Here is a 69773-nt window from a genome sequence, read left to right on the forward strand (position 1 = left end):
ACACGGCTGTCCCACGTGCCACCGTGGTGTGAGTCGATCCTCGGCGTGAAAAATGAGCCAGTACAGGGCAAAAAGGTTCCTCTGGAATGGACTGAGACATCTGGGGGACTCTTGGAATGGTGGTACGACCATGGAGTTCCTCTAGCCGTTCCTGTTGAGAGTGCCTCTTCTTGAGATGCGACGGGAACGCCGGGAATTCTTTCCTGTGGAAAGCAGGGAAATGATCCCTCATCTCGAGCTACGAGGGGAAACGGGGCTCCTCTCTTTGTAGGCGGGACCATCGTGCTTACACTGGAGTGGAGACGGGTATGGCAGTGAACTTCTTGAGTTGCAGCAAGGGTGTGAAAGACCCTTTCGAAGTTCCAGAGGTTAGGTGTCATTAGTCTCCAGACGCCTCATCGGAAATAGGCCTCATCTCGCCTGGAAGGGAGAACTTCCTGGATTTTCTCGAGTTGCGGCAGGTGTTCTCGAGTTACGACGGGGACCTCAGGGACCCGCCCTGGTGGCCTCAGGAGAGGCCAGTCCCCATGCGAGGTGCTAAGGGGCCTCTCGGGATTCCTCTCCCGTCGATACCGGGGCCAAAAGAATTTTTTGGAGTCAGGGCCGGAACCGAGGATTCCTCTCAGGGGCTGACATGATCTTTGGGTACTTCGGGAGTCTCCCCAGGGGAGTCAGGCCTCGTCTCGAGTCGGGCCACGCACGTGCGCTTTCCTTCCAGGCTGTAGCAGCAATGTCACTCTTCCCGTCGCGTGGATCAAAGGATCTGTGGTTTTCCCTCGAGGCTTTCCCTCAAGGCTTTCCCACAGAGCTGTCCCACGTGCCACCGTGGTGTGAGTCAATCCTCGGCGTGAAAGATGAGCCAGTGCAGGGCAACGAGGTTCCTCCGGAATGGACTGAGACATCTGGGGGACTCTTGGAATGGTGGTACGACCATGGAGTTCCTCTCGCCTTTCCTGTTGAGAGTGCCTCCTCTTGAGATGCGACGGGAACGCCGGGAATTCTTTCCCGTTGAAAGCAGGGAAAGGATTCCTCATCTCGAGCTACGAGGGGGAAACGGGGCTCCTCTGGATGTGGGCGCGACCATCGTGCTTCCTCTCGAGTGGAGACGGGTATGGCGGTGAACTTCTTGAGTTGCAGCAAGGGTGTGAAAGACCCTTTCGAAGTTCCATAGGTTAGGTATCATTAGTCTCCAGACGCCTCATCGGAAATAGGCCTCATCTCGCCTGGAAGGGAGAACTTCATGGAATTTCTCGAGTTGCGACAGGTGTTCTCGAGTTACGACGGGGACCTCAGGGACCCGCCCTGATGGCCTCAGGAGAGGCAAGTCCCCATGCGAGTTGCTAGGGGGCCTCTCGGGATTCCTCTCCCGTCGATACCGGGGCCAAAATCCTTGTGTGGAGTCAGGGCCGGAACCGAGGATTCCTCTCAGGGGCTGAAATGGATCTTTGGGTACTTCTGGGGTCTCCCCAGGGGTTTCAGGCCTCGTCTCGAGTGGGGGCATGCACGTGCGCTTTCCTTCCAGGCTGTAACAGCAATGTCACGCTTCCCGTGGCGTGGATCAAAGGATCTGTGGTTTTCCCTCGAGGCTTTCCCTCGAGGCTTTCCCACAGGGCTGTCCCACGTGCCACCGTGGTGTGAATCGATCCTCGGCGTGAAAGATGAGCCAGTGCAGGGCAAAGAGGTTCCTCTGGAATGGACTGAGACATCTGGGGGACTCTTGGAATGGTGATACGACCATGGAGTTCCTCTCGGCTTTCCTGTGGAGAGTGCCTTCTCTTGAGATGCGACGGGATCGCCGGGAATTCTTTCCCGTTGAAAGCAGGGAAAGGATCCTTCATCTCGAGCTCCGAGGGGGAAACGGGGCTCCTCTGGATGTGGGCGGGACCATCGTGCTTCCTCTCGAGTGGAAACGGGTATGGCGGTGAACTTCTTGAGTTGCAGCAAGGGTGTGAAAGACCCTTTCGAAGTTCCAGAGGTTAGGTGTCATTAGTCTCCAGACGCCTCATCGGAAATAGGCCTCATCTCGCCTGGAAGGGAGAACTTCCTGGATTTTCTCGAGGTGCAGCAGGTGTTCCCGAGTTACGACGGGGACCTCAGGGACCCGCCCTGGTGACCTCAGGAGAGACCAGTCCCCATGCGAGTTGCTAGGGGGCCTGTCGGGATTCCTCTCCCGTCGATACCGGGGCCAAAAACCTTGTGTGGAGTCAGGGCCGGAACCGAGGATTCGTCTCAGGGGCTGATATGGATCTTTGGGTACTTCTGGAGTCTCGCCAGGGGAGACAGGCCTCGTCTCCAGTGGGGGCATGCACGTGCGCTTTCCTTCCAGGCTGTAGCAGCAATGTCACGCTTCCCGTCACGTGGATCAAAGGATCTGTGGTTTTCCCTCGAGGCTTTCCCTCGAGGCTTTCCCACAGGGATGTCCCACGTGCCACCGTGGTGTGAGTCGATCCTCGGCGTGAAAGATGAGCCAGACCAGGGCAAAGAGGTTCCTCTGGAATGGACTGAGACATCTGGGGGACTCTTGGAATGGTGGTACGACCATGGAGTTCCTCTCGCCTTTCCTGTTGAGAGTGCTTCCTCTTGAGAGGCAACGGGAACGCCGGGAAATCTTTCCCGTTGAAAGCAGGGAAAGGATCCCTCATCTCGAGCTACGAGGGGGAAACGGGGCTCCTCTGGATGTGGGCGGGACCATCGTGCTTCCTCTCGAGTGGAGACGGGTATGGCGGTGAACTTCTTGAGTTGCAGCAAGGGTGTGAAAGACCCTTTCGAAGTTCCAGAGGTTAGGTGTCATTATTCTCCAGACGCCTCATGGGAAATAGGCCTCATCTCGCCTGGAAGGGAGAACTTCCTGGATTTTCTCGAGTTGCGGCAGGTGTTCTCGAGTTACGACGGGGACCTCAGGGACCCGCCGTGATGGCCTCAGTAGAGGCCAGTCCCCATGCGAGTTGCTAGGGGGCCTCTCGGGATTCCTCTCCCGTCGATACCGGGGCCAAAAACCTTGTGTGGAGTCAGGGCCGGAACCTAGGATTCCTCTCAGGGGCTGACATATATCTTTGGGTACTTCTGGAGTCTCACCAGGGGAGTCAGGCCTCGTCTCGAGTGGGGGCATGCACGTGCGCTTTCCTTCCAGGCTGTAGCAGCAATGTCACGCTTCCCGTCGCGTGGATCAAAGGATCTGTGGTTTTCCCTCGAGGCTTTCCCTCGAGGCTTTCCCACAGGGCTGTCCCACGTGCCACCGTGGTGTGAGTGGATCCTCGGCGTGAAAGATGAGCCAGTGCAGGGCAAAGAAGTTGCTCTGGAATGGACTGAGACATCTGGGGGACTCTTGGAATGGTGGTACGACCATGGAGTTCCTCTCGCATTTCCTGTTGAGAGTGCCTCCTCTTGAGATTTGACGGGAAGGCCGGGAATTCTTTCCCATTGAAAGCAGGGAAAGGATTCCTCATCTTGAGCTACGAGGGGCAAACGGGGCTCCTCTGGATGTGGGCGGGACCATCGTGCTTCCTCTCGAGTGGAGACGGGTATGGCGGTGAACTTCTTGAGTTGCAGCAAGGGTGTGAAAGACCCTTTCGAAGTTCCAGAGGTTAGGTGTCATTAGTCTCCAGACGCCTCATCGGAAATAGGCCTCATCTCGCCTGGAAGGGAGAACTTCCTGGATTTTCTCGAGTTGCGACAGGTGTTCTCGAGTTACGATGGGGACCTCAGGGCCCCGCCCTGGTGGCCTCAGGAAAGGCCAGTCCCCATGCGAGTTCCTAGGGGGCCTCTCGGGATTCCTCTCCCGTTGATACCGGGGCCAAAATCCTTGTGTGGAGTCAGGGCCGGAACCGAGGATTCCTTTCAGGGGCTGACATGGGTCTTTGGGTACTTCTGGAGTCTCCCCAGGTGAGTCAGGCCTCTTCTCGAGTGGGGGCATGCACGTCCGCTTTTCTTACAGGCTGTAGCAGCAATGTCACTCTTCCCGTCGCGTGGATCAAAGGATCTGTGGTTTTCCCTCGAGGCTTTCCCACAGGGCTGTCCCTCGTGCCACCGTGGTGTGAGTCGATCCTCGGCGTGAAAGATGAGCCAGTGCAGGGCAAAGAGGTTGTTCTGGAATGGACTGAGAAATCTGGGGGACTCTTGGAATGGTACGACCATGGAGTTCCTCTTGCGTTTCCTGTTGAGAGTGCCTCCTCTTGAGATGCGACTGGAACACCGGGAATTCTTTCCCATTGAAAGCACAGAAAGGATCCCTCATCTCGAGCTTCGAGGGGGAAACGGGGCTCCTCTGGATGTGCGCGAGACTATCGTGCTTCCTCTCGAGTGGAGACGGGTATGGCGGTGAACTTCTTGAGTTGCAGCAAGGGTGTGAAAGACCCTTTCGAAGTTCCAGAGGTTAGGTGTCATTATTCTCCAGACGCCTCATCGGAAATAGGCCTCATCTCGCCTGGAAGGGAGAACTTCCTGGATTTTCTCGAGTTGCGGCAGGTGTTCTCGAGTTACGAAGGGGACCTCAGGGACCCGCCCTGGTGGCCTCAGGAAAGGCCAGTCCCCATGCGAGTTGCTAGGGTGCTTCTCGGGATTCCTCTCCCGTCGATACCGGGGCCAAAAACCTTGTGTGGAGTCAGGGCCGGAACCGAGGATTCCACTCAGGGGCTGACGTGGATTTGTGGGAACTTCTGGAGTCTCCCCAGGGGAGTCAGGCCTCGTCTCGAGTGGGGGAATGCACATGCGCTTTCCTTCCAGGCTGTAGCAGCAATGTCACTCTTCCCGTCGCGTGGATCAAAGGATCTGTGGTTTTCCCTCGAGGCTTTCCCTCGAGGCTTTCCCACAGGACTGTCCCACGTGCCACCGGGGTGTGAGTCGATCCTTGGCCTGAAAGATGAGCCAGTGCAGGGAAAAGAGGTTCCTCTGGAATGGACTGAGTCATCTGGGGGACTCTTGGAATGGTAGTACGACCATGGAGATCCTCTTGCGTTTCCTGTTGAGAGTGCCTCCTCTTGAGATGCGACGGGAATGCCGGGAATTCTTTCCCGTTGAAAGCAGGGAAAGGATCCCGCATCTCGAGCTACGAGGGGGAAACGGGTCTCCTCTGTATGTGAGCGGGACCATTGTGCTTTCTCTCGAGTGGAGACGGGTATGGCGGTGAACTTCTTGATTTGCAGCAAGGGTGAGAAAGACCCTTTCGAATTTCCAGAGGTTAGGTGTCATTAGTCTCCGGACGCCTCATTGGAAATAGGTCTCATCTCGCCTGGAAGGGAGAACTTCCTGGATTTTCTCGAGTTGCGGCAGGTGTTCTCGAGTTACGACGGGGACCTCAGGGACCCGCCCCGGTGGCCTCAGGAAAGGCCAGTCTCCATGCGAATTGCCAGGGCGCCTCTGGGGATTCCTCTCCCGTCAATACTGGGGCCAAAAACCTTGTGTGGAGTTAGGGCCGGAACCGAGGATTCCTCTCAGGGCTGACATGGATCGTTGGGTACTTCTGGAGGCTCCCCAGGGGAGTCAGGCAACGTCTCGAGTGGGGGCATGCACGTGCGCTTTCCTTCCAGGCTGTAGCAGCAATGTCACGCTTCCCGTCTTGTGGATCAAAGGATCTGCGGTTTTCGCTTGAGGCTTTCCCACAGGGCTGTCCCACGTGCCACCGTGGTGTGAGTCGATCCTCGGCGTGAAAGATGAGCCAGTGCAGGGCAAATAGGTTCCTCTGGAATGGACTGAGACATCTGGGGGTCTCTTGGAATGGTGGTACGACCATGGAGTTCCTCTCGCCTTTCCTGTTGAGAGTGCCTCCTCTTGAGATGCGACGGGAACACCGGGAATTCTTTCCCATTGAAAGCACAGAAAGGATCCCTCATCTCGAGCTTCGAGGGGGAAACTGGGCTCCTCTGGGTGTGCGCGAGACTATCGTGCTTACTCTCTAGTGGAGACTGGTATGACGGTGAACTTCTTGAGTTGCAGCAAGGGTGTGAAAGACCCTTTCGAAGTTCCAGAGGTTAGGTGTCATTATTCTCCAGACGCCTCATCGGAAATAGGCCTCATTTCGCCTGGAAGGGAGAACTTCCTGGATTTTCTCGAGTTGCGGCAGGTTATCCCGAGTTACGACGGGGACCTCAGGGACCCGCCCTGGTGGCCTCAGGAGAGGCCAGTCCCCATGCGAGTTGCTAGGGGGCCTCTCGGGATTCCTCTCCCGTCGATACCGGGGCCATAAACCTTGTGTGGAGTCAGGGCCGGAACCGAGGATTCCTCTCAGGGGCTGATATGGATCTTTGGGTACTTCTGGAGTCTCGCCAGGGGAGACAGGCCTCGTCTCGAGTGGGGGCATGCACGTGCCCTTTCCTTCCAGGCTGTAGCAGCAATGTCACGCTTCCCGTCGCGTGGATCAAAGGGTCTGTTTTTTTCCCTCGAGGCTTTCCCTCGAGGCTTTCCCACAGGGCTGTCCCACGTGCCACCGTGGTGTGAGTCGATCCTCGGCGTGAAAGATGAGCCAGTGCAGGGCAAAGAGTTTCCTCTGGAATGGACTGAGACATCTGGGGGACTCTTGGAATGGTGGTACGACCGTGGAGTTCCTCTCGCCTTTCCTGTTGAGAGTGCCTCCTCTTGAGATGCGACGGGAACGCCGGGAATTCTTTCCCGTTGAAAGCAGGGAAAGGATCCCTCATCTCGAGCTCCGAGGGGGAAACGGGGCTCCTCTGGATGTGGGCGGGACCATCGTGCTTCCTCTCGAGTGGAGACGGGTATGGCGGTGAACTTCTTGAGTTGCAGCAAGGGTGTGAAAGACCCTTTCGAAGTTCCAGAGGTTAGGTGTCATTAGTCTCCAGACGCCTCATTGGAAATAAGCCTCATCTCCCCTGGAAGGGAGAACTTCCTGGATTTTCTCGAGTTGCGGCAGGTGTTCTGGAGTTACGACGGGGACCTCAGGGACCCGCCCTGGTGGCCTCAGGAAAGGCCAGTCTCCATGCAAATTGCCAGGGCGCCTCTGGGGATTCCTCTCCCGTCAATACTGGGGCCAAAACCTTGTGTGGAGTCAGGGCCGGAACCGAGGATTCCTCTCAGGGGCTGACATGGTTCTTTGGGTACTTCTGGAGGCTCCCCAGGGGAGTCAGGCCACGTCTCGAGTGGGGGCATCCACGTGCGCTTTCCTTCCAGGCTGTAGCAGCAATGTCACGCTTCCCGTCTTGTGGATCAAAGGATCTGCGGTTTTCGCTTGAGGCTTTCCCACAGGGCTGTCCCACGTGCCACCGTGGTGTGAGTCGATCCTCGGCGTGAAAGATGAGCCAGTGCAGGGCAAAGAGGTTCCTCTGGAATGGACTGAGACATCTGGGGGACTCTTGGAATGGTGGACGACCATGGAGTTCCTCTCGCCTTTCCTGTTGAGAGTGCCTCCTCTTGAGATGCGACGGGAACACCGGGAATTCTTTCCCGTTGAAAGCAGGTCAAGGATCCCTCATCTCGAGCTCCGAGGGGGAAACGGGTCTCCTCTGGATCTGGGCGGGACCATCGTGCTTCCTCTCGAGTGGAGACGGGTATGGCGGTGAACTTCTTGAGTTGCAGCAAGGGTGTGAAAGACCCTTTCGAAGTTCCAGAGGTTAGGTGTCATTAGTCTCCAGACGCCTCATTGGAAATAGGCCTCATCTCGCCTGGAAGGGAGAACTTCCTGGATTTTCTCGAGTTGCGGCAGGTGTTCTCGAGTTACGACGGGGACCTCAGGGACCCGCCCAGGTGGCCTCAGGAGAGGCCAGTCCCCATGCGAGGTGCTAGGGGGCCTCTCGGGATTCCTCTCCCGTCGATACCGGGGCCAAAAACCTTGTGTGCAGTCAGGGCCGGAACCGAGGATTCTTCTCAGGGGCTGACATGGATCTTTGGGTACTTCTGGAGTCTCCCCAGGGGAGTCAGGCCTCGTCTCGAGTGGGGGCATGCACGTGCGCTTTCCTTCCAGGCTGTAGCAGCAATGTCACGCTTCCCGTCGCGTGGATCAAAGGATCTGTGGTTTTCCCTCGAGGCTTTCAAACAGGGCTGTCCCACGTGCCACCGTGGTGTGAGTCAATCGTCGGCGTGAAAGATGAGCCAGTGCAGGGCAAAGAGGTTCCTCTGGAATGGACTGAGACATCTGGGGGACTCTTGGAATGGTGGTACGACCATGGAGTTCCTCTCGCCTTTCCTGTTGAGAGTGCCTCCTCTTGAGATGCGACCGGAACGCCGGGAATTCTTTCCCGTTGAAAGCAGGGAAAGGATCCCTCATCTCGAACTCCGAGGGGGATACGGGGCTCCTCTGGATGTGGGCGGGACCATCGTGTTTCCTCTCGAGTGGAGACGGTTATGGCGGTGAACTTCTTCAGTTGCAGTAAGGGTGTGAAAGAACCTTTCGAAGTTCCAGAGGTTAGGTGTCATTAGTCTCTAGACGCCTCATCGGAAATAGGCCTCATCTCGCCTGGAAGGGAGAACTTCCTGGATTTTCTCGAGTTGCGGCAGGTGTTCTCGAGTTATGACGGGGACCTCAGGGACCCGCCCTGGTGGCCTCAGGAGAGGCCAGTCCCCATGCGAGTTGCTAGGGGGCCTCTCTGTATTCCTCTCCCGACGATACCGGGGCCAAAACCCTTGTGTGGAGTCAGGGCCGGAACCGAGGATTCCTCTCAGGGGCTGATAAGGATCTTTGGGTACTTCTGAAGTCTCCCCAGGGGCGTCAGGCCTCGTCTCGAGTGGGGGCATGCACGTGCGCTTTCCTTCCAGGCTGTAGCAGCAATGTCACGCTTCCCGTCGCGTGGATCAAAGGATCTGTGGTTTTCCCTCGAGGCTTTCCCTCGAGGCTTTCCCCCAGGGCTGTCCCACGTGCCACCGTGGTGTGAGTGGATCCTCGACGTGAAAGATGAGCCAGTGCAGGGCAAAGAGGTTGCTCTGGAATGGACTGAGACATCTGGGGGACTCTTGGAATGGTGGTACGACCATGGAGTTCCTCTTGCGTTTCCTGTTGAGAGTGCCTCCTCTTGAAATGCGACGGGAACACCGGGAATTCTTTCCCATTGAAAGCACGGAAAGGATCCCTCATCTCGAGCTACGAGGGGGAAACGGGGCTCCTCTGGTTGTGGGTGGGACGATCGTGCTTCTTCTTGAGTGGAGACGGGTATGGCGGTGAACTTCTTGAGTTGCAGCAAGGGTGTGAAAGACCCTATCGAAGTTCCAGAGGTTAGGTGTCATTAGTCTCCAGACGCCTCATCGGAAATAGGCCTCATCTCGCCTGGAAGGGAGAACTTCCTGGATTTTCTCGAGTTTCGGCAGGTGTTCTCGAGTTACGAAGGGGACCGCAGGGACCCGCCCTGGTGGCCTCAGGAAAGGCCAGTCCCCATGCGAGTTGCTAGGGTGCTTCTCGGGATTCCTCTCCCGTCGATACCGGGGCCAAAAACCTTGTGTGGAGTCAGGGCCGGAACCGAGGATTCCTCTCAGGGGTGACATGGTTCTTTGGGTACTTCTGGAGTCTCCCCAGGGGAGTAAGGCCTTGTCTCGAGTGGGGGCATGCACGTGCGCTTTCCTTCCAGGCTGTAGCAGCAATGTCACTCTTGCCATCGCGTGGATCAAAGGATGTGTGGTTTTCCCTCGAGGCTTTCTCTCGAGGCTTTCCCACAGGGCTGTCCCACGTGCCACCGTGGTGTGAGTCTATCCTCGGCGTGAAAGATGAGCCAGTGCAGGGCAAAGAGGTTCCTCTGGAATGGACTGAGACATCTGGGGGACTCTTGGAATGGTGGTACGACCATGGAGTTCCTCTCGCCTTTCCTGTTGAGAGTGCCTCCTCTTGAGATGCGACGGGAACGCCGGGAATTCTTTCCCGTTGAAAGCAGGGAAAGGATCCCTCATCTCGAGCTACGAGGGGGAAACGGGGCTCCTCTGGATGTGGGCGGGACCATCGTGCTTCCTCTCGAGTGGAGACGGGTATGGCGGTGAACTTCTTGACTTGCAGCAAGGGTGTGAAAGACCCTTTCGAAGTTCCAGAGGTTAGGTGTCATTAGTCTCCAGAAACCTCATCGGAAATAAGCCTCATCTCGCCTGGAAGGGAGAACTTCCTGGATTTTCTCGAGTTGCGGCAGGTGTTCTCGAGTTACGACGGATACCTCAGGGTCCCGCCCTGGTGGCCTCAGGAGAGGCCAGTCCCCATGCGAGGTGCTAGGGGGCCTCTCGGGATTCCTCTCCCGACGATACCGGGGCCAAAAACCTTGTGTGGAGTCAGGGCCGGAACCGAGGATTCCTCTCAGGGGCTGACATGCATCTTAGGGTACTTCTGGAGTCTCCCAGGGGAGTCAGGCCTCGTCTCGAGTGGGGGCATGCACGTGCGCTTTCCTTCCAGGCTGTAGCAGCAATGTCACGCTTCCCGTGGCGTGGATCAAAGGATATGTGGTTTTCCCTCGAGGCTTTCCCTCGAGGCTTTCCCACAGGGCTGTCCCACGTGCCACCGTGGTGTGAGTCGATCCTCGGCGTGAAAGATGAGCCAGTGCAGGGCAAAGAGGTTCCTCTGGAATGGACTGAGACATCTGGGGGACTCTTGGAATGGTGGTACGACCATGGAGTTCCTCTCGCCTTTCCTGTTGAGAGTGCCTCCTCTTGAGATGCGACGGGAACGCCGGGAATTCTTTCCCGTTGAAAGCAGGGAAAGGATCCCTCATTTCGAGCTACGAGGGGGAAACGGGGCTCCTCTGGATGTGGGCGGGACCATCGTGCTTCCTCTCGAGTGGAGACGGGTATGGCGGTGAACTTCTTGAGTTGCAGCAAGGGTGTGAAAGACCCTTTCGAAGTTACAGAGGTTAGGTGTCATTAGTCTCCAGACGCCTCATCGGAAATAGGCCTCATCTCGCCTGGAAGGGAGAACTTCCTGGATTTTCTCGAGTTGCGGCAGGTGTTCTCGAGTTACGACGGGGACCTCAGGGACCTGCCCTGGTGGCCTCAGGAGAGGCCAGTTCCCATGCGAGTTGCTAGGGGGCCTCTCGGGATTCCTCTCCCGTCGATACTGGGGCCAAAAACCTTGTGTGGAGTCAGGGCCGGAACCGAGGATTCCTCTCAGGGGTGACATGGATCTTTGGGTACTTCTGAAGTCTCCCCAGGGGAGTCAGGCCTTGTCTCGAGTGGGGGCATGCACGTGCGCTTTCCTTCCAGGCTGTAGCAGCAATGTCACGCTTCCCGTCGCGTGGATCAAAGGATCTGTGGTTTTCCCTCGAGGCTTTCCCACAAGGCTGTCCCACGTGCCACCGTGGTGTGAGTCGATCCTCGGCGTGAAAGATGAGCCAGTGCAGGGCAAAGAGGTTTCTCTGGAATCGACTGAGACATCTGGGGGACTCTTGGAATGGTGGTACGACCATGGAGTTCCTCTCGCCTTTCCTGTTGAGAGTGCCTCCTCTTGAGATGCGATGGGAACGCCGGGAATTCTTTCCCGTGGAAAGCAGGGAAAGGATCCCTCATCTCGAGCTCCGAGGGGGAAACGGGGCTCCTCTGGATGTGGGCGGGACCATCGTGCTTCCTCTCGAGTGGAGACGGGTATGGCGGTGAACTTCTTGAGTTGCAGCAAGGGTGTGAAAGACCCTTTCGAAGTTACAGAGGTTAGGTGTCATTAGTCTCCAGACGCCTCATCGGAAATAGGCCTCATCTCGCCTGGAAGGGAGAACTTCCTGGATTTTCTCGAGTTGCGGCAGGTGTTTTCGAGTTACGACGGGGACCTCAGGGACCTGCCCTGGTGGCCTCAGGAGAGGCCAGTTCCCATGCGAGTTGCTAGGGGGCCTCTCGGGATTCCTCTCCCGTCGATACTGGGGCCAAAAACATTGTGTGGAGTCAGGGCCGGAACCGAGGATTCCTCTCAGGGGTGACATGGATCTTTGGGTACTTCTGGAGTCTCCCCAGGGGAGTCAGGCCTTGTCTCGAGTGGGGGCATGCACGTGCGCTTTCCTTCCAGGCTGTAGCAGCAATGTCACGCTTCCCGTGGCGTGGATCAAAGGATATGTGGTTTTCCCTCGAGGCTTTCCCTCGAGGCTTTCCCACAGGGCTGTCCCACGTGCCACCGTGGTGTGAGTCGATCCTCGGCGTGAAAGATGAGCCAGTGCAGGGCAAAGAGGTTTCTCTGGAATCGACTGAGACATCTGGGGGACTCTTGGAATGGTGGTACGACCATGGAGTTCCTCTCGCCTTTCCTGTTGAGAGTGCCTCCTCTTGAGATGCGATGGGAACGCCGGGAATTCTTTGCCGTGGAAAGCAGGGAAAGGATCCCTCATCTCGAGCTCCGAGGGGGAAACGGGGCTCCTCTGGATGTGGGCGGGACCATCGTGCTTCCTCTCGAGTGGAGACGGGTATGGCGGTGAACTTCTTGAGTTGCAGCAAGGGTGTGAAAGACCCTTTCGAAGTTACAGAGGTTAGGTGTCATTAGTCTCCAGACGCCTCATCGGAAATAGGCCTCATCTCGCCTGGAAGGGAGAACTTCCTGGATTTTCTCGAGTTGCGGCAGGTGTTTTCGAGTTACGACGGGGACCTCAGGGACCTGCCCTGGTGGCCTCAGGAGAGGCCAGTTCCCATGCGAGTTGCTAGGGGGCCTCTCGGGATTCCTCTCCCGTCGATACTGGGGCCAAAAACCTTGTGTGGAGTCAGGGCCGGAACCGAGGATTCCTCTCAGGGGTGACATGGATCTTTGGGTACTTCTGGAGTCTCCCCAGGGGAGTCAGGCCTTGTCTCGAGTGGGGGCATGCACGTGCGCTTTCCTTCCAGGCTGTAGCAGCAATGTCACGCTTCCCTTCGCGTGGATCAAAGGATCTGTGGTTTTCCCTCGAGGCTTTCCCACAGGGCTGTCCCACGTGCCACCGTGGTGTGAGTCGATCCTCGGCGTGAAAGATGAGCCAGTGCAGGGCAAAGAGGTTTCTCTGGAATCGACTGAGACATCTGGGGGACTCTTGGAATGGTGGTACGACCATGGAGTTCCTCTCGCCTTTCCTGTTGAGAGTGCCTCCTCTTGAGATGCGATGGGAACGCCGGGAATTCTTTCCCGTGGAAAGCAGGGAAAGGATCCCTCATCTCGAGCTCCGAGGGGGAAACGGGGCTCCTCTGGATGTGGGCGGGACCATCGTGCTTCCTCTCGAGTGGAGACGGGTATGGCGGTGAACTTCTTGAGTTGCAGCAAGGGTGTGAAAGACCCTTTCGAAGTTACAGAGGTTAGGTGTCATTAGTCTCCAGACGCCTCATCGGAAATAGGCCTCATCTCGCCTGGAAGGGAGAACTTCCTGGATTTTCTCGAGTTGCGGCAGGTGTTTTCGAGTTACGACGGGGACCTCAGGGACCTGCCCTGGTGGCCTCAGGAGAGGCCAGTTCCCATGCGAGTTGCTAGGGGGCCTCTCGGGATTCCTCTCCCGTCGATACTGGGGCCAAAAACCTTGTGTGGAGTCAGGGCCGGAACCGAGGATTCCTCTCAGGGGTGACATGGATCTTTGGGTACTTCTGGAGTCTCCCCAGGGGAGTCAGGCCTTGTCTCGAGTGGGGGCATGCACGTGCGCTTTCCTTCCAGGCTGTAGCAGCAATGTCACGCTTCCCTTCGCGTGGATCAAAGGATCTGTGGTTTTCCCTCGAGGCTTTCCCACAGGGCTGTCCCACGTGCCACCGTGGTGTGAGTCGATCCTCGGCGTGAAAGATGAGCCAGTGCAGGGCAAAGAGGTTTCTCTGGAATCGACTGAGACATCTGGGGGACACTTGGAATGGTGGTACGACCATGGAGTTCCTCTCGCCTTTCCTGTTGAGAGTGCCTCCTCTTGAGATGCGACCGGAACGCCGGGAATTCTTTCCCGTTGAAAGCAGGGAAAGGATCCCTCATCTCGAACTCCGAGGGGGATACGGGGCTCCTCTGGATGTGGGCGGGACCATCGTGTTTCCTCTCGAGTGGAGACGGTTATGGCGGTGAACTTCTTCAGTTGCAGTAAGGGTGTGAAAGACCCTTTCGAAGTTCCAGAGGTTAGGTGTCATTAGTCTCCAGACGCCTCATCGGAAATAGGCCTCATCTCGCCTGGAAGGGAGAACTTCCTGGATTTTCTCGAGTTGCGGCAGGTGTTCTCGAGTTACGACGGGGACCTCAGGGACCCGCCCTGGTGGCCTCAGGAGAGGCCAGTCCCCATGTGAGTTGCTAGGGGCCCTCACGGGATTCCTCTCCCGTCGATACCGGGGCCAAAAACCTTGTGTGCAGTCAGGGCCGGAACCGAGGATTCCTCTCAGGGGCTGACATGGATCTTTGGGTACTTCTGGAGTCTCCCCAGGGGAGTCAGGCCTCGTCTCGAGTGGGGGCATGCACGTGCGCTTTCCTTCCAGGTTCTAGCAGCAATGTCACGCTTCCCGTCGCGTGGATCAAAGGATCTGTGGTTTTCCCTCGAGGCTTTCCCTCGAGGCTTTCCCACAGGGCTGTCCCACGTGCCACCGTGGTGTGAGTCGATCCTCGGCGTGAAAGATGAGCCAGTGCAGGGCAAAGAGGTTCCTCTGGAATGGACTGAGACATCTGGGGGACTCTTGGCATGGTGGTACGAACATGGAGTTCCTCTCGCCTTTCCTGTTGAGAGTGCCTCCTCTTGAGATGCGACGGGAACGCCGGGAATTCTTTCCCGTTGAAGGCAGGGAAAGGATTCCTCATCTCGACCTACGAGGGGCAAACGGGGCTCCTCTGGATGTGGGCGGGACCATCGTGCTTCCTCTCGAGTGGAGACGGGTATGGCGGTGAACTTCTTGAGTTGCAGCAAGGGTGTGAAAGACCCTTTCGAAGTTCCAGAGGTTAGGTGTCATTAGTCTCCAGACGCCTCATCGGAAATAGGCCTCAGCTCGCCTGGAAGGGAGAACTTGCTGGATTTTCTCGAGTTGCGGCAGGTGTTCTCGAGTTACGATGGGGACCTCAGGGCCCCGCCCTGGTGGCCTCAGGAAAGGCCAGTCCCCATGCGAGTTCCTAGGGGGCCTCTCGGGATTCCTCTCCCGTTGATACTGGGGCCAAAATCCTTGTGTGGAGTCAGGGCCGGAACCGAGGATTCCTCTCAGGGGCTGACATGGGTCTTTGGGTACTTCTGGAGTCTCCCCAGGTGAGTCAGGCCTCTTCTCGAGTGGGGGCATGCATGTCCGCTTTTCTTACAGGCTGTAGCAGCAATGTCACACTTCCCGTCTCGTGGATCAAAGGATCTGTGGTTTTCCCTCGAGGCTTTCCCACAGGGCTGTCCCACTTGCCACGGTGGTGTGAGTCGATCATCGGCGTGAAAGATGAGCCAGTGCAGGGCAAAGAGGTTGCTCTGGAATGGACTGAGAAATCTGCGGGACTCTTGGAATGGTGGTACGACCATGGAGTTCCTCTTGCCTTTCCTGTTGAGAGTGCCTCCTCTTGAAATGCGACGGGAACACCGGGAATTCTTTCCCATTGAAAGCACGGAAAGGATCCCTCATCTCGAGCTCCGAGGCGGAAACGGGGCTCCTCTGGTTGTGGGTGGGACGATCGTGCTTCTTCTCGAGTGGAGACGGGTATGGCGGTGAACTTCTTGAGTTGCAGCAAGGGTGTGAATGACCCTATCGAAGTTCCAGAGGTTAGGTGTCATTAGTCTCCAGACGCCTCATCGGAAATAGGCCTCATCTCGCCTGGAAGGGAGAACTTCCTGGATTTTCTCGAGTTTCGGCAGGTGTTCTCGAGTTACGAAGGGGACCTCAGGGACCCGCCCTGGTGGCCTCAGGAAAGGCCAGTCCCCATGCGAGTTGCTAGGGTGCTTCTCGGGATTCCTCTCCCGTCGATACCGGGGCCAAAAACCTTGTGTGGAGTCAGGGCCGGAACCGAGGATTCCACTCAGGGGCTGACGTGGATTTTTGGGAACTTCTGGAGTCTCCCCAGGCGAGTCAGGCCTCGTCTCGAGTGGGGGAATGAACATGCGCTTTCCTTCCAGGCTGTAGCAGCAATGTCACTCTTCCCGTCGCGTGGATCAAAGGATCTGTGGTTTTCCCTCGAGGCTTTCCCTCGAGGCTTTCCCACAGGGCTGTCCCACGTGCCACCGTGGTGTGAGTCGATCCTCGGCGTGAAAGATGAGCCAGTGCAGGGAAAAGAGGTTCCTCTGGAATGGACTGAGACATCTGGGGGACTCTTGGAATGGTAGTACGACCATGGAGTTCCTCTTGCGTTTCCTGTTGAGAGTGCCTCCTCTTGAGAGGCGACGGGAACGCCGGGAATTCTTTCCCGTTGAAAGCAGGGAAAGGATCCCGCATCTCGAGCTACGAGTGGGAAACGGGTCTCCTCTGTATGTGGGCGGGACCATTGTGCTTTCTCTCGAGTGGAGACGGGTATGGCGGTGAACTTCTTGAGTTGCAGCAAGGGTGTGAAAGACCCTTTCGAAGTTCCAGAGGTTAGGTGTCATTAGTCTCCGGACGCCTCATTGGAAATAGGCCTCATCTCGCCTGGAAGGGAGAACTTCCTGGATTTTCTCGAGTTGCGGCAGGTGTTCTCGAGTTACGACGGGGACCTCAGGGACCCGCCCTGGTGGCCTCAGGAAAGGCCAGTCTCCATGCGAATTGCCAGGGCGCCTCTGGGGATTCCTCTCCCGTCAATACTGGGGCCAAAACCTTGTGTGGAGTCAGGGCCGGAACCGAGGATTCCTCTCAGGGGCTGACATGGATCTTTGGGTACTTCTGGAGGCTCCCCAGGGGAGTCAGGCCACGTCTCGAGTGGGGGCATCCACGTGCGCTTTCCTTCCAGGCTGTAGCAGCAATGTCACGCTTCCCGTCTTGTGGATCAAAGGATCTGCGGTTTTCGCTTGAGGCTTTCCCACAGGGCTGTCCCACGTGCCACCGTGGTGTGAGTCGATCCTCGGCGTGAAAGATGAGCCAGTGCAGGGCAAAGAGGTTCCTCTGGAATGGACTGAGACATCTGGGGGACTCTTGGAATCGTGGTACGACCATGGAGTTCCTCTCGCCTTTCCTGTTGAGAGTGCCTCCTCTTGAGATGCGACGGGAACGCCGGGAATTCTTTCCCGTTGAAAGCAGGGAAAGGATCCCTCATCTCGAGCTACGAGGGGGAAACGGGGCTCCTCTGGATGTGGGCAGGACCATCGTGCTTCCTTTCGAGTGGACAGGGGTATGGCGGTGAACTTCGAGAGTTGCAGCAAGGGTGTGAAAGACCCTTTCGAAGTTCCAGAGGTTAGGTGTCATTATTCTCCAGACGCCTCATCGGAAATAGGCCTCATCTCGCCTGGAAGGGAGAACTTCCTGGATTTTCTCGAGTTGCGGCAGGTGTTCTCGAGTTACGACGGGGACCTCAGGGACCCGCCCTGGTGGCCTCAGGAAAGGCCAGTCCCCATGCGTGTTGCTCTGGGGCCACTCGGGATTCCTCTCCCGTCGATACCGGGGCCAAAAACCTTGTGTGGAGTCAGGGCCGGAACCGAGGATTCCTCTCAGGGGCTGACATGGATCTTTGGGTACTTCTGGAGTCTCCCCAGGGGAGTCAGTCCTCGTCTCGAGTGGGGGCATGCACGTGCGCTTTCCTTCCAGGCTGTAGCAGCAATGTCACGCTTCCCGTCGCGTGGATCAAAGGATCTGTGGTTTTCCCTCGAGGCTTTCCCTCGAGGCTTTCCCCCAGGGCTGTCCCACGTGCCACCGTGGTGTGAGTGGATCCTCGACGTGAAAGATGAGCCAGTGCAGGGCAAAGAGGTTGCTCTGGAATGGACTGAGACATCTGGGGGACTCTTGGAATGGTGGTACGACCATGGAGTTCCTCTTGCGTTTCCTGTTGAGAGTGCCTCCTCTTGAAATGCGACGGGAACACCGGGAATTCTTTCCCATTGAAAGCACGGAAAGGATCCCTCATCTCGAGCTACGAGGGGGAAACGGGGCTCCTCTGGTTGTGGGTGGGACGATCGTGCTTCTTCTTGAGTGGAGACGGGTATGGCGGTGAACTTCTTGAGTTGCAGCAAGGGTGTGAAAGACCCTATCGAAGTTCCAGAGGTTAGGTGTCATTAGTCTCCAGACGCCTCATCGGAAATAGGCCTCATCTCGCCTGGAAGGGAGAACTTCCTGGATTTTCTCGAGTTTCGGCAGGTGTTCTCGAGTTACGAAGGGGACCTCAGGGACCCGCCCTGGTGGCCTCAGGAAAGGCCAGTCCCCATGCGAGTTGCTAGGGTGCTTCTCGGGATTCCTCTCCCGTCGATACCGGGGCCAAAAACCTTGTGTGGAGTCAGGGCCGGAACCGAGGATTCCTCTCAGGGGTGAAATGGATCTTTGGGTACTTCTGGAGTCTCCCCAGGGGAGTAAGGCCTTGTCTCGAGTGGGGGCATGCACGTGCGCTTTCCTTCCAGGCTGTAGCAGCAATGTCACTCTTGCCATCGCGTGGATCAAAGGATGTGTGGTTTTCCCTCGAGGCTTTCTCTCGAGGCTTTCCCACAGGGCTGTCCCACGTGCCACCGTGGTGTGAGTCTATCCTCGGCGTGAAAGATGAGCCAGTGCAGGGCAAAGAGGTTCCTCTGGAATGGACTGAGACATCTGGGGGACTCTTGGAATGGTGGTACGACCATGGAGTTCCTCTCGCCTTTCCTGTTGAGAGTGCCTCCTCTTGAGATGCGACGGGAACGCCGGGAATTCTTTCCCGTTGAAAGCAGGGAAAGGATCCCTCATCTCGAGCTACGAGGGGGAAACGGGGCTCCTCTGGATGTGGGCGGGACCATCGTGCTTCCTCTCGAGTGGAGACGGGTATGGCGGTGAACTTCTTGACTTGCAGCAAGGGTGTGAAAGACCCTTTCGAAGTTCCAGAGGTTAGGTGTCATTAGTCTCCAGAAACCTCATCGGAAATAAGCCTCATCTCGCCTGGAAGGGAGAACTTCCTGGATTTTCTCGAGTTGCGGCAGGTGTTCTCGAGTTACGACGGATACCTCAGGGTCCCGCCCTGGTGGCCTCAGGAGAGGCCAGTCCCCATGCGAGGTGCTAGGGGGCCTCTCGGGATTCCTCTCCCGACGATACCGGGGCCAAAAACCTTGTGTGGAGTCAGGGCCGGAACCGAGGATTCCTCTCAGGGGCTGACATGCATCTTAGGGTACTTCTGGAGTCTCCCAGGGGAGTCAGGCCTCGTCTCGAGTGGGGGCATGCACGTGCGCTTTCCTTCCAGGCTGTTGCAGCAATGTCACGCTTCCCGTGGCGTGGATCAAAGGATATGTGGTTTTCCCTCGAGGCTTTCCCTCGAGGCTTTCCCACAGGGCTGTCCCACGTGCCACCGTGGTGTGAGTCGATCCTCGGCGTGAAAGATGAGCCAGTGCAGGGCAAAGAGGTTTCTCTGGAATCGACTGAGACATCTGGGGGACTCTTGGAATGGTGGTACGACCATGGAGTTCCTCTCGCCTTTCCTGTTGAGAGTGCCTCCTCTTGAGATGCGATGGGAACGCCGGGAATTCTTTCCCGTGGAAAGCAGGGAAAGGATCCCTCATCTCGAGCTCCGAGGGGGAAACGGGGCTCCTCTGTATGTGGGCGGGACCATCGTGCTTCCTCTCGAGTGGAGACGGGTATGGCGGTGAACTTCTTGAGTTGCAGCAAGGGTGTGAAAGACCCTTTCGAAGTTACAGAGGTTAGGTGTCATTAGTCTCCAGACGCCTCATCGGAAATAGGCCTCATCTCGCCTGGAAGGGAGAACTTCCTGGATTTTCTCGAGTTGCGGCAGGTGTTTTCGAGTTACGACGGGGACCTCAGGGACCTGCCCTGGTGGCCTCAGGAGAGGCCAGTTCCCATGCGAGTTGCTAGGGGGCCTCTCGGGATTCCTCTCCCGTCGATACTGGGGCCAAAAACCTTGTGTGGAGTCAGGGCCGGAACCGAGGATTCCTCTCAGGGGTGACATGGATCTTTGGGTACTTCTGGAGTCTCCCCAGGGGAGTCAGGCCTTGTCTCGAGTGGGGGCATGCACGTGCGCTTTCCTTCCAGGCTGTAGCAGCAATGTCACGCTTCCCGTGGCGTGGATCAAAGGATATGTGGTTTTCCCTCGAGGCTTTCCCTCGAGGCTTTCCCACAGGGCTGTCCCACGTGCCACCGTGGTGTGAGTCGATCCTCGGCGTGAAAGATGAGCCAGTGCAGGGCAAAGAGGTTCCTCTGGAATGGACTGAGACATCTGGGGGACTCTTGGAATGGTGGTACGACCATGGAGTTCCTCTCGCCTTTCCTGTTGAGAGTGCCTCCTCTTGAGATGCGACGGGAACGCCGGGAATTCTTTCCCGTTGAAAGCAGGGAAAGGATCCCTCATTTCGAGCTACGAGGGGGAAACGGGGCTCCTCTGGATGTGGGCGGGACCATCGTGCTTCCTCTCGAGTGGAGACGGGTATGGCGGTGAACTTCTTGAGTTGCAGCAAGGGTGTGAAAGACCCTTTCGAAGTTACAGAGGTTAGGTGTCATTAGTCTCCAGACGCCTCATCGGAAATAGGCCTCATCTCGCCTGGAAGGGAGAACTTCCTGGATTTTCTCGAGTTGCGGCAGGTGTTCTCGAGTTACGACGGGGACCTCAGGGACCTGCCCTGGTGGCCTCAGGAGAGGCCAGTTCCCATGCGAGTTGCTAGGGGGCCTCTCGGGATTCCTCTCCCGTCGATACTGGGGCCAAAAACCTTGTGTGGAGTCAGGGCCGGAACCGAGGATTCCTCTCAGGGGTGACATGGATCTTTGGGTACTTCTGGAGTCTCCCCAGGGGAGTCAGGCCTTGTCTCGAGTGGGGGCATGCACGTGCGCTTTCCTTCCAGGCTGTAGCAGCAATGTCACGCTTCCCGTCGCGTGGATCAAAGGATCTGTGGTTTTCCCTCGAGGCTTTCCCACAGGGCTGTCCCACGTGCCACCGTGGTGTGAGTCGATCCTCGGCGTGAAAGATGAGCCAGTGCAGGGCAAAGAGGTTTCTCTGGAATCGACTGAGACATCTGGGGGACTCTTGGAATGGTGGTACGACCATGGAGTTCCTCTCGCCTTTCCTGTTGAGAGTGCCTCCTCTTGAGATGCCATGGGAACGCCGGGAATTCTTTCCCGTGGAAAGCAGGGAAAGGATCCCTCATCTCGAGCTCCGAGGGGGAAACGGGGCTCCTCTGGATGTGGGCGGGACCATCGTGCTTCCTCTCGAGTGGAGACGGGTATGGCGGTGAACTTCTTGAGTTGCAGCAAGGGTGTGAAAGACCCTTTCGAAGTTACAGAGGTTAGGTGTCATTAGTCTCCAGACGCCTCATCGGAAATAGGCCTCATCTCGCCTGGAAGGGAGAACTTCCTGGATTTTCTCGAGTTGCGGCAGGTGTTTTCGAGTTACGACGGGGACCTCAGGGACCTGCCCTGGTGGCCTCAGGAGAGGCCAGTTCCCATGCGAGTTGCTAGGGGGCCTCTCGGGATTCCTCTCCCGTCGATACTGGGGCCAAAAACCTTGTGTGGAGTCAGGGCCGGAACCGAGGATTCCTCTCAGGGGTGACATGGATCTTTGGGTACTTCAGGAGTCTCCCCAGGGGAGTCAGGCCTTGTCTCGAGTGGGGGCATGCACGTGCGCTTTCCTTCCAGGCTGTAGCAGCAATGTCACGCTTCCCTTCGCGTGGATCAAAGGATCTGTGGTTTTCCCTCGAGGCTTTCCCACAGGGCTGTCCCACGTGCCACCGTGGTGTGAGTCGATCCTCGGCGTGAAAGATGAGCCAGTGCAGGGCAAAGAGGTTTCTCTGGAATCGACTGAGACATCTGGGGGACTCTTGGAATGGTGGTACGACCATGGAGTTCCTCTCGCCTTTCCTGTTGAGAGTGCCTCCTCTTGAGATGCGATGGGAACGCGGGAATTCTTTCCCGTTGAAAGCAGGGAAAGGATCCCTCATCTCGAGCTCCGAGGGGGAAACGGGGCTCCTCTGGATGTGGGCGGGACCATCGTGCTTCCTCTCGAGTGGAGACGGGTATGGCGGTGAACTTCTTGAGTTGCAGCAAGGGTGTGAAAGACCCTTTCGAAGTTCCAGAGGTTAGGTGTCATTAGTCTCCAGACGCCTCATCGTAAATAGGCCTCATCTCGCCTTGAAGGGAGAACTTCCTGGATTTTCTCGAGTTGCGGCAGGTGTTCTCGAGTTACGACGGATACCTCAGGGTCCCGCCCTGGTGGCCTCAGGAGAGGCCAGTCCCCATGCGAGGTGCCTGGGGGCCTCTCGGGATTCCTCTCCCGTCGATACCGGGGCCAAAAACCTTGTGTGGAGTCAGGGCCGGAACCGAGGATTCCTCTCAGGGGTGACATGGATCTTTGGATACTTCTGGAGTCTCCCCAGGGGAGTAAGGCCTTGTCTCGAGTGGGGGCATGCACGTGCGCTTTCCTTCCAGGCTGTAGCAGCAATGTCACTCTTGCCATCGCGTGGATCAAAGGATGTGTGGTTTTCCCTCGAGGCTTTCTCTCGAGGCTTTCCCACAGGGCTGTCCCACGTGCCACCGTGGTGTGAGTCTATCCTCGGCGTGAAAGATGAGCCAGTGCAGGGCAAAGAGGTTCCTCTGGAATGGACTGAGACATCTGGGGGACTCTTGGAATGGTGGTACGACCATGGAGTTCCTCTCGCCTTTCCTGTTGAGAGTGCCTCCTCTTGAGATGCGACGGGAACGCCGGGAATTCTTTCCCGTTGAAAGCAGGGAAAGGATCCCTCATCTCGAGCTACGAGGGGGAAACGGGGATCCTCTGGATGTGGGCGGGACCATCGTGCTTCCTCTCGAGTGGAGACGGGTATGGCGGTGACCTTCTTGAGTCGCAGCAAGGGTGTGAAAGACCCTTTCGAAGTTCCAGAGGTTAGGTGTCATTAGTCTCCAGACGCCTCATCGGAAATAGGGCTCATCTCGCCTGGAAGTTAGAACTTCCTGGATTTTCTCGAGTTGCGGCAGGTGCTCTCGAGTTACGACGGGGACCTCAGGGACCCGTCCTGGTGGCCTCAGGAGAGGCCAGTCCCCATGCGAGTTGCTAGTGGGCCTCTCGGGATTCCTCTCCCGTCGATACCGTTGCCAAAAACCTTGTGAGGAGTCAGGGCCGGAACCGAGGATTCCTCTCAGGGGCTGATATGGATCGTTGGGTACTTCTGGAGTCTCCCCAGGGGAGACAGGCCTCGTCTCGAGTGGGGGCATGCACGTGCGCTTTCCTTCCAGGCTGTAGCAGCAATGTCACGCTTCCCGTTGCGTGGATCAAAGGATCTGTGGTTTTCTCTCGAGGCTTTCCCTCGAGGCTTTCCCACAGGGCTGTCCCACGTGCCACCGTGGTGTGAGTCGATCCTCGGCGTGAAAGATGAGCCAGTGCAGGGCAAAGAGGTTCCTCTGGAATGGACTGAGACATCTGGGGGACTCTTGGAATGGTGGTACGACCATGGAGTTCCTCTCGCCTTTCCTGTTGAGAGTGCCTCCTCTTGAGATGCGACGGGAACGCCGGGAATACTTTCCCGTTGAAAGCAGGGAAAGGATTCCTCATTTCGAGCTACGAGGGGAAACGGGGCTCCTCTGGATGTGGGCGGGACCATCGTGCTTCCTCTCGAGTGGAGACGGGTATGGCGGTGAACTTCTTGAGTTGCAGCAAGGGTGTGAAAGACCCTTTCGAAGTTACAGAGGTTAGGTGTCATTAGTCTCCAGACGCCTCATCGGAAATAGGCCTCAGCTCGCCTGGAAGGGAGAACTTACTGGATTTTCTCGAGTTGCGGCAGGTGTTCTCGAGTTACGATGGGGACCTCAGGGCCCCGCCCTGGTGGCCTCAGGAAAGGCCAGTCCCCATGCGAGTTCCTAGGGGGCCTCTCGGGATTCCTCTCCCGTTGATACCGGGGCCAAAATCCTTGTGTGGAGTCAGGGCCGAAACCGAGGATTCCTCTCAGGGGCTGACATGGGTCTTTGGGTACTTCTGGAGTCTCCCCAGGTGAGTCAGGCCTCTTCTCGAGTGGGGGCATGCACGTCCGCTTTTCTTACAGGCTGTAGCAGCAATGTCACACTTCCCGTCTCGTGGATCAAAGGATCTGTGGTTTTCCCTCGAGGCTTTCCCACAGGGCTGTCCCACGTGCCACCGTGGTGTGAGTCGATCATCGGCGTGAAAGATGAGACAGTGCAGGGCAAAAAGGTTGCTCTGGAATGGACTGAGAAATCTGCGGGACTCTTGGAATGGTGGTACGACCATGGAGTTCCTCTTGCCTTTCCTGTTGAGAGTGCCTCCTCTTGAAATGCGACGGGAACACCGGGAATTCTTTCCCATTGAAAGCACGGAAAGGATCCCTCATCTCGAGCTACGAGGGGGAAACGGGGCTCCTCTGGTTGTGGGTGGGACGATCGTGCTTCTTCTCGAGTGGAGACGGGTATGGCGGTGAACTTCTTGAGTTGCAGCAAGGGTGTGAAAGACCCTATCGAAGTTCCAGAGGTTAGGTGTCATTAGTCTCCAGACGCCTCATCGGAAATAGGCCTCATCTCGCCTGGAAGGGAGAACTTCCTGGATTTTCTCGAGTTTCGGCAGGTGTTCTCGAGTTACGAAGGGGACCTCAGGGACCCGCCCTGGTGGCCTCAGGAAAGGCCAGTCCCCATGCGAGTTGCTAGGGTGCTTCTCGGGATTCCTCTCCCGTCGATACCGGGGCCAAAAACCTTGTGTGGAGTCAGGGCCGGAACCGAGGATTCCACTCAGGGGCTGACGTGGATTTTGGGGAACTTCTGGAGTCTCCCCAGGCGAGTCAGGCCTCGTCTCGAGTGGGGGAATGAACATGCGCTTTCCTTCCAGGCTGTAGCAGCAATGTCACTCTTCCCGTCGCGTGGATCAAAGGATCTGTGGTTTTCCCTCGAGGCTTTCCCTCGAGGCTTTCCCACAGGACTGTCCCACGTGCCACGGTGGTGTGAGTCGATCCTTGGCCTGAAAGATGAGCCAGTGCAGGGAAAAGAGGTTCCTCTGGAATGGACTGAGACATCTGGGGGACTCTTGGAATGGTAGTACGACCATGGAGTTCCTCTTGCGTTTCCTGTTGAGAGTGCCTCCTCTTGAGAGGCGACGGGAACGCCGGGAATTCTTTCCCGTTGAAAGCAGGGAAAGGATCCCGCATCTCGAGCTACGAGTGGGAAACGGGTCTCCTCTGTATGTGGGCGGGACCATTGTGCTTTCTCTCGAGTGGAGACGGGTATGGCGGTGAACTTCTTGAGTTGCAGCAAGGGTGTGAAAGACCCTTTCGAAGTTCCAGAGGTTAGGTGTCATTAGTCTCCGGACGCCTCATTGGAAATAGGCCTCATCTCGCCTGGAAGGGAGAACTTCCTGGATTTTCTCGAGTTGCGGCAGGTGTTCTCGAGTTACGACGGGGACCTCAGGGACCCGCCCTGGTGGCCTCAGGAAAGGCCAGTCTCCATGCGAATTGCCAGGGCGCCTCTGGGGATTCCTCTCCCGTCAATACTGGGGCCAAAACCTTGTGTGGAGTCAGGGCCGGAACCGAGGATTCCTCTCAGGGGCTGACATGGATCTTTGGGTACTTCTGGAGGCTCCCCAGGGGAGTCAGGCCACGTCTCGAGTGGGGGCATCCACGTGCGCTTTCCTTCCAGGCTGTAGCAGCAATGTCACGCTTTCCGTCTTGTGGATCAAAGGATCTGCGGTTTTCGCTTGAGGCTTTCCCACAGGGCTGTCCCACGTGCCACCGTGGTGTGAGTCGATCCTCGGCGTGAAAGATGAGCCAGTGCAGGGCAAAGAGGTTCCTCTGGAATGGACTGAGACATCTGGGGGACTCTTGGAATCGTGGTACGACCATGGAGTTCCTCTCGCCTTTCCTGTTGAGAGTGCCTCCTCTTGAGATGCGACGGGAACGCCGGGAATTCTTTCCCGTTGAAAGCAGGGAAAGGATCCCTCATCTCGAGCTACGAGGGGGAAACGGGGCTCCTCTGGATGTGGGCAGGACCATCGTGCTTCCTTTCGAGTGGACAGGGGTATGGCGGTGAACTTCGAGAGTTGCAGCAAGGGTGTGAAAGACCCTTTCGAAGTTCCAGAGGTTAGGTGTCATTATTCTCCAGACGCCTCATCGGAAATAGGCCTCATCTCGCCTGGAAGGGAGAACTTCCTGGATTTTCTCGAGTTGCGGCAGGTGTTCTCGAGTTACGACGGGGACCTCAGGGACCCGCCCTGGTGGCCTCAGGAAAGTCCAGTACCCATGCGTGTTGCTCGGGGGCCACTCGGGATTCCTCTCCCGTCGATACCGGGGCCAAAAACCTTGTGTGGAGTCAGGGCCGGAACCGAGGATTCCTCTCAGGGGCTGACATGGATCTTTGGGTACTTCTGGAGTCTCCCCAGGGGAGTCAGGCCTCGTCTCGAGTGGGGGAATGAACATGCGCTTTCCTTCCAGGCTGTAGCAGCAATGTCACTCTTCCCGTCGCGTGGATCAAAGGATCTGTGGTTTTCCCTCGAGGCTTTCCCTCGAGGCTTTCCCACAGGACTGTCCCACGTGCCACCGTGGTGTGAGTCGATCCTTGGCCTGAAAGATGAGCCAGTGCAGGGAAAAGAGGTTCCTCTGGAATGGACTGAGACATCTGGGGGACTCTTGGAATGGTAGTACGACCATGGAGTTCCTCTTGCGTTTCCTGTTGAGAGTGCCTCCTCTTGAGAGGCGACGGGAACGCCGGGAATTCTTTCCCGTTGAAAGCAGGGAAAGGATCCCGCATCTCGAGCTACGAGTGGGAAACGGGTCTCCTCTGTATGTGGGCGGGACCATTGTGCTTTCTCTCGAGTGGACACGGGTATGGCGGTGAACTTCTTGAGTTGCAGCAAGGGTGTGAAAGACCCTTTCGAAGTTCCAGAGGTTAGGTGTCATTAGTCTCCGGACGCCTCATTGGAAATAGGCCTCATCTCGCCTGGAAGGGAGAACTTCCTGGATTTTCTCGAGTTGCGGCAGGTGTTCTCGAGTTACGACGGGGACCTCAGGGACCCGCCCTGGTGGCCTCAGGAAAGGCCAGTCTCCATGCGAATTGCCAGGGCGCCTCTGGGGATTCCTCTCCCGTCAATACTGGGGCCAAAACCTTGTGTGGAGTCAGGGCCGGAACCGAGGATTCCTCTCAGGGGCTGACATGGATCTTTGGGTACTTCTGGAGGCTCCCCAGGGGAGTCAGGCCTCGTCTCGAGTGGGGGCATCCACGTGCGCTTTCCTTCCAGGCTGTAGCAGCAATGTCACGCTTTCCGTCTTGTGGATCAAAGGATCTGCGGTTTTCGCTTGAGGCTTTCCCACAGGGCTCTCCCACGTGCCACCGTGGTGTGAGTCGATCCTCGGCGTGAAAGATGAGCCAGTGCAGGGCAAAGAGGTTCCTCTGGAATGGACTGAGACATCTGGGGGACTCTTGGAATCGTGGTACGACCATGGAGTTCCTCTCGCCTTTCCTGTTGAGAGTGCCTCCTCTTGAGATGCGACGGGAACGCCGGGAATTCTTTCCCGTTGAAAGCAGGGAAAGGATCCCTCATCTCGAGCTACGAGGGGGAAACGGGGCTCCTCTGGATGTGGGCAGGACCATCGTGCTTCCTTTCGAGTGGACAGGGGTATGGCGGTGAACTTCGAGAGTTGCAGCAAGGGTGTGAAAGACCCTTTCGAAGTTCCAGAGGTTAGGTGTCATTATTCTCCAGACGCCTCATCGGAAATAGGCCTCATCTCGCCTGGAAGGGAGAACTTCCTGGATTTTCTCGAGTTGCGGAAGGTGTTCTCGAGTTACGACGGGGACCTCAGGGACCCGCCCTGGTGGCCTCAGGAAAGTCCAGTACCATTGCGTGTTGCTCGGGGGCCACTCGGGATTCCTCTCCCGTCGATACCGGGGCCAAAAACCTTGTGTGGAGTCAGGGCCGGAACCGAGGATTCCTCTCAGGGGCTGACATGGATCTTTGGGTACTTCTGGAGTCTCCCCAGGGGAGTCAGGCCTCGTCTCGAGTGGGGGCATGCACGTGCGCTTTCCTTCCAGGCTGTAGCAGCAATGTCACGCTTCCCGTCGCGTGGATCAAAGGATCTGTGGTTTTCCCTCGAGGCTTTCCCTCGAGGCTTTCCCCCAGGGCTGTCCCACGTGCCACCGTGGTGTGAGTGGATCCTCGACGTGAAAGATGAGCCAGTGCAGGGCAAAGAGGTTGCTCTGGAATGAACTGAGACATCTGGGGGACTCTTGGAATGGTGGTACGACCATGGAGTTCCTCTTGCGTTTACTGTTGAGAGTGCCTCCTCTTGAGATGCGACGGGAACGCCGGGAATTCTTTCCCGTTGAAAGCAGGGAAAGGATACCTCATCTCGAGCTCCGAGGGGGAAACGGGGCTCCTCTGGATGTGGGCGGGACCATCGTGCTTCCTCTCGAGTGGAGACGGGTATGGCGGTGAACTTCTTGAGTTGCAGCAAGGGTGTGAAAGACCCTTTCGAAGTTCCAGAGGTTAGGTGTCATTAGTCTAAAGACGCCTCATCGGAAATAGGCCTCATCTCGCCTGGAAGGGAGAACTTCCTGGATTTTCTCGAGTTGCGGCAGGTGCTCTCGAGTTACGAAGGGGTCCTCAAGGACCCGCCCTGGTGGCCTCAGGAGAGGCCAGTCCCCATGCGAGTTGCTAGTGGGCCTCTCGGGATTCCGCTCCCGTCGATACCGGGGCCAAAAACCTTGTGAGGAGTCAGGGCCGGAACCGAGGATTCCTCTCAGGGGCTGATATGGATCTTTGGGTACTTCTGGAGTCTCCCCAGGGGAGACAGGCCTCGTCTCGAGTGGGGGCATGCACGTGCGCTTTCCTTCCAGGCTGTAGCAGCAATGTCACGCTTCCCGTCGCGTGAATCAAAGGATCTGTGGTTTTCCCTCGAGGCTTTCCCTCGAGGCTTTCCCACAGGGCTGTCCCACGTGCCACCGTGGTGTGAGTCGATCCTCGGCGTGAAAGATGAGCCAGTGCAGGGCAAAGAGGTTCCTCTGGAATGGACTGAGACATCTGGGGGACTCTTGGAATGGTGGTACGACCATGGAGTTCCTCTCGCCTTTCCTGTTGAGAGTGCCTCCTCTTGAGATTCGCCGGGAACGCCGGGAATTCTTTCCCGTTGAAAGCAGGGAAAGGATCCCTCATCTCGAGCTACGAGGGGGAAACGGGGCTCCTCTGGATGTGGGCGGGACCATCGTGCTTCCTCTCGAGTGGAGACGGGTATGGCGGTGAACTTCTTGAGTTGCAGCAAGGGTGTGAAAGACCCTTTCGAAGTTCCAGAGGTTAGGTGTCATTAGTCTCCAGACGCCTCATCGGAAATAGGCCTCATCTCGCCTTGAAGGGAGAACTTCCTGGATTTTCTCGAGTTGCGGCAGGTGTTCTCGAGTTACGACGGATACCTCAGGGTCCCGACCTGGTGGCCTCAGCAGAGGCCAGTCCCCATGCGAGGTGCTAGGGGGCCTCTCGGGATTCCTCTCCCGACGATACCGGGGCCAAAAACCTTGTGTGGAGTCAGGGCCGGAACCGAGGATTCCTCTCAGGGGCTGACATGCATCTTAGGGTACTTCTGGAGTCTCCCAGGGGAGTCAGGCCTCGTCTCGAGTGGGGGCATGCACGTGCGCTTTCCTTCCAGGCTGTAGCAGCAATGTCACGCTTCCCGTGGCGTGGATCAAAGGATATGTGGTTTTCCCTCGAGGCTTTCCCTCGAGGCTTTCCCACAGGGCTGTCCCACGTGCCACCGTGGTGTGAGTCGATCCTCGGCGTGAAAGATGAGCCAGTGCAGGGCAAAGAGGTTCCTCTGGAATGGACTGAGACATCTGGGGGACTCTTGGAATGGTGGTACGACCATGGAGTTCCTCTCGCCTTTCCTGTTGAGAGTGCCTCCTCTTGAGATGCGACGGGAACGCCGGGAATTCTTTCCCGTTGAAAGCAGGGAAAGGATCCCTCATTTCGAGCTACGAGGGGAAACGGGGCTCCTCTGGATGTGGGCGGGACCATCGTGCTTCCTCTCGAGTGGAGACGGGTATGGCGGTGAACTTCTTGAGTTGCAGCAAGGGTGTGAAAGACCCTTTCGAAGTTCCAGAGGTTAGGTGTCATTAGTCTCCAGACGCCTCATCGGAAATAGGCCTCATCTCGCCTGGAAGGGAGAACTTCCTGGATTTTCTCGAGTTTCGGCAGGTGTTCTCGAGTTACGACGGGGACCTCAGGGACCTGCCCTGGTGGCCTCAGGAGAGGCCAGTTCACATGCGAGTTGCTAGGGGGCCTCTCGGGATTCCTCTCCCATCGATACTGGGGCCAAAAACCTTGTGTGGAGTCAGGGCCGGAACCGAGGATTCCTCTCAGGGGTGACATGGATCTTTGGGTACTTCTGGAGTCTCCCCAGGGGAGTCAGGCCTTGTCTCGAGTGGGGGCATGCACGTGCGCTTTCCTTCCAGGCTGTAGCAGCAATGTCACGCTTCCCTTCGCGTGGATCAAAGGATCTGTGGTTTTCCCTCGAGGCTTTCCCACAGGGCTGTCCCACGTGCCACCGTGGTGTGAGTCGATCCTCGGCGTGAAAGATGAGCCAGTGCAGGGCAAAGAGGTTTCTCTGGAATCGACTGAGACATCTGGGGGACTCTTGGAATGGTGGTACGACCATGGAGTTCCTCTCGCCTTTCCTGTTGAGAGTGCCTCCTCTTGAGATGCGATGGGAACGCCGGGAATTCTTTCCCGTGGAAAGCAGGGAAAGGATCCCTCATCTCGAGCTCCGAGGGGGAAACGGGGCTCCTCTGGATGTGGGCGGGACCATCGTGCTTCCTCTCGAGTGGAGACGGGTATGGCGGTGAACTTCTTGAGTTGCAGCAAGGGTGTGAAAGACCCTTTCGAAGTTCCAGAGGTTAGGTGTCATTAGTCTCCAGACGCCTCATCGGAAATAGGCCTCATCTCGCCTTGAAGGGAGAACTTCCCGATTTTCTCGAGTTGCGGCAGGTGTTCTCGAGTTACGACGGATACCTCAGGGTCCCGCCCTGGTGGCCTCAGGAGAGGCCAGTCCCCATGCGAGGTGCTAGGGGGCCTCTCGGGATTCCTCTCCCGTCGATACCGGGGCCAAAAACCTTGTGTGGAGTCAGGGCCGGAACCGAGGATTCCTTTCAGGGGTGACATGGATCTTTGGGTACTTCTGGAGTCTCCCCAGGGGAGTAAGGCCTTGTCTCGAGTGGGGGCATGCACGTGCGCTTTCCTTCCAGGCTGTAGCAGCAATGTCACTCTTGCCATCGCGTGGATCAAAGGATGTGTGGTTTTCCCTCGAGGCTTTCTCTCGAGGCTTTCCCACAGGGCTGTCCCACGTGCCACCGTGGTGTGAGTCTATCCTCGGCGTGAAAGATGAGCCAGTGCAGGGCAAAGAGGTTCCTCTGGAATGGACTGAGACATCTGGGGGACTCTTGGAATGGTGGTACGACCATGGAGTTCCTCTCGCCTTTCCTGTTGAGAGTGCCTCCTCTTGAGATGCGACGGGAACGCCGGGAATTCTTTCCCGTTGAAAGCAGGGAAAGGATCCCTCATCTCGAGCTACGAGGGGGAAACGGGGATCCTCTGGATGTGGGCGGGACCATCGTGCTTCCTCTCGAGTGGAGACGGGTATGGCGGTGAACTTCTTGATTCGCAGCAAGGGTGTGAAAGACCCTTTCGAAGTTCCAGAGGTTAGGTGTCATTAGTCTCCAGACGCCTCATCGGAAATAGGGCTCATCTCGCCTGGAAGTTAGAACTTCCTGGATTTTCTCGAGTTGCGGCAGGTGCTCTCGAGTTACGACGGGGACCTCAGGGACCCGTCCTGGTGGCCTCAGGAGAGGCCAGTCCCCATGCGAGTTGCTAGTGGGCCTCTCGGGATTCCTCTCCCGTCGAAACCGTTGCCAAAAACCTTGTGAGGAGTCAGGGCCGGAACCGAGGATTCCTCTCAGGGGCTGATATGGATCTTTGGGTACTTCTGGAGTCTCCCCAGGGGAGACAGGCCTCGTCTCGAGTGGGGGCATGCACGTGCGCTTTCCTTTCAGGCTGTAGCAGCAATGTCACGCTTCCCGTCGCGGGGATCAAAGGATCTGTGGTTTTCTCTCGAGGCTTTCGCTCGAGGCTTTCCCACAGGGCTGTCCCACGTGCCACCGTGCTGTGAGTCGATCCTCGGCGTGAAAGATGAGCCAGTGCAGGGCAAAGAGGTTCCTCTGGAATGGACTGAGACATCTGGGGGACTCTTGGCATGGTGGTACGACCATGGAGTTCCTCTCGCCTTTCCTGTTGAGAGTGCCTCCTCTTGAGATGAGACGGGAACGCCGGGAATACTTTCCCGTTGAAAGCAGGGAAAGGATCCCTCATCTCGAGCTACGAGGGGGAAATGGGGCTCCTCTGGATGTGGGCGGGACCATCGTGCTTCCTCTCGAGTGGAGACGGGTATGGCGGTGAACTTCTTGAGTTGCAGCAAGGGTGTGAAAGACCCTTTCGAAGTTCCAGAGGTTAGGTGTCATTAGTCTCCAGAAACCTCATCGGAAATAGGCCTCATCTCGCCTGGAAGGGAGAACTTCCTGGATTTTCTCGAGTTGCGGCAGGTGTTCTCGAGTTACGACGGGGACCTCAGGGACCCGCTCTGGTGGCCTCAGGAGAGGCCAGTCCCCATGCGAGGTGCTAGGGGGCCTCTCGGGATTCCTCTCCCGAAGATACCGGGGCCAAAAACCTTGTGTGGAGTCAGGGCTGGAACCTAGGATTCCTCTCAGGGGCTGACATGGATCTTTGGGTACTTCTGGAGTCTCCCCAGGGGAGTCAGGCCTCGTCTCGAGTGGGGGCATGCACGTGCGCTTTCCTTCCAGGCTGTAGCAGCAATGTCACGCTTCTCGTGGCGAGGATCAAAGCATCTGGGGTTTTCCCTTGAGGCTTTCCCTCGAGGCTTTCCCACAGGTCTGTCCCACGTGCCACCGTGGTGTGAGTCGATCCTCGGCGTGAAAGATGAGCCAGTGCAGGGCAAAGAGGTTCCTCTGGAATGGACTGATACATCTGGGGGACTCTTGGAATGGTGGTACGACCATGGAGTTCCTCTCGCCTTTCCTGTTGAGAGTGCCTCCTCTTGAGTTGCGACGGGAAAGCCGGGAATTCTTTCCCGTTGAAAGCAGGGAAAGGATCCCTCATCTCGAGCTACGAGGGGGAAACGGGGCTCCTCTGGATGTGGGCGGGACCATCGTGCTTCCTCTCGAGTGGAGACGGGTATGGCGGTGAATTTCTTGAGTTGCAGCAAGGGTGTGAAAGACCCTTTCGAAGTTCCAGAGGTTAGGTGTCATTAGTCTCCAGACGTCTCATCGGAAATAGGCCTCATCTCGCCTGGAAGGGAGAACTTCCTGGATTTTCTCGAGTTTCGGCAGGTGTTCTCGAGTTACGACGGGGACCTCAGGGACCTGCCCTGGTGGCCTTAGGAGAGGCCAGTCCCCATGCGACTTGCTAGGGGGCCTCTCGGGATTCCTCTCCCGTCGATACCGGGGCCAAAACCCTTGTGTGGAGTCAGGGCCGGAACCGAGGATTCCTCTCAGGGGTGACATGGATCTTTGGGTACTTCTGGAGTCTCCCAAGGGGAGTCAGGCCTTGTCTCGAGTGGCGGCATGCACGTGCGCTTTCCTTCCAGGCTGTAGCAGCAATGTCACGCTTCCCGTCGCGTGGATCAAAGGATCTGTGGTTTTCCCTCGAGGCTTTCCCTCGAGGCTTTCCCACAGGGCTGTCCCACGTGCCACCGTGGTGTGAGTCGATCCTCGGCGTGAAACATGAGCCAGTGCAGGGCAAAGAGGTTCCTCTGGAATGGACTGAGACATCTGGGGGACTCTTGGAATGGTGGTACGACCATGGAGTTCCTCTCGCCTTTCCTGTTGAGAGTGCCTCCTCTTGAGATGCGACGGGAACGCCGGGAATACTTTCCCGTTGAAAGCAGGGAAAGGATCCCTCATCTAGAGCTACGAGGGGGAACCGGGGCTCCTCTGGATGTGGGCGGGACCTTCGTGCTTCCTCTCGAGTGGAGACGGGTATGGCGGTGAACTTCTTGACTTGCAGCAAGGGTGTGAAAGACCCTTTCGAAGTTCCAGAGGTTAGGTGTCATTAGTCTCCAGACGCCTCATCGGAAATAGGCCTCATCTCGCCTTGAAGGGAGAACTTCCTGGATTGTCTCGAGTTGCGGCAGGTGTTCTCGAGTTACGACGGGGACCTCAGGGACCCGCCCTGGTGGCCTCAGGAGAGGCCAGTCCCCATGCGAGGTGCTAGGGGGCTTCTCGGGATTCCTCTCCCGTCGATACCGGGGCCAAAAACCTTGTGTGGAGTCAGGGCCGGAACCGAGGATTCCTCTCAGGGGCTGACATGGATCTTTGGGTACTTCTGGAGTCTCCCCAGGGGAGTCAGGCCTCGTCTCCAGTGGGGGCATGCACGTGCGCTTTCCTTCCAGGCTGTAGCAGCAATGTCACGCTTCCCGTCGCGTGGATCAAAGGATCTGTGGTTTTCCCTCGAGGCTTTCCCTCGAGGCTTTCCCACAGGGCTGTCCCACGTGCCACCGTGGTGTGAGTCGATCCTCGGCGTGAAAGATGAGCCAGTGCAGGGCAAAGAGTTTCCTCTGGAATGGACTGAGACATCTCGGGGACTCTTGGAATGGTGGTACGACCATGGAGTTCCTCTCGCCTTTCCTGTTGAGAGTGCCTCCTCTTGAGATGCGACGGGAACGCCGGGAATTACTTCCCGTTGAAAGCAGGGAAAGGATCCCTCATTTCGAGCTACGAGGGGGAAACGGGGCTCCTCTGGATGTGGGCGGGACCATCGTGCTTCCTCTCGATTGGAGACGGGTATGGCGGTGAACTTCTTGACTAGCAGCAAGGGTGTGAAAGACACTTTCGAAGTTCCAGAGGTTAGGTGTCATTAGTCTCCAGACGCCTCATCGGAAATAGGCCTCATCTCGCCTGGAAGGGAGAACTTCCTGGATTTTCTCGAGTTTCGGCAGGTGTTCTCGAGTTACGACGGGGACCTAAGGGACCCGCTCTGGTGGCCTCAGGAGAGGCCAGTCCCCATGCGAGGTGCTAGGGGGCCTCTCGGGATTCCTCTCCCGACGATACCGGTGCCAAAAACCTTGTGTGGAGTCAGGGCTGAAACCTAGAATTCCTCTCAGGGGCTGACATGGATCTTTGGGTACTTCTGGAGTCTCCCCAGGGGAGTCAGGCCTCGTCTCCAGTGGGGGCATGCACGTGCGCTTTCCTTCCAGGCTGTAGCAGCAATGTCACGCTTCCCGAGGCGTGGATCATAGGATCTGTGGTTTTCCCTCGAGGCTTTCCCTCGAGGCTTTCCCACAGGGCTGTCCCTCGTGCCACCGTGGTGTGAGTCGATCCTCGGCGTGAAAGATGAGCCAGTGCAGGGCAAAGAGGTTCCTCTGGAATGGACTGAGACATCTGGGGGACTCTTGGAATGGTGGTACGACCATGGAGTTCCTCTCGCTTTTCCTGTTGAGAGTGCCTCCTCTTGAGATGCGACGGGAACGACGGGAATTCTTTACCGTTGAAAGCAGGGAAAGGATACCTCATCTCGAGCTACGAGGGGGAAACGGGGCTCCTCTGGATGTGGGCGGGACTATCGTGCTTCCTCTCGAGTGGAGACGGGTATGGCGGTGAACTTCTTGAGTTGCAGCAAGGGTGTGAAAGACCCTTTCGAAGTTCCATAGGTTAGGTGTCATTAGTCTCCAGACGCCTCATCGGAAATAGGCCTCATCTCGCCTGGAAGGGAGAACTTCCTGGATTTTCTCGAGTTGCGGCAGGTGTTCTCGAGTTACGACGGGGACCTCAGGGACCCGCACTGGTGGCCTCAGGAGAGGCCAGTCCCCATGCGAGGTGCTAGGGGGCCTCTCGGGATTCCTCTCCCGACGATACCGGGGCCAAAAACCTTGTGTGGAGTCAGGGCTGGAACCGAGGATTCCTCTCAGGGGCTGACATGGATCTTTGGGTACTTCTGGAGTCTCCCCAGGGGAGTCAGGCCTCGTCTCGAGTGGGGGCATGCACGTGCGGTTTCCTTCCAGGCTGTAGCAGCAATGTCACGCTTCCCGTGGCTTGGATCAAAGGATCTGTGGTTTTCCCTCGAGGCTTTCCCTCGATGCTTTCCCACAGGGCTGTCCCACGTGCCACCGTGGTGTGAGTCGATCCTCGGTGTGAAAGATGAGCCAGTGCAGGGCAAAGAGGTTCCTCTGGAATGGACTGAGACATCTGGGGGACTCTTGGAATGGTGGTACGACCATGGAGTTCCTCTCGCTTTTCCTGTTGAGAGTGCCTCCTCTTGAGATGCGACGGGAACGACGGGAATTCTTTCCCGTTGAAAGCAGGGAAAGGATACCTCATCTCGAGCTACGAGGGGGAAACGGGGCTCCTCTGGATGTGGGTGGGACTATCGTGCTTCCTCTCGAGTGGAGACGGGTATGGCGGTGAACTTCTTGAGTTGCAGCAAGGGTGTGAAAGACCCTTTCGAAGTTCCAGAGGTTAGGTGTCATTAGTCTCCAGACGCCTCATCGGAAATAGGCCTCATCTCGCCTGGAAGTGAGAACTTCCTGGATTTTCTCGAGTTGCGGCAGGTGTTCTCGAGTTACGACGGGGACCTCAGGGACCCGCACTGGTGGCCTCAGGAGAGGCCAGTCCCCATGCGAGGTGCTAGGGGGCCTCTCGGGATTCCTCTCCCGAAGATACCGGGGCCAAAAACCTTGTGTGGAGTCAGGGCTGGAACCTAGGATTCCTCTCAGGGGCTGACATGGATCTTTGGGTACTTCTGGAGTCTCCCCAGGGGAGTCAGGCCTCGTCTCGAGTGGGGGCATGCACGTGCGCTTTCCTTCCAGGCTGTAGCAGCAATGTCACGCTTCCCGTGGCTTGGATCAAAGGATCTGTGGTTTCCCTCGAAGCTTTCCCTCGAGGCTTTCCCACAGGGCTTTCCCACGTGCCACCGTGGTGTGAGTCGATCCTCGGCGTGAAAGATGAGCCAGTGCAGGGCAAAGAGGTTCCTCTGGAATGGACTGAGACATCTGGGGGACTCTTGGAATGGTGGTACGACCATGGAGTTCCTCTCGCCTTTCCTGTTGAGAGTGCCTCCTCTTGAGATGCGATGGGAACGCCGGGAATTCTTTCCGTTGAAAGCAGGGAAAGGATCCCTCATCTCGAGCTCCGAGGGGGAAACGGGGCTCCTCTGGATGTGGGCGGGACTATCGTGCTTCCTCTCGAGTGGAGACGGGTATGGGGTTGAACTTCTTGAGTTGCAGCAAGGATGTGAAAGACCCGTTCGAAGTTCCAGAGGATAGGTGTAATTAGTCTCCAGACGCCTCATCGGAAATAGGCCTCATCTCGCCTTGAAGGGAGAACTTCCTGGATTTTCTCGAGTTGCGGCAGGTGTTCTCGAGTTACGAAGGGGACCTCAGGGCCCCGCACTGGTGGCCTCAGGAGAAGCCAGTCCCCATGCGAGTTGCTAGGGGGCCTCTCGGGATTCCTCTCCCGTCGATACCGGGGCCAAAAACCTTGTGTGGAGTCAGGGACGGAACCGAGGATTCCTCTCAGGGGCTGACATGGATGTTTGGGTACATCTGGATTCTCCCCAGGGGAGTCAGGCGTCGTCTCGAGTGGGGGCATGCACGTGCGCTTTCCTTCCAGGCTGTAGCAGCAATGTCACGCTTCTCGTGGCGTGGATCAAAGCATCTGGGGTTTTCCCTTGAGGCTTTCCCTCGAGGCTTTCCCACAGGTATGTCCGACGTGCCACCGTGGTGTGAGTCGATCCTCGGCGTGAAAGATGAGCCAGTGCAGGGCAAAGAGGTTCCTCTGGAATGGACTGATACATCTGGGGGACTCTTGGAATGGTGGTACGACCATGGAGTTCCTCTCGCCTTTCCTGTTGAGAGTGCCTCCTCTTGAGTTGCGACGGGAAAGCCGGGAATTCTTTCCCGTTGAAAGCAGGGAAAGGATCCCTCATCTCGAGCTACGAGGGGGAAACGGGGCTCCTCTGGATGTGGGCGGGACCATCGTGCTTCCTCTCGAGTGGAGACGGGTATGGCGGTGAATTTCTTGAGTCGCAGCAAGGGTGTGAAAGACCCTTTCGAAGTTCCAGAGGTTAGGTGTCATTAGTCTCCAGACGTCTCATCGGAAATAGGCCTCATCTCGCCTGGAAGGGAGAACTTCCTGGATTTTCTCGAGTTGCGGCAGGTGTTCTCGAGTTACGACGGGGACCTCAGGGACCTGCCCTGGTGGCCTTAGGAGAGGCCAGTCCCCATGCGACTTGCTAGGGGGCCTCTCGGGATTCCTCTCCCGTCGATACCGGGGCCAAAACCCTTGTGTGGAGTCAGGGCCGGAACCGAGGATTCCTCTCAGGGGTGACATGGATCTTTGGGTACTTCTGGAGTCTCCCAAGGGGAGTCAGGCCTTGTCTCGAGTGGCGGCATGCACGTGCGCTTTCCTTCCAGGCTGTAGCAGCAATGTCACGCTTCCCGTCGCGTGGATCAAAGGATCTGTGGTTTTCCCTCGAGGCTTTCCCTCGAGGCTTTCCCACAGGGCTGTCCCACGTGCCACCGTGGTGTGAGTCGATCCTCGGCGTGAAAGATGAGCCAGTGCAGGGCAAAGAGGTTCCTCTGGAATGGACTGAGACATCTGGGGGACTCTTGGAATGGTGGTACGACCATGGAGTTCCTCTCGCCTTTCCTGTTGAGAGTGCCTCCTCTTGAGATGCGACGGGAACGCCGGGAATACTTTCCCGTTGAAAGCAGGGAAAGGATCCCTCATCTAGAGCTACGAGGGGGAAACGGGGCTCCTCTGGATGTGGGCGGGACCTTCGTGCTTCCTCTCGAGTGGAGACGGGTATGGCGGTGAACTTCTTGACTTGCAGCAAGGGTGTGAAAGACCCTTTCGAAGTTCCAGAGGTTAGGTGTCATTAGTCTCCAGACGCCTCATCGGAAATAGGCCTCATCTCGCCTGGAAGGGAGAACTTCCTGGATTTTCTCGAGTTGCGGCAGGTGTTCTCGAGTTACGACGGGGACCTCAGGGACCCGCCCTGGTGGCCTCAGGAGAGGCCAGTCCCCATGCGAGGTGCTAGGGGGCCTCTCGGGATTCCTCTCCCGTCGATACCGGGGCCAAAAACCTTGTGTGGAGTCAGGGCCGGAACCGAGGATTCCTCTCAGGGGCTGACATGGATCTTTGGGTACTTCTGGAGTCTCCCCAGGGGAGTCAGGCCTCGTCTCGAGTGGGGGCATGCACGTGCGCTTTCCTTCCAGGCTGTAGCAGCAATGTCACGCTTCCCGTGGCTTGGATCAAAGGATCTGTGGTTTCCCTCGAAGCTTTCCCTCGAGGCTTTCCCACAGGGCTTTCCCACGTGCCACCGTGGTGTGAGTCGATCCTCGGCGTGAAAGATGAGCCAGTGCAGGGCAAAGAGGTTCCTCTGGAATGGACTGAGACATCTGGGGGACTCTTGGAATGGTGGTACGACCATGGAGTTCCTCTCGCCTTTCCTGTTGAGAGTGCCTCCTCTTGAGATGCGATGGGAACGCCGGGAATTCTTTCCGTTGAAAGCAGGGAAAGGATCCCTCATCTCGAGCTCCGAGGGGGAAACGGGGCTCCTCTGGATGTGGGCGGGACTATCGTGCTTCCTCTCGAGTGGAGACGGGTATGGGGTTGAACTTCTTGAGTTGCAGCAAGGATGTGAAAGACCCGTTCGAAGTTCCAGAGGATAGGTGTAATTAGTCTCCAGACGCCTCATCGGAAATAGGCCTCATCTCGCCTTGAAGGGAGAACTTCCTGGATTTTCTCGAGTTGCGGCAGGTGTTCTCGAGTTACGAAGGGGACCTCAGGGCCCCGCACTGGTGGCCTCAGGAGAAGCCAGTCCCCATGCGAGTTGCTAGGGGGCCTCTCGGGATTCCTCTCCCGTCGATACCGGGGCCAAAAACCTTGTGTGGAGTCAGGGACGGAACCGAGGATTCCTCTCAGGGGCTGACATGGATGTTTGGGTACATCTGGATTCTCCCCAGGGGAGTCAGGCGTCGTCTCGAGTGGGGGCATGCACGTGCGCTTTCCTTCCAGGCTGTAGCAGCAATGTCACGCTTCTCGTGGCGTGGATCAAAGCATCTGGGGTTTTCCCTTGAGGCTTTCCCTCGAGGCTTTCCCACAGGTATGTCCGACGTGCCACCGTGGTGTGAGTCGATCCTCGGCGTGAAAGATGAGCCAGTGCAGGGCAAAGAGGTTCCTCTGGAATGGACTGATACATCTGGGGGACTCTTGGAATGGTGGTACGACCATGGAGTTCCTCTCGCCTTTCCTGTTGAGAGTGCCTCCTCTTGAGTTGCGACGGGAAAGCCGGGAATTCTTTCCCGTTGAAAGCAGGGAAAGGATCCCTCATCTCGAGCTACGAGGGGGAAACGGGGCTCCTCTGGATGTGGGCGGGACCATCGTGCTTCCTCTCGAGTGGAGACGGGTATGGCGGTGAATTTCTTGAGTCGCAGCAAGGGTGTGAAAGACCCTTTCGAAGTTCCAGAGGTTAGGTGTCATTAGTCTCCAGACGTCTCATCGGAAATAGGCCTCATCTCGCCTGGAAGGGAGAACTTCCTGGATTTTCTCGAGTTGCGGCAGGTGTTCTCGAGTTACGACGGGGACCTCAGGGACCTGCCCTGGTGGCCTTAGGAGAGGCCAGTCCCCATGCGACTTGCTAGGGGGCCTCTCGGGATTCCTCTCCCGTCGATACCGGGGCCAAAACCCTTGTGTGGAGTCAGGGCCGGAACCGAGGATTCCTCTCAGGGGTGACATGGATCTTTGGGTACTTCTGGAGTCTCCCAAGGGGAGTCAGGCCTTGTCTCGAGTGGCGGCATGCACGTGCGCTTTCCTTCCAGGCTGTAGCAGCAATGTCACGCTTCCCGTCGCGTGGATCAAAGGATCTGTGGTTTTCCCTCGAGGCTTTCCCTCGAGGCTTTCCCACAGGGCTGTCCCACGTGCCACCGTGGTGTGAGTCGATCCTCGGCGTGAAAGATGAGCCAGTGCAGGGCAAAGAGGTTCCTCTGGAATGGACTGAGACATCTGGGGGACTCTTGGAATGGTGGTACGACCATGGAGTTCCTCTCGCCTTTCCTGTTGAGAGTGCCTCCTCTTGAGATGCGACGGGAACGCCGGGAATACTTTCCCGTTGAAAGCAGGGAAAGGATCCCTCATCTAGAGCTACGAGGGGGAAACGGGGCTCCTCTGGATGTGGGCGGGACCTTCGTGCTTCCTCTCGAGTGGAGACGGGTATGGCGGTGAACTTCTTGACTTGCAGCAAGGGTGTGAAAGACCCTTTCGAAGTTCCAGAGGTTAGGTGTCATTAGTCTCCAGACGCCTCATCGGAAATAGGCCTCATCTCGCCTGGAAGGGAGAACTTCCTGGATTTTCTCGAGTTGCGGCAGGTGTTCTCGAGTTACGACGGGGACCTCAGGGACCCGCCCTGGTGGCCTCAGGAGAGGCCAGTCCCCATGCGAGGTGCTAGGGGGCCTCTCGGGATTCCTCTCCCGTCGATACCGGGGCCAAAAACCTTGTGTGGAGTCAGGGCCGGAACCGAGGATTCCTCTCAGGGGCTGACATGGATCTTTGGGTACTTCTGGAGTCTCCCCAGGGGAGTCAGGCCTCGTCTCGAGTGGGGGCATGCACGTGCGCTTTCCTTCCAGGCTGTAGCAGAAATGTCACGCTTCCCGTGGCTTGGATCAAAGGATCTGTGGTTTTCCCTTGAGGCTTTCCCTCGAGGCTTTCCCACAGGGCTGTCCCACGTGCCACCGTGGTGTGAGTCGATCCTCGGCGTGAAAGATGAGCCAGTGCAGGGCAAAGAGGTTCCTCTGGAATGGACTGAGACATCTGGGGAACTCTTGGAATGGTGGTACGACCATGGAGTTCCTCTCGCCTTTCCTGTTGAGAGTGCCTCCTCTTGAGATGCGATGGGAACGCCGGGAATACTTTCCCGTTGAAAGCAGGGAAAAGATCCCTCATCTCGAGCTCCGAGGGGGAAACGGGGCTCCTCTGGATGTGGGCGGGACCATCGTGCTTCCTCTCGAGTGGAGACGGGTATGGCGGTGAATTTCTTGAGTCGCAGCAAGGGTGTGAAAGACCCTTTCGAAGTTCCAGAGGTTAGGTGTCATTAGTCTCCAGACGCCTCATCGGAAATAGGCCTCATCTCGCCTGGAAGGGAGAACTTCCTGGATTTTCTCGAGTTGCGGCAGGTGTTCTCGAGTTACGACGGGGACCTCAGGGACCTGCCCTGGTGGCCTTAGGAGAGGCCAGTCCCCATGCGACTTGCTATGGGGCCTCTCGGGATTCCTCTCCCGTCGATACCGGGGCCAAAACCCTTGTGTGGAGTCAGGGCCGGAACCGAGGATTCCTCTCAGGGGTGACATGGATCTTTGGGTACTTCTGGAGTCTCCCCAGGGGAGTCAGGCCTCGTCTCCAGTGGGGGCATGCACGTGCGCTTTCCTTCCAGGCTGTAGCAGCAATGTCACGCTTCCCGTCGCGTGGATCAAAGGATCTGTGGTTTTCCCTCGAGGCTTTCCCTCGAGGCTTTCCCACAGGGCTGTCCCACGTGCCACCGTGGTGTGAGTCGATCCTCGGCGTGAAAGATGAGCCAGTGCAGGGCAAAGAGGTTCCTCTGGAATGGACTGAGACATCTGGGGGACTCTTGGAATGGTGGTACGACCATGGAGTTCCTCTCGCCTTTCCTGTTGAGAGTGCCTCCTCTTGAGATGCGACGGGAACGCCGGGAAATCTTTCCCGTTGAAAGCATGGAAAGGATCCCTCATCTCGAGCTACGAGGGGGAAACGGGGATCCTCTGGATGTGGGCGGGACCATCGTGCTTCCTCTCGAGTGGAGACGGGTATGGCGGTGAACTTCTTGAGTCGCAGCAAGGGTGTGAAAGACCCTTTCGAAGTTCCAGAGGTTAGGTGTCATTAGTCTCCAGACGCCTCATCGGAAATAGGCCTCATCTCGCCTGGAAGGGAGAACTTCCTGGATTTTCTCGAGTTGCGGCAGTTGCTCTCGAGTTACGACGGGGACCTCAGGGACCCGTCCTGGTGGCCTCAGGAGAGGCCAGTCCCCATGCGAGTTGCTAGGGGGCCTCTCGGGATTCCTCTCCCGTCGATACCGGGGCCAAAAACCTTGTGAGGAGTCAGGGCCGGAACCGAGCATTCCTCTCAGCGGCTGATATGGATCTTTGGGTACTTCTGGAGTCTCCCCAGGGGAGACAGGCCTCGTCTCGAGTGGGGGCATGCACGTGCGCTTTCCTTCCAGGCTGTAGCAGCAATGTCACGCTTCCCGTCGCGTGGATCAAATGATCTGTGGTTTTCCATCGAGGCATTCCCTCGAGGCTTTCCCACAGGGCTGTCCCACGTGCCACCGTGTTGTGAGTCATTCTCGGCGTGAAAGATGAGCCAGTGCAGGGCAAAGAGGTTCCTCTGGAATGGACTGAGACATCTGGGGGACTCTTGGAATGGTGGTACGACCATGGAGTTCCTCTCGCCTTTCCTGTTGAGAGTGCCTCCTCTTGAGATGCGACGGGAAAGCCGGGAATTCTTTCCCGTTGAAAGCAGGGAAAGGATCCCTCATCTCGAGCTCCGAGGGGGAAACGGGGCTCCTCTGGATGTGGGCGGGACCATCGTGCTTCCTCTCGAGTGGAGACGGGTATGGCGGTGAACTTCTTGAGTTGCAGCAAGGGTGTGAAAGACCCTTTCGAAGTTCCAGAGGTTAGGTGTCATTAGTCTCCAGACGCCTCATCGGAAATAGGCCTCATCTCGCCTTGAAGGGAGAACTTCCTGGATTGTCTCGAGTTGCGGCAGGTGTTCTCGAGTTACGACGGGGACCTCAGGGACCCGCCCTGGTGGCCTCAGGAGAGGCCAGTCCCCATGCGAGGTGCTAGGGGGCCTCTCGGGATTCCTCTCCCATCGATACCGGGGCCAAAAACCTTGTGTGGAGTCAGGGCCGGAACCGAGGATTCCTCTCAGGGGCTGACATGGATCTTTGGGTACTTCTGGAGTCTCCCCAGGGGAGTCAGGCCTCGTCTCGAGTGGGGGCATGCACGTGCGCTTTCCTTCCAGGCTGTGGCAGCAATGTCACGCTTCCCGTCGCGTGGATCAAAGGATCTGTGGTTTTCCCTCGAGGCTTTCCCTCGAGGCTTTCCCACAGGGCTGTCCCACGTGCCACCGTGGTGTGAGTCGATCCTCGGCGTGAAAGATGAGCCAGTGCAGGGCAAAGAGTTTCCTCTGGAATGGACTGAGACATCTCAGGGACTCTTGGAATGGTGGTACGACCATGGAGTTCCTCTCGCCTTTCCTGTTGAGAGTGCCTCCTCTTGAGATGCGACGGGAACGCCGGGAATTACTTCCCGTTGAAAGCAGGGAAAGGATCCCTCATCTCGAGCTACGAGGGGGAAACGGGGCTCCTCTGGATGTGGGCGGGACCATCGTGCTTCCTCTCGAGTGGAGACGGGTATGGCGGTGAACTTCTTGACTAGCAGCAAGGGTGTGAAAGACCCTTTCGAAGTTCCAGAGGTTAGGTGTCATTAGTCTCCAGACGCCTCATCGGAAATAGGCCTCATCTCGCCTGGAAGGGAGAACTTCCTGGATTTTCTCGAGTTTCGGCAGGTGTTCTCGAGTTACGACGGGGACCTAAGGGACCCGCTCTGGTGGCCTCAGGAGAGGCCAGTCCCCATGCGAGGTGCTAGGGGGCCTCTCGGGATTCCTCTCCCGACGATACCGGTGCCAAAAACCTTGTGTGAAGTCAGGGCTGAAACCTAGGATTCCTCTCAGGGGCTGACATGGATCTTTGGGTACTTCTGGAGTCTCCCCAGGGGAGTCAGGCCTCGTCTCCAGTGGGGGCATGCACGTGCGCTTTCCTTCCAGGCTGTAGCAGCAATGTCACGCTTCCCGAGGCGTGGATCATAGGATCTGTGGTTTTCCCTCGAGGCTTTCCCTCGAGGCTTTCCCACAGGGCTGTCCCTCGTGCCACCGTGGTGTGAGTCGATCCTCGGCGTGAAAGATGAGCCAGTGCGGGGCAAAGAGGTTCCTCTGGAATGGACTGATACATCTGGGGGACTCTTGGAATGGTGGTACGACCATGGAGTTACTCTCGCCTTTCCTGTTGAGAGTGCCTCCTCTTGAGTTGCGACGGGAAAGCCGGGAATTCTTTCCCGTTGAAAGCAGGGAAAGGATCCCTCATCTCGAGCTACGAGGGGGAAACGGGGCTCCTCTGGATGTGGGCGGGACCATCGTGCTTCCTCTCGAGTGGAGACGGGTATGGCGGTGAATTTCTTGAGTCGCAGCAAGGGTGTGAAAGACCCTTTCGAAGTTCCAGAGGTTAGGTGTCATTAGTCTCCAGACGTCTCATCGGAAATAGGCCTCACCTCGCCTGGAAGGGAGAACTTCCTGGATTTTCTCGAGTTGCGGCAGGTGTTCTCGAGTTACGACGGGGACCTCAGGGACCTGCCCTGGTGGCCTTAGGAGAGGCCAGTCCCCATGCGACTTGCTAGGGGGCCTCTCGGGATTCCTCTCCCGTCGATACCGGGGCCAAAACCCTTGTGTGGAGTCAGGGCCGGAACCGAGGATTCCTCTCAGGGGTGACATGGATCTTTGGGTACTTCTGGAGTCTCCCAAGGGGAGTCAGGCCTTGTCTCGAGTGGCGGCATGCACGTGCGCTTTCCTTCCAGGCTGTAGCAGCAATGTCACGCTTCCCGTCGCGTGGATCAAAGGATCTGTGGTTTTCCCTCGAGGCTTTCCCTCGAGGCTTTCCCACAGGGCTGTCCCACGTGCCACCGTGGTGTGAGTCGATCCTCGGCGTGAAAGATGAGCCAGTGCAGGGCAAAGAGGTTCCTCTGGAATGGACTGAGACATCTGGGGGACTCTTGGAATGGTGGTACGACCATGGAGTTCCTCTCGCCTTTCCTGTTGAGAGTGCCTCCTCTTGAGATGCGACGGGAACGCCGGGAATACTTTCCCGTTGAAAGCAGGGAAAGGATCCCTCATCTAGAGCTACGAGGGGGAAACGGGGCTCCTCTGGATGTGGGCGGGACCTTCGTGCTTCCTCTCGAGTGGAGACGGGTATGGCGGTGAACTTCTTGAGTCGCAGCAAGGGTGTGAAAGACCCTTTCGAAGTTCCAGAGGTTAGGTGTCATTAGTCTCCAGACGCCTCATCGGAAATAGGCCTCATCTCGCCTTGAAGGGAGAACTTCCTGGATTGTCTCGAGTTGCGGCAGGTGTTCTCGAGTTACGACGGGGACCTCAGGGACCCGCCCTGGTGGCCTCAGGAGAGGCCAGTCCCCATGCGAGGTGCTAGGTGGCCTCTCGGGATTCCTCTCCCGTCGATACCGGGGCCAAAAACCTTGTGTGGAGTCAGGGCCGGAACCGAGGATTCCTCTCAGGGGCTGACATGGATCTTTGGGTACTTCTGGAGTCTCCCCAGGGGAGTCAGGCCTCGTCTCGAGTGGGGGCATGCACGTGCGCTTTCCTTCCAGGCTGTAGCAGCAATGTCACGCTTCCCGTCGCGTGGATCAAAGGATCTGTGGTTTTCCCTCGAGGCTTTCCCTCGAGGCTTTCCCACAGGGCTGTCCCACGTGCCACCGTGGTGTGAGTCGATCCTCGGCGTGAAAGATGAGCCAGTGCAGGGCAAAGAGGTTCCTCTGGAATGGACTGAGACATCTGGGGGACTCTTGGAATGGTGGTACGACCATGGAGTTCCTCTCGCCTTTCCTGTTGAGAGTGCCTCCTCTTGAGATGCGACGGGAACGCCGGGAAATCTTTCCCGTTGAAAGCATGGAAAGGATCCCTCATCTCGAGCTACGAGGGGGAAACGGGGATCCTCTGGATGTGGGCGGGACCATCGTGCTTCCTCTCGAGTGGAGACGGGTATGGCGGTGAACTTCTTGAGTCGCAGCAAGGGTGTGAAAGACCCTTTCGAAGTTCCAGAGGTTAGGTGTCATTAGTCTCCAGACGCCTCATCGGAAATAGGCCTCATCTCGCCTGGAAGGGAGAACTTCCTGGATTTTCTCGAGTTGCGGCAGTTGCTCTCGAGTTACGACGGGGACCTCAGGGACCCGTCCTGGTGGCCTCAGGAGAGGCCAGTCCCCATGCGAGTTGCTAGGGGGCCTCTCGGGATTCCTCTCCCGTCGATACCGGGGCCAAAAACCTTGTGAGGAGTCAGGGCCGGAACCGAGCATTCCTCTCAGCGGCTGATATGGATCTTTGGGTACTTCTGGAGTCTCCCCAGGGGAGACAGGCCTCGTCTCGAGTGGGGGCATGCACGTGCGCTTTCCTTCCAGGCTGTAGCAGCAATGTCACGCTTCCCGTCGCGTGGATCAAATGATCTGTGGTTTTCCATCGAGGCATTCCCTCGAGGCTTTCCCACAGGGCTGTCCCACGTGCCACCGTGTTGTGAGTCATTCTCGGCGTGAAAGATGAGCCAGTGCAGGGCAAAGAGGTTCCTCTGGAATGGACTGAGACATCTGGGGGACTCTTGGAATGGTGGTACGACCATGGAGTTCCTCTCGCCTTTCCTGTTGAGAGTGCCTCCTCTTGAGATGCGACGGGAAAGCCGGGAATTCTTTCCCGTTGAAAGCAGGGAAAGGATCCCTCATCTCGAGCTCCGAGGGGGAAACGGGGCTCCTCTGGATGTGGGCGGGACCATCGTGCTTCCTCTCGAGTGGAGACGGGTATGGCGGTGAACTTCTTGAGTTGCAGCAAGGGTGTGAAAGACCCTTTCGAAGTTCCAGAGGTTAGGTGTCATTAGTCTCCAGACGCCTCATCGGAAATAGGCCTCATCTCGCCTTGAAGGGAGAACTTCCTGGATTGTCTCGAGTTGCGGCAGGTGTTCTCGAGTTACGACGGGGACCTCAGGGACCCGCCCTGGTGGCCTCAGGAGAGGCCAGTCCCCATGCGAGGTGCTAGGGGGCCTCTCGGGATTCCTCTCCCATCGATACCGGGGCCAAAAACCTTGTGTGGAGTCAGGGCCGGAACCGAGGATTCCTCTCAGGGGCTGACATGGATCTTTGGGTACTTCTGGAGTCTCCCCAGGGGAGTCAGGCCTCGTCTCGAGTGGGGGCATGCACGTGCGCTTTCCTTCCAGGCTGTAGCAGCAATGTCACGCTTCCCGTCGCGTGGATCAAAGGATCTGTGGTTTTCCCTCGAGGCTTTCCCTCGAGGCTTTCCCACAGGGCTGTCCCACGTGCCACCGTGGTGTGAGTCGATCCTCGGCGTGAAAGATGAGCCAGTGCAGGGCAAAGAGGTTCCTCTGGAATGGACTGAGACATCTGGGGGACTCTTGGAATGGTGGTACGACCATGGAGTTCCTCTCGCCTTTCCTGTTGAGAGTGCCTCCTCTTGAGATGCGACGGGAACGCCGGGAAATCTTTCCCGTTGAAAGCATGGAAAGGATCCCTCATCTCGAGCTACGAGGGGGAAACGGGGATCCTCTGGATGTGGGCGGGACCATCGTGCTTCCTCTCGAGTGGAGACGGGTATGGCGGTGAACTTCTTGAGTCGCAGCAAGGGTGTGAAAGACCCTTTCGAAGTTCCAGAGGTTAGGTGTCATTAGTCTCCAGACGCCTCATCGGAAATAGGCCTCATCTCGCCTGGAAGGGAGAACTTCCTGGATTTTCTCGAGTTGCGGCAGTTGCTCTCGAGTTACGACGGGGACCTCAGGGACCCGTCCTGGTGGCCTCAGGAGAGGCCAGTCCCCATGCGAGTTGCTAGGGGGCCTCTCGGGATTCCTCTCCCGTCGATACCGGGGCCAAAAACCTTGTGAGGAGTCAGGGCCGGAACCGAGCATTCCTCTCAGCGGCTGATATGGATCTTTGGGTACTTCTGGAGTCTCCCCAGGGGAGACAGGCCTCGTCTCGAGTGGGGGCATGCACGTGCGCTTTCCTTCCAGGCTGTAGCAGCAATGTCACGCTTCCCGTCGCGTGGATCAAATGATCTGTGGTTTTCCATCGAGGCATTCCCTCGAGGCTTTCCCACAGGGCTGTCCCACGTGCCACCGTGTTGTGAGTCATTCTCGGCGTGAAAGATGAGCCAGTGCAGGGCAAAGAGGTTCCTCTGGAATGGACTGAGACATCTGGGGGACTCTTGGAATGGTGGTACGACCATGGAGTTCCTCTCGCCTTTCCTGTTGAGAGTGCCTCCTCTTGAGATGCGACGGGAAAGCCGGGAATTCTTTCCCGTTGAAAGCAGGGAAAGGATCCCTCATCTCGAGCTCCGAGGGGGAAACGGGGCTCCTCTGGATGTGGGCGGGACCATCGTGCTTCCTCTCGAGTGGAGACGGGTATGGCAGTGAACTTCTTGAGTTGCAGCAAGGGTGTGAAAGACCCTTTCGAAGTTCCAGAGGTTAGGTGTCATTAGTCTCCAGACGCCTCATCGGAAATAGGCCTCATCTCGCCTTGAAGGGAGAACTTCCTGGATTGTCTCGAGTTGCGGCAGGTGTTCTCGAGTTACGACGGGGACCTCAGGGACCCGCCCTGGTGGCCTCAGGAGAGGCCAGTCCCCATGCGAGGTGCTAGGGGGCCTCTCGGGATTCCTCTCCCATCGATACCGGGGCCAAAAACCTTGTGTGGAGTCAGGGCCGGAACCGAGGATTCCTGTCAGGGGCTGACATGGATCTTTGGGTACTTCTGGAGTCTCCCCAGGGGAGTCAGGCCTCGTCTCGAGTGGGGGCATGCACGTGCGCTTTCCTTCCAGGCTGTAGCAGCAATGTCACGCTTCCCGTCGCGTGGATCAAAGGATCTGTGGTTTTCCCTCGAGGCTTTCCCTCGAGGCTTTCCCACAGGGCTGTCCCACGTGCCACCGTGGTGTGAGTCGATCCTCGGCGTGAAAGATGAGCCAGTGCAGGGCAAAGAGTTTCCTCTGGAATGGACTGAGACATCTCAGGGACTCTTGGAATGGTGGTACGACCATGGAGTTCCTCTCGCCTTTCCTGTTGAGAGTGCCTCCTCTTGAGATGCGACGGGAACGCCGGGAATTACTTCCCGTTGAAAGCAGGGAAAGGATCCCTCATCTCGAGCTACGAGGGGGAAACGGGGCTCCTCTGGATGTGGGCGGGACCATCGTGCTTCCTCTCGAGTGGAGACGGGTATGGCGGTGAACTTCTTGACTAGCAGCAAGGGTGTGAAAGACCCTTTCGAAGTTCCAGAGGTTAGGTGTCATTAGTCTCCAGACGCCTCATCGGAAATAGGCCTCATCTCGCCTGGAAGGGAGAACTTCCTGGATTTTCTCGAGTTTCGGCAGGTGTTCTCGAGTTACGACGGGGACCTAAGGGACCCGCTCTGGTGGCCTCAGGAGAGGCCAGTCCCCATGCGAGGTGCTAGGGGGCCTCTCGGGATTCCTCTCCCGACGATACCGGTGCCAAAAACCTTGTGTGAAGTTAGGGCTGAAACCTAGGATTCCTCTCAGGGGCTGACATGGATCTTTGGGTACTTCTGGAGTCTCCCCAGGGGAGTCAGGCCTCGTCTCCAGTGGGGGCATGCACGTGCGCTTTCCTTCCAGGCTGTAGCAGCAATGTCACGCTTCCCGAGGCGTGGATCATAGGATCTGTGGTTTTCCCTCGAGGCTTTCCCTCGAGGCTTTCCCACAGGGCTGTCCCTCGTGCCACCGTGGTGTGAGTCGATCCTCGGCGTGAAAGATGAGCCAGTGCGGGGCAAAGAGGTTCCTCTGGAATGGACTGAGACATCTGGGGGACTCTTGGAATGGTGGTACGACCATGGAGTTCCTCTCGCTTTTCCTGTTGAGAGTGCCTCCTCTTGAGATGCGACGGGAACGACGGGAATTCTTTACCGTTGAAAGCAGGGAAAGGATCCCTCATCTCGAGCTACGAGGGGGAAACGGGGCTCCTCTGGATGTGGGCGGGACTATCGTGCTTCCTCTCGAGTGGAGACGGGTATGGCGGTGAACTTCTTGAGTTGCAGCAAGGGTGTGAAAGACCCTTTCGAAGTTCCATAGGTTAGGTGTCATTAGTCTCCAGACGCCACATCGGAAATAGGCCTCATCTCGCCTGGAAGGGAGAACTTCCTGGATTTTCTCGAGTTGCGGCAGGTGTTCTCGAGTTACGACGGGGACCTCAGGGACCCGCACTGGTGGCCTCAGGAGAGGCCAGTCCCCATGCGAGGTGCTAGGGGGCCTCTCGGGATTCCTCTCCCGACGATACCGGGGCCAAAAACCTTGTGTGGAGTCAGGGCTGGAACCGAGGATTCCTCTCAGGGGCTGACATGGATCTTTGGGTACTTCTGGAGTCTCCCCAGGGGAGTCAGGCCTCGTCTCGAGTGGGGGCATGCACGTGCGGTTTCCTTCCAGGCTGTAGCAGCAATGTCACGCTTCCCGTGGCTTGGATCAAAGGATCTGTGGTTTTCCCTCGAGGCTTTCCCTCGATGCTTTCCCACAGGGCTGTCCCACGTGCCACCGTGGTGTGAGTCGATCCTCGGCGTGAAAGATGAGCCAGTGCAGGGCAAAGAGGTTCCTCTGGAATGGACTGAGACATCTGGGGGACTCTTGGAATGGTGGTACGACCATGGAGTTCCTCTCGCCTTTCCTGTTGAGAGTGCCTCCTCTTGAGATGCGACGGGAACGCCGGGAATTCTTTCCCGTTGAAAGCAGGGAAAGGATCCCTCATCTCGAGCTCCGAGGGGGAAACGGGGCTCCTCTGGATGTGGGCGGGACCATCGTGCTTCCTCTCGAGTGGAGACGGGTATGGCGGTGAACTTCTTGAGTTGCAGCAAGGGTGTGAAAGACCCTTTCGAAGTACCAGAGGTTAGGTGTCATTAGTCTCCAGACGCCTCATCGGAAATAGGCCTCATCTCGCCTGGAAGGGAGAACTTCCTGGATTTTCTCGAGTTGCGGCAGGTGTTCTCGAGTTACGACGGGGACCTCAGGGACCCGCCCTGGTGGCCTCAGGGGAAGCCAGTCCCCATGCGAGTTGCTAGGGGGCCTCTCGGGATTTCTCTCCCGTCGATACCGGGGCCAAAAACCTTGTGTGGAGTCAGGACCGGAACCGAGGATTCCTCTCAGGTGCTGACATGGATCTTTGTGTACTTCTGGAGTCTCCCCAGGGGAGTCAGGCCTCGTCTCGAGTGGGGGCATGCACGTGCGCTTTCCTTCCAGGCTGTAGCAGCAATGTCACGCTTCCCGTCGCGTGGATCAAAGGATCTGTGGTTTTCCCTCGAGGCTTTCCCTCGAGGCTGTCCCACGTGCCACCGTGGTGTGAGTCGATCATCGGCGTGAAAGATGAGCCAGTGCAGGGCAAAGAGGTTCCTCTGGAATGGACTGAGACATCTGGGGGACTCTTGGAATGGTGGTACAACCATGGAGTTCCTCTCGCCTTTCCTGTTGAGAGTGCCTCCTCTTGAGATGAGATGGGAATGCCGGGAATTCTTTCCGTTGAAAGCAGGGAAAGGATCCCTCATCTCGAGCTCCGAGGGGGAAACGGGGCTCCTCTAGATGTGAGCGGGACCATCGTGCTTCCTCTCGAGTGGAGACGGGTATGGCGGTGAACTTCTTGACTAGCAGCAAGGGTGTGAAAGACCCTTTCGAAGTTCCAGAGGTTATGTGTCATTAGTCTCCAGACGCCTCATCGGAAATAGGCCTCATCTCGCCTGGAAGGGAGAACTTCCTGGATTTTCTCGAGTTGCGGCAGGTGTTCTCGAGTTACGACGGGGACCTCAGGGACACGCTCTGGTGGCCTCAGGAGACCAGTCCCCATGCGAGGTGCTAGGGGGCCTCTCGGGATTCCTCTCCCGTCGATACCGGGGCCAAAAACCTTGTGTGGAGTCAGGGCTGGAACCGAGGATTCCTCTCAGGGGCTGACATGGATCTTTGGGTACTTCTGGAGTCTCCCCAGGGGAGTCAGGCCTCGTCTCGAGTGGGGGCATGCACGTGCCCTTTCCTTCCAGGCTGTAGCAGCAATGTCACGCTTCCCGAGGCGTGGATCATAGGATCTGTGGTTTTCCCTCGAGGCTTTCCCTCGAGGCTTTCCCACAGGGCTGTCCACGTGCCACCGTGGTGTGGGTCGATCCTCGGCGTGAAAGATGAGCCAGTGCAGGGCAAAGAGGTTCCTCTGGAATGGACTGAGACATCTGGGGGACTCTTGGAATGGTGGTACGACCATGGAGTTCCTCTCGCCTTTCCTGTTGAGAGTGCCTCCTCTTGAGATGCGACGGGAACGCCGGGAATACTTTCCCGTTGAAAGCAGGGAAAGGATTCCTCATCTCGAGCTACGAGGGGCAAACGGGGCTCCTCTGGATGTGGGCGGGACCATCGTGCTTCCTCTCGAGTGGAGACGGGTATGGCGGTGAACTTCTTGAGTTGCAGCAAGGGTGTGAAAGACCCTTTCGAAGTTCCAGAGGTTAGGTGTCATTAGTCTCCAGACGCCTCATCGGAAATAGGCCTCATCTCGCCTGGAAGGGAGAACTTTCTGGATTTTCTCGAGTTGCGGCAGGTGTTCTCGAGTTACGAAGGGGACCTCAGGGACCCGCCCTGGTGGCCTCAGGAGAGGCCAGTCCCCATGCGAGTTGCTAGGGGGCCTCTCGGGATTCCTCTCCCGACGATACCGGGGCCAAAAACCTTGTGTGGAGTCAGGGCTGGAACCGAGGATTCCTCTCAGGGGCTGACATGGATCTTTGGGTACTTCTGGAGTCTCCCCAGGGGAGTCAGGCCTCGTCTCGAGTGGGGGCTTGCACGTGCGGTTTCCTTCCAGGCTGTAGCAGCAATGTCACGCTTCCCGTGGCTTGGATCAAAGGATCTGTGGTTTTCCCTCGAGGCTTTCCCTCGATGCTTTCCCACAGGGCTGTCCCACGTGCCACCGTGGTGTGAGTCGATCCTCGGCATGAAAGATGAGCCAGTGCAGGGCAAAGAGGTTCCTCTGGAATGGACTGAGACATCTGGGGGACTCTTGGAATGGTGGTACGACCATGGAGTTCCTCTCGCCTTTCCTGTTGAGAATGCCTCCTCTTGAGATGCGACGGGAACGCCGGGAATTCTTTCCCGTTGAAAGCAGGGAAAAGATCCCTCATCTCGAGCTCCGAGGGGGAAACGGGGCTCCTCTGGATGTGGGCGGGACCATCGTGCTTCCTCTCGAGTGGAGACGGGTATGGCGGTGAACTTCTTGAGTTGCAGCAAGGGTGTGAAAGACCCTTTCGAAGTTCCAGAGGTTAGGTGTCATTAGTCTCCAGACACCTCATCGGAAATAGGCCTCATCTCGCCTGGAAGGGAGAACTTCCTGGATTTTCTCGAGTTGCGGCAGGTGTTCTCGAGTTACGACGGGGACCTCAGGGACCCGCCCTGGTGGCCTCAGGAGAGGCCAGTCCCCATGCGAGGTGTTAGGGGGCCTCTCGGGATCCCTCTCCCGTCGATACCGGGGCCAAAAACCTTGTGTGGAGTCAGGGCCGGAACCGAGGATTCCTCTCAGGGGCTGATATGGATCTTTGGGTACTTCTGGAGTCTCCCCAGGGGAGTCAGGCCTCGTCTCGAGTGGGGGCATGCACGTGCGCTTTCCTTCCAGGCTGTAGCAGCAATGTCACGCTTCCCGTGGCGTGGATCAAAGGATCTGTGGTTTTCCCTCGAGGTTTTCCCTCGAGGCTTTCCCACAGGGCTGTCCCACGTGCCACCGTGGTGTGAGTCGATCCTCGGCGTGAAAGATGAGCCAGTGCAGGCAAAGAGGTTCCTCTGGAATGGACTGAGACATCTGGGGGACTCTTGGAATGGTGGTACGACCATGGAGTTCCTCTCGCCTTTCCTGTTGAGAGTGCCTCCTCTTGAGATGCGACGGGAACGCCGGGAATTCTTTCCAGTTGAAAGCAGGAAAAGGATCCCTCATCTCGAGCTACGAGGGGGAAACGGGGCTCCTCTGGATGTGGGCGGGACCATCGTGCTTCCTCTCGTGTGGAGAAGGGTATGGCGGTGAACTTCTTGAGTTGCAGCAAGGGTGTGAAAGACCCTTTCGAAGTTCCAGAGGTTCGGTGTCATTAGTCTCCAGACGCCTCATCGGAAATAGGCCTCATCTCGCCTGGAAGGGAGAACTTCCTGGATTTTCTCGAGTTGCGGCAGGTGTTCTCGAGTTACGACGGGGACCTCAGGGACACGCCCTGGTGGCCTCAGGAGAGGCCAGTCCCCATACGAGGTGGTAGGGGGCCTCTCGGGATTCCTCTCCCGACGATACCGGGGCCAAAAACCTTGTGTGGAGTCAGGGCCGGAAACGAGGATTCCTCTCAGGGGCTGACATGGATCTTTGGGTACTTGTGGAGTCTCCCCAGGGGAGTCAGGCCTCGTCTCGAGTGGGGGCATGCACGTGCGCTTTCCTTCCAGGCTGTAGCAGAAATGTCACGCTTCCCGTGGCTTGGATCAAAGGATCTGTGGTTTTCCCTTGAGGCTTTCCCTCGAGGCTTTCCCACAGGGCTGTCCCACGTGCCACCGTGGTGTGAGTCGATCCTCGGCGTGAAAGATGAGCCAGTGCAGGGCAAAGAGGTTCCTCTGGAATGGACTGAGACATCTGGGGAACTCTTGGAATGGTGGTACGACCATGGAGTTCCTCTCGCCTTTCCTGTTGAGAGTGCCTCCTCTTGAGATGCGATGGGAACGCCGGGAATACTTTCCCGTTGAAAGCAGGGAAAAGATCCCTCATCTCGAGCTCCGAGGGGGAAACGGGGCTCCTCTGGATGTGGGCGGGACCATCGTGCTTCCTCTCGAGTGGAGACGGGTATGGCGGTGAATTTCTTGAGTCGCAGCAAGGGTGTGAAAGACCCTTTCGAAGTTCCAGAGGTTAGGTGTCATTAGTCTCCAGACGCCTCATCGGAAATAGGCCTCATCTAGCCTGGAAGGGAGAACTTCCTGGATTTTCTCGAGTTGCGGCAGGTGTTCTCGAGTTACGACGGGGACCTCAGGGACCTGCCCTGGTGGCCTTAGGAGAGGCCAGTCCCCATGCGACTTGCTATGGGGCCTCTCGGGATTCCTCTCCCGTCGATACCGGGGCCAAAACCCTTGTGTGGAGTCAGGGCCGGAACCGAGGATTCCTCTCAGGGGTGACATGGATCTTTGGGTACTTCTGGAGTCTCCCCAGGGGAGTCAGGCCTCGTCTCCAGTGGGGGCATGCACGTGCGCTTTCCTTCCAGGCTGTAGCAGCAATGTCACGCTTCCCGTCGCGTGGATCAAAGGATCTGTGGTTTTCCCTCGAGGCTTTCCCTCGAGGCTTTCCCACAGGGCTGTCCCACGTGCCACCGTGGTGTGAGTCGATCCTCGGCGTGAAAGATGAGCCAGTGCAGGGCAAAGAGGTTCCTCTGGAATGGACTGAGACATCTGGGGGACTCTTGGAATGGTGGTACGACCATGGAGTTCCTCTCGCCTTTCCTGTTGAGAGTGCCTCCTCTTGAGATGCGACGGGAACGCCGGGAAATCTTTCCCGTTGAAAGCATGGAAAGGATCCCTCATCTCGAGCTACGAGGGGGAAACGGGGATCCTCTGGATGTGGGCGGGACCATCGTGCTTCCTCTCGAGTGGAGACGGGTATGGCGGTGAACTTCTTGAGTCGCAGCAAGGGTGTGAAAGACCCTTTCGAAGTTCCAGAGGTTAGGTGTCATTAGTCTCCAGACGCCACATCGGAAATAGGCCTCATCTCGCCTGGAAGGGAGAACTTCCTGGATTTTCTCGAGTTGCGGCAGGTGTTCTCGAGTTACGACGGGGACCTCAGGGACCCGCACTGGTGGCCTCAGGAGAGGCCAGTCCCCATGCGAGGTGCTAGGGGGCCTCTCGGGATTCCTCTCCCGACGATACCGGGGCCAAAAACCTTGTGTGGAGTCAGGGCTGGAACCGAGGATTCCTCTCAGGGGCTGACATGGATCTTTGGGTACTTCTGGAGTCTCCCCAGGGGAGTCAGGCCTCGTCTCGAGTGGGGGCATGCACGTGCGGTTTCCTTCCAGGCTGTAGCAGCAATGTCACGCTTCCCGTGGCTTGGATCAAAGGATCTGTGGTTTTCCCTCGAGGCTTTCCCTCGATGCTTTCCCACAGGGCTGTCCCACGTGCCACCGTGGTGTGAGTCGATCCTCGGCGTGAAAGATGAGCCAGTGCAGGGCAAAGAGGTTCCTCTGGAATGGACTGAGACATCTGAGGGACTCTTGGAATGGTGGTACGACCATGGAGTTCCTCTCGCCTTTCCTGTTGAGAGTGCCTCCTCTTGAGATGCGACGGGAACGCCGGGAATTCTTTCCCGTTGAAAGCAGGGAAAGGATCCCTCATCTCGAGCTCCGAGGGGGAAACGGGGCTCCTCTGGATGTGGGCGGGACCATCGTGCTTCCTCTCGAGTGGAGACGGGTATGGCGGTGAACTTCTTGAGTTGCAGCAAGGGTGTGAAAGACCCTTTCGAAGTTCCAGAGGTTAGGTGTCATTAGTCTCCAGACGCCTCATCGGAAATAGGCCTCATCTCGCCTTGAAGGGAGAACTTCCTGGATTGTCTCGAGTTGCGGCAGGTGTTCTCGAGTTACGACGGGGACCTCAGGGACCCGCCCTGGTGGCCTCAGGAGAGGCCAGTCCCCATGCGAGGTGCTAGGGGGCCTCTCGGGATTCCTCTCCCATCGATACCGGGGCCAAAAACCTTGTGTGGAGTCAGGGCCGGAACCGAGGATTCCTCTCAGGGGCTGACATGGATCTTTGGGTACTTCTGGAGTCTCCCCAGGGGAGTCAGGCCTCGTCTCGAGTGGGGGCATGCACGTGCGCTTTCCTTCCAGGCTGTAGCAGCAATGTCACGCTTCCCGTCGCGTGGATCAAAGGATCTGTGGTTTTCCCTCGAGGCTTTCCCTCGAGGCTTTCCCACAGGGCTGTCCCACGTGCCACCGTGGTGTGAGTCGATCCTCGGCGTGAAAGATGAGCCAGTGCAGGGCAAAGAGTTTCCTCTGGAATGGACTGAGACATCTCAGGGACTCTTGGAATGGTGGTACGACCATGGAGTTCCTCTCGCCTTTCCTGTTGAGAGTGCCTCCTCTTGAGATGCGACGGGAACGCCGGGAATTACTTCCCGTTGAAAGCAGGGAAAGGATCCCTCATCTCGAGCTACGAGGGGGAAACGGGGCTCCTCTGGATGTGGGCGGGACCATCGTGCTTCCTCTCGAGTGGAGACGGGTATGGCGGTGAACTTCTTGACTAGCAGCAAGGGTGTGAAAGACCCTTTCGAAGTTCCAGAGGTTAGGTGTCATTAGTCTCCAGACGCCTCATCGGAAATAGGCCTCATCTCGCCTGGAAGGGAGAACTTCCTGGATTTTCTCGAGTTTCGGCAGGTGTTCTCGAGTTACGACGGGGACCTAAGGGACCCGCTCTGGTGGCCTCAGGAGAGGCCAGTCCCCATGCGAGGTGCTAGGGGGCCTCTCGGGATTCCTCTCCCGACGATACCGGTGCCAAAAACCTTGTGTGGAGTCAGGGCTGAAACCTAGGATTCCTCTCAGGGGCTGACATGGATCTTTGGGTACTTCTGGAGTCTCCCCAGGGGAGTCAGGCCTCGTCTCCAGTGGGGGCATGCACGTGCGCTTTCCTTCCAGGCTGTAGCAGCAATGTCACGCTTCCCGAGGCGTGGATCATAGGATCTGTGGTTTTCCCTCGAGGCTTTCCCTCGAGGCTTTCCCACAGGGCTGTCCCTCGTGCCACCGTGGTGTGAGTCGATCCTCGGCGTGAAAGATGAGCCAGTGCAGGGCAAAGAGGTTCCTCTGGAATGGACTGAGACATCTGGGGGACTCTTGGAATGGTGGTACGACCATGGAGTTCCTCTCGCTTTTCCTGTTGAGAGTGCCTCCTCTTGAGATGCGACGGGAACGACGGGAATTCTTTACCGTTGAAAGCAGGGAAAGGATCCCTCATCTCGAGCTACGAGGGGGAAACGGGGCTCCTCTGGATGTGGGCGGGACTATCGTGCTTCCTCTCGAGTGGAGACGGGTATGGCGGTGAACTTCTTGAGTTGCAGCAAGGGTGTGAAAGACCCTTTCGAAGTTCCATAGGTTAGGTGTCATTAGTCTCCAGACGCCACATCGGAAATAGGCCTCATCTCGCCTGGAAGGGAGAACTTCCTGGATTTTCTCGAGTTGCGGCAGGTGTTCTCGAGTTACGACGGGGACCTCAGGGACCCGCACTGGTGGCCTCAGGAGAGGCCAGTCCCCATGCGAGGTGCTAGGGGGCCTCTCGGGATTCCTCTCCCGACGATACCGGGGCCAAAAACCTTGTGTGGAGTCAGGGCTGGAACCGAGGATTCCTCTCAGGGGCTGACATGGATCTTTGGGTACTTCTGGAGTCTCCCCAGGGGAGTCAGGCCTCGTCTCGAGTGGGGGCATGCACGTGCGGTTTCCTTCCAGGCTGTAGCAGCAATGTCACGCTTCCCGTGGCTTGGATCAAAGGATCTGTGGTTTTCCCTCGAGGCTTTCCCTCGATGCTTTCCCACAGGGCTGTCCCACGTGCCACCGTGGTGTGAGTCGATCCTCGGCGTGAAAGATGAGCCAGTGCAGGGCAAAGAGGTTCCTCTGGAATGGACTGAGACATCTGGGGGACTCTTGGAATGGTGGTACGACCATGGAGTTCCTCTCGCCTTTCCTGTTGAGAGTGCCTCCTCTTGAGATGCGACGGGAACGCCGGGAATTCTTTCCCGTTGAAAGCAGGGAAAGGATCCCTCATCTCGAGCTCCGAGGGGGAAACGGGGCTCCTCTGGATGTGGGCGGGACCATCGTGCTTCCTCTCGAGTGGAGACGGGTATGGCGGTGAACTTCTTGAGTTGCAGCAAGGGTGTGAAAGACCCTTTCGAAGTACCAGAGGTTAGGTGTCATTAGTCTCCAGACGCCTCATCGGAAATAGGCCTCATCTCGCCTGGAAGGGAGAACTTCCTGGATTTTCTCGAGTTGCGGCAGGTGTTCTCGAGTTACGACGGGGACCTCAGGGACCCGCCCTGGTGGCCTCAGGGGAAGCCAGTCCCCATGCGAGTTGCTAGGGGGCCTCTCGGGATTTCTCTCCCGTCGATACCGGGGCCAAAAACCTTGTGTGGAGTCAGGACAGGAACCGAGGATTCCTCTCAGGTGCTGACATGGATCTTTGTGTACTTCTGGAGTCTCCCCAGGGGAGTCAGGCCTCGTCTCGAGTGGGGGCATGCACGTGCGCTTTCCTTCCAGGCTGTAGCAGCAATGTCACGCTTCCCGTCGCGTGGATCAAAGGATCTGTGGTTTTCCCTCGAGGCTTTCCCTCGAGGCTTTCCCACAGGGCTGTCCCACGTGCCACCGTGGTGTGAGTCGATCATCGGCGTGAAAGATGAGCCAGTGCAGGGCAAAGAGGTTCCTCTGGAATGGACTGAGACATCTGGGGGACTCTTGGAATGGTGGTACAACCATGGAGTTCCTCTCGCCTTTCCTGTTGAGAGTGCCTCCTCTTGAGATGAGATGGGAATGCCGGGAATTCTTTCCGTTGAAAGCAGGGAAAGGATCCCTCATCTCGAGCTCCGAGGGGGAAACGGGGCTCCTCTGGATGTGAGCGGGACCATCGTGCTTCCTCTCGAGTGGAGACGGGTATGGCGGTGAACTTCTTGACTAGCAGCAAGGGTGTGAAAGACCCTTTCGAAGTTCCAGAGGTTATGTGTCATTAGTCTCCAGACGCCTCATCGGAAATAGGCCTCATCTCGCCTGGAAGGGAGAACTTCCTGGATTTTCTCGAGTTGCGGCAGGTGTTCTCGAGTTACGACGGGGACCTCAGGGACCCGCTCTGGTGGCCTCAGGAGACCAGTCCCCATGCGAGGTGCTAGGGGGCCTCTCGGGATTCCTCTCCCGTCGATACCGGGGCCAAAAACCTTGTGTGGAGTCAGGGCTGGAACCGAGGATTCCTCTCAGGGGCTGACATGGATCTTTGGGTACTTCTGGAGTCTCCCCAGGGGAGTCAGGCCTCGTCTCGAGTGGGGGCATGCACGTGCCCTTTCCTTCCAGGCTGTAGCAGCAATGTCACGCTTCCCGAGGCGTGGATCATAGGATCTGTGGTTTTCCCTCGAGGCTTTCCCTCGAGGCTTTCCCACAGGGCTGTCCACGTGCCACCGTGGTGTGGGTCGATCCTCGGCGTGAAAGATGAGCCAGTGCAGGGCAAAGAGGTTCCTCTGGAATGGACTGAGACATCTGGGGGACTCTTGGAATGGTGGTACGACCATGGAGTTCCTCTCGCCTTTCCTGTTGAGAGTGCCTCCTCTTGAGATGCGACGGGAACGCCGGGAATACTTTCCCGTTGAAAGCAGGGAAAGGATTCCTCATCTCGAGCTACGAGGGGCAAACGGGGCTCCTCTGGATGTGGGCGGGACCATCGTGCTTCCTCTCGAGTGGAGACGGGTATGGCGGTGAACTTCTTGAGTTGCAGCAAGGGTGTGAAAGACCCTTTCGAAGTTCCAGAGGTTAGGTGTCATTAGCCTCCAGACACCTCATCGGAAATTGGCCTCATCTCGCCTGGAAGGGAGAACTTCCTGGATTTTCTCGAGTTGCGGCAGGTGTTCTCGAGTTACGACGGGGACCTCAGGGACACGCCCTGGTGGCCTCAGGAGAGGCCAGTCCCCAAGCGAGGTGCTAGGGGGCCTCTCGGGATTCCTCTCCCGTCGATACCGGGGCCAAAAACCTTGTGTGGAGTCAGGGCCGGAACCGAGGATTCCTCTCAGGGGCTGACATGGATCTTTGGGTACTTCTGGAGTCTCCCCAGGGGAGTCAGGCCTCGTCTCGAGTGGGGGCATGCACGTGCGCTTTCCTTCCAGGCTGTAGCAGCAATATCACGCTTCCCGTCGCGTGCATCAAAGGATCTGTGGTTTTCCCTCGAGGCTTTCCCTCGAGGCTTTCCCACAGGGCTGTCCCACGTGCCACCGTGTTGTGAGTCGATCCTCGGCGTGAAAGATGAGCCAGTGCAGGGCAAAGAGGTTCCTCTGGAATGGACTGAGACATCTGGGGGACTCTTGGAATGGTGGTACGACCATGGAGTTCCTCTCGCCTTTCCTGTTGAGAGTGCCTCCTCTTGAGATGCGACGGGAACGACGGGAATTCTTTCCCGTTGAAAGCAGGGAAAGGATCCCTCATCTCGAGCTCCGAGGGGGAAACGGGGCTCCTCTGGATGTGGGCGGGACCATCGTGCTTCCTCTCGAGTGGAGACGGGTATGGCGGTGAACTTCTTGACTTGCAGCAAGGGTGTGAAAGACCCTTTCGAAGTCCCAGAGGTTAGGTGTCATTAGTCTCCAGACACCTCATCGGAAATTGGCCTCATCTCGCCTGGAAGGGAGAACTTCCTGGATTTTCTCGAGTTGTGGCAGGTGTTCTCGAGTTACGACGGGGAACTCAGGGACCCGCCCTGGTGGCCTCAGGAGAGGCCAGTCCCCATGCGAGGTGTTAGGGGGCCTCTCGGGATTCCTCTCCAGTCGATACCGGGGCCAAAAACCTTGTGTGGAGTCAGGGCCGGAACCGAGGATTCCTCTCAGGGGCTGACATGCATCTTTGGGTACTTCTGGAGTCTCCCCAGGGGAGTCAGGCCTCGTCTCGAGTGGGGGCATGCACGTGCGCTTTCCTTCCAGGCTGTAGCAGCAATGTCACGCTTCCCGTGGCTTGGATCAAAGGATCTGTGGTTTTCCCTCAAGGCTTTCCCTCGAGGCTTTCCCACAGGGCTGTCCCACGTGCCACCGTGGTGTGAGTCGATCCTCGGCGTGAAAGATGAGCCAGTGCAGGGCAAAGAGGTTCCTCTGGAATGGACTGAGACATCTGGGGGACTCTTGGAATGGTGGTACGACCATGGAGTTCCTCTCGCTTTTCCTGTTGAGAGTGCCTCCTCTTGAGATGCGATGGGAACGCCGGGAATTCTTTCCGTTGAAAGCAGGGAAAGGATCCCTCATCTCGAGCTCCGAGGGGGAAACGGGGCTCCTCTGGATGTGGGCGGGACCATCGTGCTTCCTCTCGAGTGGAGACGGGTATGGCGGTGAACTTCTTGAGTTGCAGCAAGGGTGTGAAAGACCCTTTCGAAGTTCCAGAGGTTAGGTGTCATTAGTCTCCAGACACCTCATCGGAAATTGGCCTCATCTCGCCTGGAAGGGAGAACTTCCTGGATTTTCTTGAGTTGCGGCAGGTGTTCTCGAGTTACGACGGGGACCTCAGGGACACGCCCTGGTGGCCTCAGGAGAGGCCAGTCCCCATGCGAGGTGCTAGGGGGCCTCTCGGGATTCCTCTCCCGTCGATACCGGGGCCAAAAACCTTGTGTGGAGTCAGGGCCGGAACCGAGGATTCCTCTCAGGGGCTGACATGGATCTTTGGGTACTTCTGGAGTCTCCCCAGGGGAGTCAGGCCTCGTCTCGAGTGGGGGCATGCACGTGCGCTTTCCTTCCAGGCTGTTGCAGCAATGTCACGCTTCCCGTCGCGTGGATCAAAGGATCTGTAGTTTTCCCTCGAGGCTTTCCCTCGAGGCTTTCCCACAGGGCTGTCCCACGTGCCACCGTGGTGTGAGTCGATCCTCGGCGTGAAAGATGAGCCAGTGCAGGGCAAAGAGCTTCCTCTGGAATGGACTGAGACATCTGGGGGACTCTTGGAATGGTGGTACGACCATGGAGTTCCTCTCGCCTTTCCTGTTGAGAGTGCCTCCTCTTGAGATGCGACGGGAACGCCGGGAATTCTTTTCCGTTGAAAGAAGGGAAAGGATCCCTCATCTCGAGCTACGAGTGGGAAACGGGGCTCCTCTGGATGTGGGCGGGAACATCGTGCTTCCTCTCCAGTGGAGACGGGTATGGCGGTGAACTTCTTGAGTTGCAGCAAGGGTGTGAACGACCCTTTCGAAGTTCCAGAGGTTAGGTGTCATTAGTCTCCAGACGCCTCATCGGAAATAGGCCTCATCTCGCCTGGAAGGGAGAACTTCCTGGATTTTCTCGAGTTGCGGCAGGTGTTCTCGAGTTACGACGGGGACCTCAGGGACCCGCCCTGGTGGCCTCAGGAAAGGCCAGTCCCCATGCGAGTTGCTAGGGGGCCTCTCGGGATTCCTCTCCCGTCGATACCGGGGCCAAAAACCTTGTGTGGAGTCAGGGCCGGAACCGAGGATTCCTCTCAGGGGCTGACATGGATCTTTGGGTACTTCTGGAGTCTCCCCAGGGGAGTCAGGCCTCGTCTCGAGTGGGGGCATGCACGTGCGCTTTCCTTCCAGGCTGTAGCAGCAATGTCACGCTTCCCGTGGCGTGGATCAAAGGATCTGTGGTTTTCCCTCGAGGCTTTCCCTCGAGGCTTTCCCACAGGGCTGTCCCACGTGCCACCGTGGTGTGAGTCGATCCTCGGCGTGAAAGATGAGGCAGTGCAGGGCAAAGAGGTTCCTCTGGAATGGACTGAGACATCTGGGGGACTCTTGGAATGGTGGTACGACCATGGAGTTCCTCTCGCTTTTCCTGTTGAGAGTGCCTCCTCTTGAGATGCGACGGGAACGCCGGGAATTCTTTCCCGTTGAAAGCAGGGAAAGGATACCTCATCTCGAGCTGGGAGGGGGAAACGGGGCTCCTCTGGATGTGGGCGGGACTATCGTGCTTCCTCTCGAGTGGAGACGGGTATGGCGGTGAACTTCTTGAGTTGCAGCAAGGGTGTGAAAGACCCTTTCGAAGTTCCAGAGGTTAGGTGTCATTAGTCTCCAGACGCCTCATCGGAAATAGGCCTCATCTCGCCTGGAAGGGAGAACTTTCTGGATTTTCTCGAGTTGCGGCAGGTGTTCTCGAGTTACGAAGGGGACCTCAGGGACCCGCCCTGGTGGCCTCAGGAGAGGCCAGTCCCCATGCGAGTTGCTAGGGGGCCTCTCGGGATTCCTCTCCCGACGATACCGGGGCCAAAAACCTTGTGTGGAGTCAGGGCTGGAACCGAGGATTCCTCTCAGGGGCTGACATGGATCTTTGGGTACTTCTGGAGTCTCCCCAGGGGAGTCAGGCCTCGTCTCGAGTGGGGGCATGCACGTGTGGTTTCCTTCCAGGCTGTAGCAGCAATGTCACGCTTCCCGTGGCTTGGTTCAAAGGATCTGTGGTTTTCCCTCGAGGCTTTCCCTCGAGGCTTTCCCACAGGGCTGTCCCACGTGCACCGTGGTGTGAGTCGATCCTCGGCGTGAAAGATGAGCCAGTGCAGGGCAAAGAGGTTCCTCTGGAATGGACTGAGACATCTGGGGGACTCTTGGAATGGTGGTACGACCATGGAGTTCCTCTCGCCTTTCCTGTTCAGAGTGCCTCCTCTTGAGATGCGACGGGAACGCCGGGAATTCTTTCCCGTTGAAAGAAGGGAAAGGATCCCTCATCTCGAGCTCCGAGGGGGAAACGGGGCTCCTCTGGATGTGGGCGGGACCATCGTGCTTCCTCTCGAGTGGAGACGGGTATGGCGGTGAACTTCTTGAGTTGCAGCAAGGGTGTGAAAGACCCTTTCGAAGTACCAGAGGTTAGGTGTCATTAGTCTCCAGACGCCTCATCGGAAATAGTCCTCATCTCGCCTGGAAGGGAGAACTTCCTGGATTTTCTCGAGTTGTGGCAGATGTTCTCGAGTTACGACGGGGACCTCAGGGACCCGCCCGGGTGGCCTCAGGAGAGGCCAGTCCCCATGCGAGTTGCTAGGGGGCCTCTCGGGATTCCTCTCCCGTCGATACCGGGGCCAAAAACCTTGTGTGGAGTCAGGGCCGGAACCGAGGATTCCTCTCAGGGGCTGACATGGATCTTTGGGTACTTCTGGAGTCTCCCCAGGGGAGTCAGGCCTCGTCTCGAGTGGGGGCATGCACGTGCACTTTCCTTCCAGGCTGTAGCAGCAATGTCACGCTTCCCGTCGAGTGGATCAAAGGATCTGAGGTTTTCCCTCGAGGCTTTCCCTCGAGGCTTTCCCACAGGGCTGTCCCACGTGCCACCGTGGTGTGAGTCGATCCTCGGCGTGAAAGATGAGCCAGTGCAGGGCAAAGAGGTTCCTCTGGAATGGACTGAGACATCTGGGGGACTCTTGGAATGGTGGTACACCATGGAGTTCCTCTCGCATTTCCTGTTGAGAGTGCCTCCTCTTGAGATGTGATGGGAATGCCGGGAATTCTTTCCGTTGAAAGCAGGGAAAGGATCCCTCATCTCGAGCTACGAGGCGGAAACGGGGCTCCTCTGGATGTGGGCGGGACCATCGTGCTTCCTCTCGAGTGGAGACGGGTATGGCGGTGAACTTCTTGAGTTGCAGCAAGGGTGTGAAAGACCCTTTCGAAGTTCCAGAGGTTAGGTGTCATTAGTTTCCAGACACCTCATCGGAAATAGGCCTCATCTCGCCTGGAAGGGAGAACTTCCTGGATTTTCTCGAGTTGCGGCAGGTGTTCTCGAGTTACGACGGGGACCTCAGGGACCCGCCCTGGTGGCCTCAGGACAGGCCAGTCCCCATGCGAGGTGTTAGGGGGCCTCTCGGGATTCCTCTCCCGTCGATACCGGGGCCAAAAACCTTGTGTGGAGTCAGGGCAGGAACCGAGGATTCCTCTCAGGGGCTGACATGGATCTTTGGGTACTTCTGGAGTCTCCCCAGGGGAGTCAGGCCTCGTCTCGAGTGGGGGCATGCACGTGCGCTTTCCTTCCAGGCTGTAGAAGCAATGTCACGCTTCCCGTTGCTTGGATCAAAGGATCTGTGGTTTTCCCTCGAGGCTTTCCCTCGAGGCTTTCCCACAGGGCTGTCCCACGTGCCACCGTGGTGTGAGTCGATCCTCGGCGTGAAAGATGAGCCAGTGCAGGGCAAAGAGGTTCCTCTGGAATGGACTGAGACATCTGGGGGACTCTTGGAATGGTGGTACGACCATGGAGTTCCTCTCGCCTTTCCTGTTGAGAGTGCCTCCTCTTGAGATGCGATGGGAACGCCGGGAATTCTTTCCGTTGAAAGCAGGGAAAGGATCCCTCATCTCGAGCTCCGAGGGGGAAACGGGGCTCCTCTGGATGTGGGCGGGACCATCGTGCTTCCTCTCGAGTGGAGACGGGTATGGCGGTGAACTTCTTGAGTTGCAGCAAGGGTGTGAAAGACCCTTTCGAAGTTCCAGAGGTTAGGTGTCATTAGTCTCCAGACACCTCATCGGAAATTGGCCTCATCTCGCCTGGAAGGGAGAACTTCCTGGATTTTCTTGAGTTGCGGCAGGTGTTCTCGAGTTACGACGGGGACCTCAGGGACACGCCCTGGTGGCCTGAGGAGAGGCCAGTCCCCATGCGAGGTGCTAGGGGGCCTCTCGGGATTCCTCTCCCGTCGATACCGGGGCCAAAAACCTTGTGTGGAGTCAGGGCCGGAACCGAGGATTCCTCTCAGGGGCTGACATGGATCTTTGGGTACTTCTGGAGTCTCCCCAGGGGAGTCAGGCCTCGTCTCGAGTGGGGGCATGCACGTGCGCTTTCCTTCCAGGCTGTTGCAGCAATGTCACGCTTCCCGTCGCGTGGATCAAAGGATCTGTGGTTTTCCCTCGAGGCTTTCCCTCGAGGCTTTCCCACAGGGCTGTCCCACGTGCCACTGTGGTGTGAGTCGATCCTCGGCGTGAAAGATGAGCCAGTGCAGGGCAAAGAGCTTCCTCTGGAATGGACTGAGACATCTGGGGGACTCTTGGAATGGTGGTACGACCATGGAGTTCCTCTCGCCTTTCCTGTTGAGAGTGCCTCCTCTTGAGATGCGACGGGAACGCCGGGAATTCTTTTCCGTTGAAAGCAGGGAAAGGATCCCTCATCTCGAGCTACGAGTGGGAAACGGGGCTCCTCTGGATGTGGGCGGGACCATCGTGCTTCCTCTCGAGTGGAGACGGGTATGGCGGTGAACTTCTTGAGTTGCAGCAAGGGTGTGAACGACCCTTTCGAAGTTCCAGAGGTTAGGTGTCATTAGTCTCCAGACGCCTCATCGGAAATAGGCCTCATCTCGCCTGGAAGGGAGAACTTCCTGGATTTTCTCGAGTTGCGGCAGGTGTTCTCGAGTTACGACGGGGACCTCAGGGACCCGCCCTGGTGGCCTCAGGAAAGGCCAGTCCCCATGCGAGGTGCTAGGGGGCCTCTCGGGATTCCTCTCCCGTCGATACCGGGGCCAAAAACCTTGTGTGGAGTCAGGGCCGGAACAGAGGATTCCTCTCAGGGGCTGACATGGATCTTTGGGTACTTCTGGAGTCTCCGCAGGGGAGTCAGGCCTCGTCTCGATTGGGGGCATGCACGTGCGTTTTCTTTCCAGTGTGTAGCAGCAGTGTCACGCTTCCCGTCGCGTGGATCAAAGGATCTGTGGTTTTCCCTCGAGGCTTTCCCACAGGGCTGTCCCACGTTCCACCGTGGTGTGAGTCGATCCTCGGCGTGAAAGATGAGCCAGTGCAGGGCACAGAGGTTCCTCTGGAATGGACTGAGACATCTGGGGGACTCTTGGAATGGTGGTACGACCATGGAGTTCCTCTCGCCTTTCCTGTTGAGAGTGCCTCCTCTTGAGATGCGACGGGAACGCCGGGAATTCTTTCCCGTTGAAAGCAGGGAAAGGATCCCTCATCTCGAGCTACGAGGGGGAAACGGGGCTCCTCTGGATGTGGGCGGGACCATCGTGCTTCCTCTCTAGTGGAGACGGGTATTGCCGGGGTCCAGCCCCGGTGAATCCAGGGAATTCGAAGGGTGGACGGCGTTGGCGTGGAAAGACTTGTTTTTTTATTAATATAAGATTAGATTAAGAAACTGTGGTGCAGTAGGAAGATTAAGTGGAGAAAGAGGGCTGAATAGCTTGGTTTACGCGGAAGACCAATAAAATTCCAGACAAGGAATTTGCACCATCTACGTTGGGCCACCGGTGCCCGCTTGAATATCTAAGGGTGCCTCGCCTTAAGCTCCCTTTCTCGCGGATCTTAATAACCAGGGCAAATAAGTAGACCTGGCGAGCCTCCGCGCCCCAGATGGAAATTCAGCCTGAAATTAAAGTAAAGAGCAGAGGGAAGAAAAGGGAGAGAAAAAGAGAGAGAGAGAGAGACACGGGGGGAGCCATATTCCCAAGACACCAGGCCGAGACTAGTCCGAGAAACTGGTCTGAGAATCTGGTCCCGTCCTTTATTGTTCAGAAGGCCTTTTATACTTTTGATAAAACATGGAGATCAATGGGTAACACAAAGTTATGCAGCGTTAGCAGTCCAGACTCTTATCAAAACCAGGCTTTTCTCTCTGCATACCTAATTGTATACACAAGTCTTAGGTAATTTACATCATCTTCCAACCAAAAGGGCCAATTAACATTTTACAGCCTTTTTTCTGATAAGGGTTTGTCAACCACAAGACTTATTTGTGTTGATCTTCCCAAGGTCTGGTGCCACTCTCGGAAAGCACTAAAGAAAGTTACATTCTTAGACAGCAAGGATACAGCAACTTATAACAAGTAGAGGGAGTGCAGTGATTTATAGCAAAAGAGAAGCAATTAACTCAAAAGTCTAGTGTTGCTAACATCAAAACTACTATGTATCTTTTTCTACATCCTGCTTACATTAACATCCTTCCAGGTGCCTAAAAGATAAAGAATAAGGAGGTCTGGCAGCAATCCTTGAGTCAACAGTGAAAACCCTCTACCAATATAATTTTTAACTCTTTAGAAAAGGCTCTGTATCTTTAAGATGCTTTTAAGCTTTGTGCCTCCCGCGGTTGGTGGGCTGTAAGCAATTCACAAGCTGTAAGCTTTGTGCCTCTCGCGGTTGGGGGGCTGTAAGCAATTCACAAGCTGTAAGAGGTCTGGGGAACCTGTTAGGCAGACTAGAGAGCTATCAGAGGGGTTTAACTGAAACATCCCTTTCAAATGCAGAAGACTAAAACCCTGAATTGACTTTTTTCCAGAGAATATCAGAAAAGTGGAAAAGCAGAGCACAAAAGCCGGCAGATTTTTGCTGGGGTACATGCTTAGGAATATCCAGAGGGGTCCCTGAAGTCTGAGCACGCCTTGCGTATGTCAGCTTCCTTCCTCATGACCTTGTCACGGGCGGGATTCCTCACACTGGCT

Source organism: Capricornis sumatraensis, unplaced genomic scaffold (assembly GCF_032405125.1).
Source record: "Capricornis sumatraensis isolate serow.1 unplaced genomic scaffold, serow.2 scaffold1, whole genome shotgun sequence".
Lineage (NCBI taxonomy): Eukaryota > Metazoa > Chordata > Mammalia > Artiodactyla > Bovidae > Capricornis > Capricornis sumatraensis.